The 72,089-nt window shown below is 38.9% G+C and overlaps 1 protein-coding gene and 1 pseudogene across 15 annotated transcripts; one reads left to right on the top strand and one right to left on the bottom strand.

Moving 5' to 3' along the window:
* The first annotated feature begins 28,604 nt into the window (after window positions 1-28,604).
* On the top strand, window positions 28,605-63,178 carry LOC148875914 (uncharacterized). Of its 14 annotated transcripts, none has more exons than XM_088961564.1 (6): window positions 28,605-28,741; window positions 29,787-29,837; window positions 30,037-30,093; window positions 37,306-37,420; window positions 61,235-61,281; window positions 62,392-62,800. In XM_088961564.1, the coding sequence occupies exons 4-6, from the start codon at window positions 37,309-37,311 to the stop codon at window positions 62,524-62,526; spliced, it is 294 nt and encodes a 97-aa protein (XP_088817690.1). In that variant the 5' UTR covers window positions 28,605-28,741; window positions 29,787-29,837; window positions 30,037-30,093; window positions 37,306-37,308; the 3' UTR covers window positions 62,527-62,800. The 14 variants fall into 14 exon arrangements, 3 of the variants coding, with proteins under 3 accessions (XP_088817690.1, XP_088817698.1, XP_088817683.1); XR_016104372.1 differs by lacking the exon at window positions 61,235-61,281 and adding an exon at window positions 29,433-29,563 and having other exon boundaries at window positions 28,613-28,741; window positions 29,782-29,837; XM_088961572.1 differs by having other exon boundaries at window positions 28,674-28,741; window positions 29,782-29,837.
* A 3,081-nt stretch (window positions 63,179-66,259) lies between these two features.
* On the bottom strand, window positions 66,260-67,486 carry LOC148875913 (VQ motif-containing protein 4 pseudogene; annotated as a pseudogene). Its single transcript, XR_016105733.1, has one exon. The product of XR_016105733.1 is annotated as a VQ motif-containing protein 4 pseudogene (transcript).
* Window positions 67,487-72,089: the final 4,603 nt, after the last annotated feature.

Genomic DNA, 72,089 nt, shown 5'->3' with positions numbered 1-72,089 from the left:
TTGGCCCCTTCCGTTAATTTGAATGGAGAGAGGGTATTGAATTATCAAATACCCCATGTTTTTCCATTTTATTGTTCGAGTAATATTATTTACAAACCAAAATAAACCTTCTTTGACCATTTACACATTTGATTCATGACCAAACCGTGGTCGAACTATTTCATCCAGGAAAAGGTCATATCTCCGGATCCGATTTTCAAGTGGGCCACTCTTTTGGAGAAACCGTTGAATATATATTGACCCGGGTGGTCGAATTAATAAAATGTTATTTAATTTTTTATGTGAGTGTTAGCAAAAAGGATGTCGAAAGACAAGGGAGGGATTGAAATGAAAATTTAGATATCATATACGAGTGATCTCATATGTGTGTGTGAGAGAGAGAAAGAGATTGGAGAGAAACTAAGAGATAGATCTCAGGTGAGAACTGATATCAGATTTGCGGCCGCCGCTGCCGTTCCTTACCCTCACTACCCCATTATTATTGCACAGTGAACCACCACCACCCTCATCTCCTCCTTTTTCTTCATTGCCTCCTTCCTCCCTTTATTTCTTCTTTCTTTTTCTTTCATTCTCTTTATTCCTTTTCCAACAACCACCTACTAGAAAAGAGCAATGAGACACACACATATAACAACTACCTAAACTATTCAACATGGACGATTGAACTGCTAACCCAGAAACCGATGGTCAAAGTGGTTCCATTTTTATGTCAGCTTTTAAAACCTTGGTTTGATTAGAAAGAAAGGGAATGAGACATGATCTCTGGGTGGGCAAAACCCTCTACACTGTTCTTCTCAAAATCAATCCCATATTGCCTTAGCAACTCAATCGAATTAGGGGCATATGCAAAGCAAGAAACGTTGAACTTGAATTCCCATATGTACTAATTTTCATTTCCCAAATTAGGAAGGTTAAGACCAAGTTTGGAATGAGTACAAAAATAAATATGTAGAATGCAAAATCCTGTATTTTGTATGTATTTGCACCATACATATTTGTATTTGTACTCTTAACCAAAGTAATCAGCTTAGATTTGAGGATAAGGTATTGTTTAGATGACTTGCAAGGTAGAATTTCTCATTGTCCGTAGGATGGAAGGCAATGGACTTCATATTTGAATTGGGGTCAATGGAAAACATGATCATTGATGATTTTGGTTGACTTCTACTCCCAATTTTCAAGTGAGTTCAAAATTTTAAAATGTTATAAGGTCAATGCTTTCAAATTGTCAATGACCTAGACGGCCATACCATTTAGGATGGGAATCAACCAAGCAATTGGTTCACCCTTAACATAGTTTTTGGCCAAAAACCATTGACTTAGTGACTCGTTGACTTGGGCGGTCGAACCATCAAGCTGTTCGACCTGAATAGTGGTTTTTGCCATTTTTTTTTTCAAGTTAGAATGGACTATCCGTTTGAACAACTAACCCAAAAATAAGTGGCCAAAGCGGTTTCAATTATGGGTCAGATTTTAAAACCTTGATAAGGCTTATGTGGAAGAAAGCCATGGAATTAAAGCCCTCCATCTAACCAATCACATTAAGAGGCGAGGTTGCAATTTAGGGATCGTAATTTACCGTTGCTTTGGCCATTATCAAACTATTGAGGGACTTTAGATTGGTCCTCACAATATAGCTCCTTGCATTTTTTTTTACTCCAAGGGCTACACAACGGGGGGAGGGGGGGTAGCCCATCCCCCAACTAGGTGCAAGTGGGATTCAATCCCAAGTCTCCACTATAACCAGCAAGTGGCAACTTTCCAGCCCCATATAGTTATGCATTGGGAATATCTTCCATGAATAAAAATATATGAAGTATGAAAATGTTTCCAATGCATATCTTTGAGAACAGTCCAAGGACCAAATCTAATCTCTATGATGGATCACCATTTTCACAGCATTTCCATATAAACATGGCTTATGGTATTGAGGTTCCATATATCTCGACACTATGCATGGGTTTGAGTAATTCATTAATATAGAAACTTGTAATTCATATAGTTTGAAAAGGGGAAGGGGACTCACAAAACTTGTAATTCATCACCTACAGGTAATTTAGAAATGGAAAATTTCCGATTAGTACCCTATATTTTGGACCTAGTGCCACTTTGGTCCCTAGACTTTAAAATGCGATAATTTAGTACTTGAAATTTCAAAACGTGCCAATTTAGTACTTGTTATTAAGCATCATTTGAAAATACACAAATATCGTTTGAATGTTATCTAATTTTCTTTATTAACCATCTAAACATTGACAAAAAATTAATAGTAACAAGTCCTTGCCTCTTTTATTCAAGAAAGTTGGGGTCACCAAAATGCATATTGAGACGTGACCCAACTTTCTTGAATAAAAGAGAAAAGGATCTAGGACTTTTTTTGTCAATGTTTTTATGGTTAATAAAGAAAATTAGATGACACTCGAAAAGGCATTTGTGTCTTTTCAAATGCCACTTAACGATTGGTTAACGACAAGTATTGAATTGGCACGTTTTGAAAGTTTGGATACTGAATTGTCATATTTTAAAGTTCGGTAACCCAAGTGGCATTAGGCCCAAAGTATAAGGTACTAATAAGGAATTTTCCATTTTACAAAAATATAAAGCATTACATCATCAATTTCTGTCAGGTTTCTAACATGGATTTAACAAAGAGTCAATAAATATGATTAACCTCAAAATGTTAGGGGAGATTTAAGTATTTCACCCCTTTATATGTGCACATGAGAATTGCATGAGAATAAACAAACGCCAAAGGGGTTGTGTCATTACTCACTACCCTATAAGTATAGGCCAAAGGGTGGCTGCCTATATATGATTTACTCTTTTAAACTAAGGATCATTTTTTCTAGTATTAAACCAAGGATTGTCCATATCAACAACTCCTCAATGGTCTTCCCTATGTTTACTAATTTTCTTAGATTTGTTGACTTTTTGTAAAAATGAAAGAAATATATATTATTTTGTAAAAAAACTAAATATAGATATTTCAATCTGGGAAAATCTATGATGTAGGAAATATATGGTATGGAAAGAGTTTTGACTAATCAAAACCCACCAATGAATTTTAATAAATTACACCTGATTGGCTACCACGTTTATAATTCCAGTTGATTGATCAGAAGTTTTCCAGATATCATATATTTTCCATATCATAGTTGAACCCATTTCATACCACATACCTTCTTCCTTGATTGTCACTTTTCCTTTTATCTCCTACATTTTTTTTTGTTTTTGTTTTTCTATAAATTTGTGAGATAATACACATTTTATGAAACGTCTATATCCATTTTTCATTTTTGATGCTACTCTCAAGTCCTCACCGACTTCATTTATGATCCAACCCTTTATAGCCTTCCCACTCATTTATCTTAGCATTGCCATTTCTTTTAATTGTACATATTTGTATTTGCACAATTAGTAACATTAAGCATTAGGAAGAAGTACATATACAAATACATAGAGTGCAAAACCTTGTATTTTGTATTATTTTGTATGTATTTGCATTATACATATTGTTTTTTTATTTTTAAATTGAGTCTTAGGCTATATTTGGTTGCAATACAAATTTATTTGCACTGATGCAAAACTATGGCATGTAAATGATTTTAATGCAAATTATGATTTACTTTTATTTCAAAATTTACCTCATTTTGTTTGATTGTAGTACAAATTAAGTAAATCAAGACTTAAGCAAAATAAAGTACACCCAAAACAAAATTAAACCAGAATTCGAATTCATTTTATTTGCACTTCCATGCATTTATACTAGTACAAATAAATTTGCACTACAACCAAACCCAACCTTGGGAATCCTTAAATCCTAGGAAATCACAACTTGTGTCACCAGATCTTATTTGTGGTCATGATAGTGGACACTCTGTTAATTACTTCTACACCTCATAGAAGAATGAGCCTCTATTGTTAAGCAAATTACTATATAAACATAAAAATAGAGGAGTTGGGCCCCTTTTTTATTTCAAACCAACGAAAGTTTCTCTATAGTTAGTATTTAATAAGAGATATGGAATCTAAATTGTAAACCCTTCATTCCTAGATTCTAAATCCAAAAATCCCTAAACCATAACCCTAAAACTCAAGGTTTACTTGGTTCTATAGAATAGGTGATTGGAATTGGAATAAAAAAGGCCCATTCCAATTATAGTTGTTTGGTTGGTTGAAATGGGATTCCATTTCCTCATTGTATTGAAAATCATACCAGAACAAACCGAACGTCGAATCGTTTTTGTATTCGGGTTTTGTTTTTAGATTATAGCATTTTTTTCCAAAAGAAAAAGAAAAGTGTTGAATTGGTTAAAGAACCACTAACCTAGATGGTCAAGCCACTAAACCGTTCAATTCGGACAACAGTTTATGATTTAATAAAAAATGTTTTGTTTTTTATGAGTATTAATAGATAAGAAAAAAGACCCTAAGAGATGGGGGAGTGATTGAGACACGACATCATATACGAATTCACAGAGGTCTGAGAGAGAGGTTGGAAGAGAAAGAGATAAAATATATCTCATATGTGAGACAGAGGTTGTCGTCACCATCACAAGTGAGCATTGCCTCCTTTCTTCTTTTTCTTATTTCTTTCTTTATTTATTCACTATTTCCTTCATTTCTTCCTTTCATTCATTCCTTTCTTCATTTCCTTTTCTTCTTCTCTTTCTTTCATTATTCTCTTCTCAGCTAATAACCACCTAGCTCTAGCACTTTCTCTTACAAAAGGAAATAGAAACCTAATATACTACATTTCCAATTCAAATGTCAAATCTCTCAAACCATTCGACCCAAACGACTAAACTGTTGATCCATAAACTAGTGATCAAAACGGTTTCATTTTTGGATTTGTTTTTAAAACCTTGCATTTTCCATTCTTGGCAGAAGGGGATTCCCCCATATGGGGGAATGGCCATTCCATGATCCCCATGAGAATGAAATTACCATTCTAAAGTGTATCAAAAACAAAGAATCACAAAGCAAAAAGCCCTATAAACCCTAATATGCCTAACCCTAATATTAGTATTATTTAAATAATAACGAGGTAACAATAATATATTAATAATTAACCAATGCATTATTAATAAAATATTCATAAATTAATAATACATATATACTAAGATATTAATAATTAAACACTAATAAAATAATAACAATATTAATAAATTATTCATTAAATAATAATAAAATAAGCACTATAAAGCATTACTATAATATTATTAAAGTAATAGTAAAATTACAAAACTATTAAAATATTAATAAACTAATACACAACTAAATATTTTTTTTCGATTGATTTTGATTCCAACTTCTACATGAAATAAAAAACGATTGGAATTTGATTCCGATTCCCATATAAACCAAATAAGCATTGGGAACAGGTGATTTCAACACTAATTTGAGGGTGTTTTGATTCCAATTCCAATTCTGATCTTGATCATGAATCAAATGGATACTTAATTTATTGCATAAAATGCCTTTGGCAGGATGGATATCCTCCAATGCTGTAACAGTGAAGGAGCCAAGTATTTTTTATTACTCATATGTTGAACCAATAAACATTCCAAATGATTGGGAATGTTTAAAGCAAAAAAAAATTATGAAGTGTTCTATAACATATATGAGAAAATACACCACTCCCCGATAGTTGTTATACACTATGGACTAAAATGTGTGGATTGATCCACACCACACCTTAATGGGTGTTTTGCAAGGTGTGGTACATTTCTGTCTACACCTTTCGTTTGATTCCATGCATCTCAACTACAATATGTAAGAATATCTATGTCGTTAATCATTCAAACACATTATTTTATTTTTCACTAATATATATAATAGAAAAAATATTAATAAATTAGAAAAATAATATTAATAGTAATTAATAATACTAACAATAATATTAATAATTAATGATTAATAAAATAATATTAACAATATTAATAATAATATTTATAATATTTGATAATAATTAATAATATTATTACTAATTACTAATAATTAACAATGACTAAAAATATTGATAAAAAATAATATTCAAGACTAATTAATTAATAAAAATATTATTTATAATATTACTAATATTTTTTATGAAGTTATTGACAATTTGACATTACTACTATTTATTTATGTAAAATAATAAATAATAAATAATAAAATATACATTTATCTAATTAAATGTTATTACTTTTTTCATGCAAGCTCAAATAGCACGATATATGCAATCCCCAAAAAATGTTGATTTCTTTTAAGTCAGTAGTTTTACCATAAATAAAATTTAAGAGTTTAACATGGTTCTGAGTACATCTAAAGAGTTTAAAAGTTTAAGGGATTAAATAACAACTAGTTAAAAAAATAATAAAAGTCAAGCATCAAACTGGTATGACTAATATTGGTCCCACACCCTATCAACTATAAAATTTGTTGTTCCAAAGTCCACTTGTTTGCTATCATCGTTTGAATCGTCAACATGATCTTCGTCCTCACCCCCAACTATCATGTCCTCCCTTGACCGACCACGTATCGATATGTTTATCGTGAATATTTCTTAATAAAATTGTATGTGATGAAGCAACCAATGATGATGTAATACTACATCCATAAGTTAAACGTTGGCATGTTTTGTTGGATAAGAATCCTCCCTTTCAATATACCAAAACATCTTTCTGTAGTATTCCTTAGCGAAGTAATTGAATAATTCCTTTTTTGATCTAAACCTTCAATGTCCCCTAAAATCATTCAAATGATATCGCTCTCCAGAAAAAAAAAAGGTGTTATTTAACCATCACCACTAGGAAATCCAGAATCGACAACATGATACTTTCTTATATAAAACCGTAAACAAACATATACTTTAGTCAAGCCTAAAATTGTTTCTAAACCAATAAATATATTGCATTGTATTACCTGGAGGAGGGTGGGAGGATTCTAAGTGGGGACGAGACATAGCTTCTATATGGGAAATCCTTCCTACCCCATATAAACAAATGTAAATTGCATATCAAAGGAACACACTGCTAACATATTTGTAGTGCAGCACGACTTTCTTCATCTGTATGGAATTTGTTCGTTATGAGGAATCCATGCACTTACATGGGTACCGTCAATTGTAGTGGTACAATCCTATTTGGACAAACATATGGTCAAAACATGAAAAACACAACTAATAAGTAAACTTGTTATGGGATGCCATTGATTTACGTGAAACCATGGATAATATTTTTCAGAATGCCTAATGTGAGGATGCACTTCTTCAAACGAGGGTGGATAGATCAATTCCCTCCCAAGTTTACATATTGCTTTGCAAGTTCTCCCAAAGTAAACACTAATGGTGCTCTTAGAAGGTTGGAACCTACTGGCCATAATACGATATCGTTCATTATGGCCAACAGTTAAGAGAAAAATTTCCAAAAATTCTTCAACTGTGATGATCCGAGAAATTTCCAAAAGACTTCGTTCTCTTAACATATTTGCAAAATTCTTAAAAGCATGCCTCTTCATCCTCAAATTATCACATGCTTTGTCAGGATGTTCTAGGTCAAGTAACATTCACGGACAATAAGGTTGCTTAATGAAATATCTGCTATAATATTTTATCATTTTATTCAAAATGATGGATTCAATAAATTCGTTTATCCCATTCATCAAATAGAAGTCTATCCACTACACTTGATTTATCTATTAACATCCTGTTGACAAAACATAACACTCAAGCACCAATATTCAGTATATACAAATATAGCATAATAAATTACTCACCAAAATTCACTACAATCCCTAGCTTGATTCATTACAAAATTTGTAATCCATATTATTAAAAGTTTATCATCAAATTGAAAATAATGTTCATCATAATACTTTGACTAATCATATAAAAAAATGATAGTATAAAAAAACCCAAACTGTATAGCCCTATAATCCATCCTAATATGTTATAGTTTTCAAAAAGTCCAAACTCTACAAGTTCTTTAGCCACTCAATCTGACAGTCTATAGTAATTGTTAAGAATGCATGCCTCCAATATTCATCTTTGAATGCTTGAGTTGATTTCAAGACATGCCCAACATTAATTACTTTCATCATTAAGAATTTATTCACAACTTCCATACATTCAGAGATTGGGTTTTCCTTACTCCGTTCTTCCATTTCTTTATCTTTTCTAATCTGTCTCTCCATTTGAAACTCAATCATGTCCATCTTACGTTTGGACATCTCAGACTATATCTCCATAGCAAGCATAAAATCACCTCCTTGTCTGACTCTCTTCCCTTTCTTAAGAGATGATGGTAGGAAGCACTTCTCGTTAACCTATCTGTAGGTGGTCAAATCTCTATGTCAGTGTCATCATGTTGAGTGTTTAGAGTGGACACATAAGGTGCCTATATATAATTGGGGGAGTTGCCACTAATTGGATCTTATGTCAATGGGATTTGATCATTTTCTTCATCTGAAGGGGTCTCCACATTACCCATGGTTGTGTAACCAATTGCACTAGTCACTGAATAAATGATCTCTAACTCCTCATAGTATGGGCAACCCTTTTTCCTTATCTATTTAGCACAGTTATACTTCAGCATGAAATATATTTGGTGTTAGCATCCTGATAATTTGAAATCTATAATAAAAAATTAGTATATATATATATATAGATATATATATATGTATTTACAAAATTCTTACCAAAATAAGGCAGTGCTATACACTCTCACTAGAGCTTGGTTTTTTTGTTATTGGATCTATGGTGACCCCTGTATGGTTGCAAATTTTTTGACAATTATTAAACTTTTTCTTCAGATGGTGTAATTTATTCTTAAATTGATATCGACTATATGACTTGTGATACCTCTGGTTGAATTTCTCCACAATATTTTTCCAACCTTCCATATTAAAAGTTGATGTTGGCATATTGTGTGCTTTTACTTGCTCAACCATCAATTCTAAGAAAGTAATTTCCTCATCCTTACACCATGTTGCAGATTCATTTGTTATTTCCTCTTGCATTTTATCTGCTTGGGTTGCCATATATTTCTATAGAATTCGAGTGGGTGAAGTGAACACAATCAAAATTAGCATACGAACTTAACAAACAATGTAATGTACTCCTAACTAAGAGAAGGGTTATGTTAGAGAGCATAAACTACAAGTTGTGTTTGAACCATAGACAAAAATACCATATAATTGGTTGTTTAGTTCTAATTGTTTGCATCCTACTATAGTGGGGAATCAAGGAGTTATTCAAACTTTCATTATTTTCCCTAACTATAAGAAGAGTGAGGAATAATTAAAGATTTCTTCAAGCTTTCTTTCAAGTGACTTAAGTGGCTTTCTTAATGGTACAAAGGCTTTCCTACTGGAATTGGTATCGAAATGGACTATTCCAATTCTAGGGGATTGGAATTGGTATCGAAAGGGATTATTCCAATTCCTACTACTTGGTTGGATGGAATCGGAATCCCATTCCTATTCCCTCTGGAATGACATCCCCTATTTTTGGAATGGCTATTCCCTAACCCTCCCTTGGGAATGAAATCCCATTCCTATTGATTTCAATTCCCATTTTCATTCATGTTTGAATCAAATTGACTATAGGAATGGACCAATCCGATTATGATTCTAGAGGATTTTGACTTTGATTCCAATTTCAATTCTGACTGTAAACCAAATGAACCCTAAGTGATTAGAACACACTTGGTTAGTTACAATTTTAATATTATTGGCTATAAATTCATAGTTGAGAGAAGCCATGGTCCATGGCCATTAAGTGAAAACAAAGTTAACAATAACTCAAAGATTGACAAATAGTTTTCAGCCTTAGGCTAAACCTATCCCTTTACAACTCATATATTATTGTTGTAAGGTATATGAACTTGACCTATATATATATATATATAGGGTACAATATTAGGCTAAACCTATCCCTTTACAACTCATATATTATTGTTGTAAGGTATATGAACATGACCCATAAAGAGATATATACTTAAATGTTGTCACTAACTCACTAATTGATCAATTGCTTCTCAACAATTTAAGCAATTCTTCATTGATTGGACCAATGAAGTCTAACGTTTGATGTTCTTTGTTCCACTTCTGTAAGCCTAATGCTCAGATTATTCTATAATATCATCAACAAGTCTTTGGAAGCATGCAGAATTGCAGATAGCTTTTTGACAAATATTTTTCAAATAATGTGAGGTTCCATCGAGGCTTAGAAGGCAAAGAAAGAAAAAGTGGGGGTACCTCAAATGCAGACAGTCGATGTGGTGAATGCCAATTTTTAGAAGTAAACTGTGTTTAATAGATGTAACTCTCCTACTGTACAAAAGGGGAATACTATCTCCACGATTGTTCATTCTATGTGATACCATACAGACTTCTGAAGTCTACTAAACAATCATTAAGCAATAGAAACAAAATTTTCTTAACATAATTCTATAATTTTTCACCAGTTATACTAGTGATTTTGTGCTATTTTTTGAGGCTTCACTTCCTAATTTCCTATGTGTTGTGATTATCTGGATAAAATTCTGAAGTGATTAATTTCTACGAGTTCTTAGAATAAACAATAGGGGTGAGATAAAAAAATAGAAAAAGCGCTAGAAAATATTCAACAATAATAATTAAAGGTGGATGAATACATGGCGGTGAATACCTTATTAAGGTGATTGATGATGGGTGATTTGGCCTGACCTAATAAGTAGGACATGTGGAATGACCTACCAACAGGATGATAACTTAGTAAGGAGAGCCTTGTCAGTAGTTCGGGAGACCGGGTGTTCGGGCACCTCGACACCAAAGCCACTTCGACACTCGAGTACCGAAGTGACACGTAATCGACTCTAGAAGCTTCTCAGTAGACTCCAAATCTCTCGGGATCATGCAGCGTAACGATAGGCCTTATCCTCTCCCCGCCCGTATCGGATGGTAATGATAGACTTCATTGGCTGGTACATTACTCTCCTTCTAAAGCGGAACGGATCTCATCTATGCAGGCGAAGGATCCCTGAGTCGTTCCGTGAGACCAATGGCAGCTCAACTATATAAGGGCATCATTCCCCAGGACCCAGGTACGTGCGGTTAAGTGCATTCTAGCTCTCCTATTTCTCAAACTCTCAGCTTGTGTATTACTATCACTGACTTAAGCATTGGTGTGACCCACTGGGCTAGCCACCCTAGGTTCTCTAATTCCTCCTTTCCCTTGCAGTTCGAGTGACCTACTTGGCGACAAGCATCCGAGCTGCCCTATAAATAGGAGCATCCAGATCATGCACCATCAATTAGTGCCGTCTGTGGGAAAGGATCGAAAGGTCATCTAAATCCTAGTCTTAATCTTAACTTCAATCTCACTCTCAATGGCATCTTCGAGCAATACCGGAAAGGGTCTCAACATGAACGTCACCAAGGGGTGAGAGCAACAAACGACCACTCCCCAAGGTCCCTCGGTGACCATTGGCCAATTCACTATCCCCCTGACAGTTTTGGGGGTCCCATCACTATTTGTGATGTAGACCACCCAACAGGTGAATGTCTTGCCCCCCCAAGTGAACACCACATTCTCGGAGCCCTCTGTGATTCCCCCTGGGGTCGGAAATTCCCAATTTAATGACCTTGTTCAAAGCGTCCGGACGATGTAGATCTAGATGCAATAGATTCACTAGTTCCAACAATATTATTTCTACCAACAGTACCAGCAACAGTTCCCACTACTGTAGTCGAACCAGCCAATAGGTCAATATCAAGAACAGACTCAGAATCAGGACCAGCATCGGGCCCATCAAAGCATTCGCCAATCTCCCCCCTGGGGCGAGAGAACCTCATAGGAGCCGGTTCCTCCCATGGGATGAACCCCACCATGGGGTAGAATAGATGAACGCCGTACTCCTCCAATCTCTCAAAGGGGGAACCAAAAGGACGGACCCGAGATCAGCCAACCTAAGAGGAACATTCGGTAACTTCCACAACAGGAGAATGTAGATCGTCAGCTCGGGGCCCGAGGTGCGGACTCGAGAGGAGAACCCTTAGCACCCCGTGACAGCCAACACTAGTCTCACGACGAAGAAGAAGTGGCGAGAAGGACCCCCGATCCACCACGCCCCATCATTCGGAGCAAAATCGAGATACTTAACAACACTGAAGCCGGTAGCACAAATGCAACCCCAACATAGAAGTAGCAACGACGACATTGCAAGACTTGCCATTCCTTACCCAGGAATAGCCTGCTAGCGAAGCCCAATCAACTGGTAGAGCGAAGTAGGGAAAGAGAAGAGATAAGCTCAGTGGCTACGAGAATCGTGCTTGCTCTGCTTAGTCGACCATCCCCCTTGTCACCCGAGCTCCTAGAGGCCCCAATGCCGAAGGATTTCAAAGTACCACCATTGGAGAAGTACGACAGGTCTTTCGACCCCAATGATCATGTAGACGCCTTCCAGTCCCAGATGCAACTCACTGGTGTCGACGGAGCTTGTATGTGTGTGTCAGTCTCAACCACATTCAGGGGTATAGTTCGGACCTGGTACAAGAATCTCTAGCCGAGCTCTATAAAAAATTGGGTGCAATTTGCAGGCATGTTCACGACCCACTTCATCACTACTACGAAGTGCCCGAAGTCATAGGAGATCCTTCTGAATGTGGTGCAGAGGAAAGGAGAATCAATTCGGAGCTATATCAAGCACTTCAACGAAACCTGTTTGCAGATACTAGACCTTGATCCAGCAATACTCTTTACTGCAGATCGGAAGGGAATTACTCACAAGGAATTCAAGTGGCATGTCATAGCAAACAATACAAAGAACATCACCAAGTTCCTTAGGCTGTCTGATCAGTTCATAAGCAATGAAGAGGAAATCAATCAAAAGACAGAAAACTAGCAAGGCGAAAAGAGGAAGAGAGAAGAAGAAGGAACGAACAACAACAAGCAGAAAAGAAAAAAGAGTAAGTCCCCGAGGAGAAAAAGCATATCACCGCGCTCGAGGAGTAAGTCCCCCTCTTGAAGTAACAGGTCGGGTTGGCGTTCTAGGACCCCTCCAGTAGAGAGAACCAACTACACTCCCCTTAACGCAAAGCGAGGAGAGATCTTAATGGCCATCAAGGACTCCTCCATTGTCAGATGGCCACCCAGGCTACGGGGAGACCCAGCGACCACGAACCCAAATGTGTATTGTCACTTTCATTGGTACCATGGTCACAACACGAAGAACTATAGAAACCTCCGTGACGAGATCAAGGAACTCATCCATTGCGGGTATTTGAAAAACTATATTCTAAACAAGGAGATAGGGCAGGGGGACCGACAGGGAGATCGAAAGAAGGATGCCCCAGAGACTAGCAGACAGAATCATTAGCCACCTCGGCAGCTACAGAAGAAAGACCGATCCACGGAGTGATCAAAATGATCACTGGTGGATCCATTGTAGTGAGGTGTACAGTAGCTGCAGGGAAGACTTCGGTTCGAGAACTGGAGCACAAGACAGAGAACCCACCAAAGCGACCTTGGATAGAAGAACCCATTTACTTGATCGAGGACGATGCTCGTGGGATTCAGTACCCTCATGATGATGCCCTTGTCGTAAAGCTCATCATCAATGATTTCGAAGTGAAGCGAATCCTAGTGGACTTAGGCATTTCGATCGACATCCTCTTCAAATGGACCTTTGACATGTTACAACAATTTGAAACCAGTAGATACCCCCCTAATAGGGTTCAATGGAGAAGAAGTTAGGCCTATCGGTTCGGTCACAGTACTGGTGGAGGCGGGCACATGGTCGAACATCGTGCAGTTCGAACATACCTTCCAGGTGGACGTAACTCCATTCCCCTACAACGCGATCATAGGTCGGCCTATTATGCATGCTCTACATGAAATAATATCAACCTACTTTCTAGCGATAAAGTTTCCAACCGATTACAGAGTAGGGTCATACGAGGCGATTAGCTTGAGTCCCATAAGTGCTACGTGGCTGCCCTCAAGGGAAAAGCAAAGTTGGCAGAAGATGTCGAAGTGGAATAACCAACAGACTACACTGAGGAGCGAGCAGCCCGATGGAAGAGACAATCCACATATCGTTTTTCGAGACTAAGTCGAGCAAGACTCTCCAAATCGGTGCCCTGATAAGCCAATTGCTCGAAACAGAATTAGTAAGTTTCTTACTCAATAATTTAAATGTTTTCGCCTAGTCCACGGTAGAAATGCTTGGAATTGACCCTAGTGTGATAATTCACAAGCTAAATGTGAACCATTTAGTTAGGCTAGTTAGACAAAGAAAATGCAACCTCGCCTCGGAGTGGTAGAGGGTAGTCGATAAGGAGGTTGGGAGGCTCCTCGCCACAGACTTCGTGAGGGAGGTCCATTACCCGAGCTGGGTCACCAACCCTATGCTGGTGAAGATGGCCAACAGCAAGTCACGCATGTGTCGACTACACCGACCTGAATAGAGCCTATCGAATGATTGCTTCCCCTACCCAGAATAGACCACCTGGTAGACACGACCTAAGGGCATGAGTTGCTGAGTTTCATGGACGCCTACTCTGGCTACAACCAGATTAGGATGGACATAGCCGACTAGGATAAAACTACTTTTGTAACCGAACTTAGATTGTACTATTATAAAGTCATGCCCTTTGGTTTGAAAAACGCTGAAGCAACTTTCCAACGACTTGTAAACAAAAATTTTGAGCCTTTGATTGGCAACAAAGTCGTGAAGACCCAATTTTCTAGATCTTTAATCGATAATTTAAATGCTTTTTTTTTTCAAAATTTAAGGAAGCATAATATGATGTTAAACCCAAGCAAGTGTGTCTTCGAGTCATGTCAGGTAAGTTCCTCGGTTACATAGTGAACTAACGTGGCATCGAAGCTATTTCGGATAAAATTAAGGCTATTTTAGATATGTAACCACCCCAAAAAATCATGAAGGTCCAATGGCTAACTAGTCGAATAGTTGCCCTAAACCAGTTTATGTCTAAATTAGCGGGTCGGTGCCTCCCCTTTTTTAAGGCAATAAAAAAGAACGAAAATTTCAAGTGGACTGAAGAGATCCAGCTCGTGTTTGATGAGCTAAAAAGGTACCTAAGTACCACCTCGGTTTTAACTAGAGTTGAGGAAGGAGATGAATTGAAGAATTGAAGTTGTACTTCTCTGCATGTGACGAGGTGGTTAACTCGGTACTGATCAAAGAAGTAGGTTGGGTCCAACGACTTGTCCACTACGTAAGAAAAGTTTTGTAGGACACGGAAACCATATATCCCATCATCAAGAAGTTGGCGTACGCGCTAGTAGTAGCAGCTCGGCACATACTTCCAAGCCCATACCATTGTTGTCCTTATTAATAGACCTCTAAGGCACATTTTGCTTAAGCCTGAGGTGTCAAGGAGGTTGACAAAGTGGTCCATTGAGCTAAGCGAGTACAACATCCGATTCGAGCCACGTCCAATTATCAGAGCCCAAGTCTTGGAGGACTTCGTAGAACAATGCATGTTCAACACGTCGGCTCCTAAACCAACTGAGCCCGCTAACGTGTTAGAGGTGTCAACTAGCATGGCACTGGTCTCGATAGTACTGACATGGAACGAGGAGCCTTGGATCCTCCACATAGACAGCTTGTCCAACTAGCGAGGAAGTGGTGCTAGACTGATATTGTACGTCCCAAGCGAGGTGAAGCTGGAGTATGCTCTCCAGTTCGGATTCGAGGCATCAAACAACGATGCAGAGTATGTAGCACTAATTGTTGGGCTAAGGGAAATGGGTGCAAAACACCTTATCGTGTGCAGCGACTCTCAGCTGGTAGTTAACCAAGTCAATAGTGACTACGAAGCACATGATTTAACTATGGCGACTTACATAGACAAAGTTAGAGAAATTCTACCAGGCTTTTGGTCCTGTTTTATCAAGCAAATACTGAGGTCTGAGAATGCTGAGGCCGATGCCCTGTCACGATTAGCAAGTACCAGCGACAACACTGTGCGAACTATGTATATAGAGGACCTACCTCAGCCCAGCATTCTCGGGGGACCAAAAGAGGTTGCATTCATGTTGCAAGTGGAACCAAGCTGGATTCACATGCTCATCGATTATCTGCTCCACGAGACACTACCTGTAGAATGCAATGCAGCTTAGAGGGTAGAGCGTCAATCAGCTCGGTACGTCCTTATAGATGGACGACCGTATAGGAGGTTCTTCACGCTCCCTTACCTACATTGCTTGCAACCCTCAAAATCCAAGTTCATACTTCACGACATCCATGAAGGATTATGCGGAGGACACTTATGGGGTAGAGCATTCATCCAAAACGCATTAAGGCAGGGTTACCATTGGCCCACTCTGAAGGAAAATGCACTCAAGCTCGTCAAGAAGTGTGACAGATGTCAGAGGCATGCCAATATCCTTCATCAACTTGCTACCGATTTGTAGCACCTGACTTGCTCATAGCCTTTCGCGCAGTGGGGAATCGACATCCTTGGCCCATTTCCGCCAGCAACTGGGTAGAGGAATTTCCTAGTCGTGGCAATAGATTACTTCACTAAGTGGGTGAAGGCTGAACTGTTGGTAAGCATCTGTGTTGTTTTGGACTGCCTAAAGTTTTTATATCGGATTACGGGAAGCAATTCGAGGACATCAAATTCTAGAACTAGTGTGCTGAGATGGGGATTTAGAAGAATTTCACTTCGGTAGCACATCCGCAAGCAAACAGATAGACTGAAGTGATGAACAGAGCTATTCTCTGCGAATTGAAAGCTCGCCTTGCACGAGCTAAGGGGTTGTGGGTAGATGAACTGCCCAGTGTCCTTTGGGCCTACCGGACTACCATTAAGACTGCGACTGATGAAACACCCTTCAACCTCACAAATGGGATGAAAGCTGTGATTTCAGAAGAGATTGAAGTCCCGACGTTGCAGCTTGAAGCGTACAATGAAGAGGTGAACAATGACGAGCTCTGGACCAACTTAGACCTAGTTGAAGAGGTACGCAACTTGACCCATATTCAAACTACAGCTTACCAATAGCGAGTAGCTTGGTATTATAACGCCTAAGTTAAAAAGTGACTTCCGAATCGGTGACCTGGTCCTCCATAAGGTAATGGTACTTGAGCCAAGTGTGGGTAAGCTCGGTCTAAATTGAGAAGGTCCATATCAGGTAAGATGAGTGTTCGAAGAAGGGACCTACGAGCTCGAGACCATGGAAGGAAAGAAGATACCTCGATCTTGGAACATTGACAACCTAAGGAGATACTATTTGTAAAACTCTAGTGCAACTAAAAAATTACTAAGTCCACAAGATCACTAAGCTGATCCTAAGGAAGACGAACTAGAGAGAGGACCCTGAGTCACTCTCAGATGCCTAAGGGTTATGGTGCTAAGCTGATAGGAGACCTCGTTATAACATAAGACCTAGTCACCTCTTCGGCATAGGCAGCCTAAAACCTTGTTGCCTCTTCGGCATGGGCCACCAAAAACCCCAGTCACTTCGGCATGGGTAAGGCAAAAGTTGCCAGGGCACAAACAGGTCGGGCATATACCCTACTGTGTCTGTTCACCTCGGCGTACAACGACATTGTATTGTTCCTATTTGAGTTTAGCACGCTAGCTCGAGAGTAATCTATACTTAGAAAAATTTTGCATGTAAGAATTGTTTGAACTATTATATTTCATTAATAAGGCACTTTGAGTACATAACAAAAAAAAAAGAGAAGAACAAGAACAAGAAGATTACAACTATATAACCGAGCTCGGAGGTTCAGGACATTAAGTATGTACAGGGGGGTCCAAGAAAAGAGGCAAGTTACATCAGTCAACTCGGGGTTCCTCATCCCCAATGGAAGCATGAGTAGGCTGGTCGGTCTTGATACGATCCTCGATGGCACCATCTCCTTCTCCCTCTTCTATCGCCTCATCACCGAGGAGGTCATCGTCACTCTCCTCTTCGGAGTTTGGGTCATTAGCAGCCTCGGCGGCCATTTCCTTGGTGATCTTTAATGTCGTGGTGGCACTAAGGTCAAGATGAGGGAATTCACACAAGGTAAACCATCCTCTGAGCTTGAAGCCCTTGCGGTAGCCTGCTATTCCGACTTCGACCAACAACTCGCGCTGCTCCGCCGAAGACTTGTACTCTTCAACAACCTTGATCTTGGCCTCCTCTATTGCCCCAAGTAGAATATCAGTCTGCTCCTTCACCAACGCCTCGAGGTTCTCGTTCTCTCTTTTGAGAGTCTCCTCACGCTCCTTCAGCTCCTTCTTCTTCACCATCAACAGAGTCAGCAATTCCTTTTTTGCTCGTGCATCCTTTTGTAGCTTGTTGATTTCGCTGTGAGCTAGGTTCAGTTCAAAGTGAGCGTTTCGGGAGGACTCTTCGACCTCTAGAGCTCGCTTCAGGTTTACTTCGAACTGGTAGGCCAGAGCATGGATTGCAGAGTTCACCTGCCAAGAGAAGAAAAAAATCTAAGTATGGAGAAAAAAAGTTATGAAGAATATAGTCCAAAGGTCAGGTACGTACCACCATGCAATGAGTTGCTGCTCTGGTTTCGATCTAATCTACCGATAGATCATCCCAACAAGCAACCTCCATGGCGAACACTGCATCCTTGCTCTTGAGGAGACCAAACTTCAGAGTTAAGATGCTCCGAGCTTAGGTGTCACCACTCGAGGGTGTGGCCACCTGAGTGTGCTGCGGCTCGGAAGACGTGGTCTCCTCAGGCAAGTGGGGCAGGGAAGCTTTACCTTGGTCCTCCTTGACCAAGTTGATGACTGGCGGCTGCTCGATAAGCAGAGGATGCTCGGGGACAGTGGTGCCGATGCCGGAGGTGGTGGTGTCTTCATGGAGACAAGCCTTCTTGGTGGCCCTCTTCTTCTTCTCCTTCTTCATGCTCCCGAAGAGCTCATTAGTAGGGATGTCGGCCATGGCATCTGAGAAAGATGGTGAGCTGGGAAAATTATAGGCTCAAAATAAAATAAGACAAAGAAAACAAGTACAACAAATGTTATGACGACCTACCAGGAGGACTTAGCCCGGCTTGTACAAGCTTATCTTCGGTCACGAAGTTCTCGAACTTCAATCGGAGCTTCACCCAAGATCAAACTTCCTCTTATGTCTTTTGGTCCAATCTAACGCTGGGGTCTTTGGTGGCAAGCCTCTAGTGAATTGGAAATGGCCACCCCTCAGTGCTACGAACTACAAAATAATGCCTCTTCTAGGCTAAGACTTTGTTTGGGAGCTCATGCAACAGTTTGTACCCGGGGCAAGGAGACATAATAGCTTCGCCTATGCTCAAGGGGAACACAAGCTGAATTTTTCTTTATGGATAAGATCGAGGAAAATGTGTCAAGGTTTAAGGGTCGGTTATAATCGTGGAAAAGGGAGATGGTACCTACAATGTTACAGATCGAGTTGGGATGAAGCTGGTCTATGGCGATGCCAAAGAACTTGATGATCTCGATTATGAAGGGATGAAGTGGAAAACGCAGCCTGGTTACGAGCTGCTCCTCGAAGACCACGATCTTGTCATGGCCGCGATTTCAAGGAAAATTGCCCAGGAGAATACCATACACAAGGTTATTGGGTAGCCTATACTGAGCTACTAGGGATATGAGCTTATCCGCTGTCATTCAAGATGAATTGAAGCTGTCCGACAACCGACCCCGATGCAAAGTGGAGGTTGACCTGCCAGAAGCCTCTCTCTCTTGCCGAGGTGAGTCCACCTTGGACGGGTTGGAGTCCACATCCTGCGCTGAGGTACACACCTCGGCAGGACGAGATTCCGCGGCCCGCACCGAGGTGCCCACCTCGGCCCCAGCGGATTCACCACTCCCATCTAAAAGACTATCTAAACTAACACTAGACATGCTAAGCTAAAGGAATAGGACAACGGAAATGGAAACAAGGAAAGGCGAACTCACCAAAGAAGACCGAAGAAAGCAGGATGACCTCGGACACGGGGACAGTTGACACCGAGATGGGAGACTTGAAGCGATCTCAAAGAACTCAATCGCATGGTTTGTGGCGAGGAAAGTGGGCCCTTCGACCCTATTTATAGCCGTCATATCCGAGGAGCAATGACCAATATCTGCATGATCCAACAACTCCAATGAAAACTGGCTACACGCCACTCGAGGTTGAAATTAGTTGAGTGTGCATTTTGACGTCCATGGAATTTATAATCAGCGTGACGTCCGTGCATACCTGATACGTGATTTGGGTCTTTTTCTGGTTGAGCCAATCGGTCATACAGGTGCAATCGAAGGTCCACCCTCCATACCACCTAGACATCGTGCCAAATCCACCTAGGCTCATCATGAACTCCCCATGTTGGGTCAGGACCCCTGGCACGAGGAGTGGGGGGCAATTGATGAGGGGTGATTTGGCCTGACCTGGTAGGTAAAGAACACGTGGACATGACTGGCTAGTAGGATGACAACTCAGCAAGGGGAGCCTTGTCAACTGTTTGAGTGCCCGTGTGTTCGGGCACCTCAGCACCAAATCCACTTTGGCACCCAAGTACCAAAGTGAAACGTAATTGACACCAGAAGCTTCTCAGCGGACTCCGAATCTCCTGGGATCACACTGCATAACGAAAGGCCTTATCCTCTCCCCGCCCGTATCGGACAGTAACGATAAGACTTCATTGACTGGCATGCTACTCTTCTTCCAAAGCGGAACGGATCCCATCTACGTGGGTCGAGGATCCCAAAGCCATTTTGTGAGACCCACGACAACTTAACTATATAAGGGCATCATCCTCCCAGGACCTAGGTATGTGCGATTAAGTGCATTCTAGCTCTCCTATTTCTCACTCTCTCACCTTGTGTATTATTGCCACTAACTTAAGCATCGGAACGACCCCACCGGGTTATCCACCCAAGGTTCTCTGGTTCCTCCTTTTCCTTGTAGTTCGAGTGACCTATTTGGTGACAGGCGTTTGAGTTGCCCTATGGCTAAGAGCATCCAGATCGTGCACCATTAGTGATCAAATTGATAAATCACAAAAAGTTTCATAGCACTTATTTATGTAAATGGGGAGAATATAAACGCAAAAATCTCAAAGAAAACTAGACCATTCGAAGAAAGCATATGACATGACCATGGAAATGATATAAATTTGGAACATAAATCCTGTATTATCCCCTAGAACTTAGATAAATAAATTTACTTGAGGAGAACCCCAGTTTTACTTCCTTTGACTCATAATAGTAACTTCGTAGGAAAATCTTCCACTATCAATTGGAAATGGGAAAAACCTGATTTTTCTCTTTGCATATTCAATACTGTCATTTCCACCTGTCCTAGTCTCAAAGTTAGTCAGATTATTGTTCAGGACACTAAGACTTGAAACACATGTCTCCTACTTGTCATCCCCATAGCTTTATTGGATATGGAGGTTATACTCTGCTAGAGAAAATTGGATTGTGCATTTTCATAGTGGAACATATGGGATGACAAGTGTTGTATAAATCTGGGCTGAAAGTTTGTCAAATGCAAGTATATTGTATAAATTCAATTGTTTCTATTGTTTGTTATGTTGGAAATCTTCACATTAATGGCTGTTTGAATCTGCCTTTTGATGGGCACATTACATTAAGAGGCACAACAAAAACAAAGAACTGAAAGAAGTACTCTGTTAACATTTCAAAATGGCAACTATAAAATACAAAGGAGGAAATGATTTTTAACACTTGGTTGATATAAGGTAGTATATTCAAATTTGTTTTTCTTGCTTTATCTAGGATTAAGTTAAAAGAAGCTCTAGCTAGTTCATTCATTTATTACAATGCTGAGAATAGTATCATGTCTTTACACTTCATGGCCAAGAAAGTTTTATTTTTGTCTTTGCATTGTGTCTCCTCTTTGTCTTCCCACAATAGTGGTTATGAGTTAGGGATATTGGAAGCTGAAGCTAAGGATTCTAAAGAAGAAATAGAAGATGGTATTGACAACAAGAAGTTTGATAAGGGAAATGTTCTGGGGGCTCCTAATTCTCATGTTGCAATTCAAAAGAGCTCTAAAATGTCTGTGCCACCAGAAGAGGGGTCAAATATCCAACGGAAAACAACATCTCCTCCTAAATGGGTATCAAGTGTTTGCAGATGTTGTCAACACAACACTAATAACTAGTTCTATGGAAGGGAGTGGAGTTGATAAATCCCAAGGTTTCCATGACAAAAATAGGAAGAGCCTTAAGGAGTTTGAATGTCAGAGCAATGGAGCTTATTGCAGAAATCCTGTTAATGATGAGGCCTCCATTCCATTTGAGAGAACTCTTAACCTTAACATAGGATGTGGAGAATCAACATCCATTGCTAGAAGCAGTAAGAGATCCCATTTTGATGAGTTGAACTTAAATACTTTAAGTTACTCAAGGAAGACTTCAAGGAGGTCTCCAGTTTTAATTTCAATGTTCTCAAAAGAACATTGAAATCATGTGATTGTCTCTCCCCAATTGAACTTACAAGAAAACATCATTTCAAGTGGAATCAAAATGCCGAGGAATGACAAAGAATTATATCATGAGGAAAGACAAACTGGTGCATTGCCCTAGAAGAGGAAAATTGATGTTTCCAATACCATCTTTACATCACCTAAGAGGGTGAGCCATGACTTGAATGCCAGTACTTCTGGAAGTCCAATAAATGCCAAGTGTAAAGGATTAGAATCACCATATTTGAACATTAGTGCACCCCAAATGTAAAGCATTCCTTTTGTTAGCAATATGACAAGTCTTGTGGATGATAATGGTACTCTTAAGTCTGTGGAAAATCAACCAGCTAGACTATTAGCAACAAAGCCCTTAAATTTGATTGAATCATTGAAATGTTAACTGCTTATTTAAAAAAATATGACCTACGATGGTACTGAATCATCTTCAGGTAACAAGGCAGATAAGCATATTGAAGACAAGATAGGTGAACCATCTTTGAATGTTTTTGAATGGTCCAATGTGCCTAGTAAGTCTAATATTGAAAGCCATGAAATCATATGGCTGAACCTGCTAACAGAGGATAGCCCCATAATCAACTACAAGATGGTGAAGCTTCATCTCCCAATAGAAAAGACCTGGATATTGATATTGAGAAGTTTGGAACCCCTTCTAATGTGGGCTTGAATGTTTTAGAATGATCCATTAATGTGCCTATTAAGTCTAATATATATTTCTTTAAATCAAATAAAACATCATACAATTATGAAATCAAGAATACACCTATATCATGCATATAATTTATGCATTTTTATGTTACATAGGTGCAACTAAAACAACAACGCAAGTATACAAATGATTAAAGAGAATGAACAACCGTTGTACCGAGGAATCAGTAAGGGAAGATCCAAACGAAGCCACCCCATCTTAATGAAATTGCAAAGTACAAGTTATGGGGAATTATACAAGAATAAATAGATGACTGAAGATAAAAGCTTATGGAAAAGGATGGTTCAATAGATACCCATATCCATCAAATCCTATAACCAAACTCAAATTACTTCCCAATTGAGATTCCTCAACCATCCAAATACTTCATGTCTTGGCTCTCTTCATCCCTATATTGTTGAATGAAGACATGCTTTTGCTCATGTGTGGCTTTCCTTCCTTAATGTGCCATTTAGCATAGCCAATTCCCTTAATTGTTGCTTTTTATAATAATCCAAGGACTCATCCATAGGCTTCAAAAGGTCCTCCAATATTGCAACAACTTGATTCAAACGGGAATCTATAACATCTGCTAGAAATTTAGCCTCCACCAAAATGGCTGAACCTGCTAACAGAGGAGAGCCCCAGAATCAATGACAAGATGGTGAAGCTTCGTCTCTCAATACGAAAGATTCGGATGGAATTTAGGTTTGAATTTTCGTTTGTTCTCAAGTTTTTATCCTAAAATCTGGATACATATCATATGTTTATACAAGCAAGAATCACTCCTTTACAATTTCCAACAACCCCACCAAGATTAGATTCATTGCTTGTAAAGGCAGTGAAACAAAGAAAAAGAATACATAAACATGTGGATCTAACTAGTGATAAAGAAAAAGAATCGGAGAATCGGATAAGGAGAATTTACAGTCGATAGTTTGGTGCAATGCTGGTCAGAATTGCAGCGGTGAGTATGAAGCATGAGCGATGGAGTTGCAGCGACAAACAACTGTGGTAGCGGTAGTGCTTTGTGACAACCTACAACAGTAAAAATAAAGAGGGTTATATGAGATGCGAATAATGGGATAACTCTTCATCCCATCCAACATGGTAGCGTGGTTTAATCCACAAGATAAAGCCGTGGACGAAAAATTCGCCCGTGGTGTGGATTAATCCACGAGACAGCATGGATTGATCCATACTACGAACCAGCTGTACATCTTAGCAACCATTGCATAGATGCAAACAAAATATCTCGTGGTCACCACGCTTCTGAACACCGCCTTAATTTGTTATGTTGTGCAAAATTTAACATGGAAACAATTAGAGGTTTTGTCAAAGAAGAAATGGTTGATACTAGGGTTGTAAACGTATTAAATTCGAATCAAACTTAATTAGTCAAATCCAAATATGATTTGATTATTGAACACCTGCATTTGAGTTTGGTCCAAAATCCAATTGGATTTGAAGACCTCATATTCAAATTCAAATCCTAACGGATTCATATAGGATTTAGATTTAATTGGACCATGCTTTAGTTTTTTAAAATATAAAAAAAGTAAAAGTCAATTACTTTTCAACTTTTATATATAATAAATTAGTGTAAATGTAACATACTGAATTATTTTGTATATAAATTCATATATAATATATTATATACAAATAGTTTTTATATCTCAATTGTAGTTTTAAATTTTGATGTATTAAAATTACTAAATATTATAATATGATAGGATTTAGATTTTAATCGATCTGAAGTAAAGTTCAAATCCGATCCAATTATTAATAAGATGTAGATTGAAAAATCTAAGCCCGCTCCAATCTTAACCAGATTTAGATTGCAATATTGAATAATCATATCGGATGTCGGTTCGGACCGTGGAGATTTAGATATCATTGGTAGGTATACCAAACTTCCAACAAATGATGAATTGGATCCCCAATTCCCAATAAATCTCGTTGGATCGACCTTAATCGAATTTCAGATGGGTTTGGGTTCGAAAGTCTCTCACCATTCAGCCGGATCGGGTTTGGGTTGAGTCAAATCCACGCCAAACCTGACCGGATTTCTACTTTGTTTTCCTCCTTTTTATTTGTTCAGTTTTGGCCTGTAAATGGATTGAATTCAAATCGAATCAGGCTAGATTTGCATATGAAACCGATTATAGATACTGATATTCGAATTCGATTCGATATCCAACAGATATCAAATACATCAATTTGAATTCGATTTGATTTCAATTATTAAATCGAATATTCGAATTCGACCGATTGGCTTTTCCAATATGATTCGAATTCAATTATATTAATTATTTTGCAAGTCAGGGATTAGATTAATTCCAGTTTTACAATCAATACCCCACTTACACCCGATATTGTTTCATCTCTCGGGCCTGATGCACTACATTTGTATCGTTCAACAGTTCAACTGTTTTTTATCCCCTTGTGAGGTGGTTGATGTACTCACTGTTGTCCTGGGAGCTGCTTTTCTAGCTGGAAGGTTTGTTCACGAGACACAGAGTGACACACAGAGTAGGCAAAGAAATGACAAAGACAAAAGAATTAATAAAATGGGAAACAAAATTGCATATGTAATCACTGCCATAGTATCTTCACATGGGTCCAGTGGATTATTGGCACTTTACATCTTCACCCCCACTAGCCATTTCCATCAAGCTGCCCATGAGAAAGAAGATGCGCCATGTATTGCTGAAAAAGCATTAAAATGAGCAAGTACTGAACACCAGAGGGCTAAGAAAAGCTTATATATAATTCAAGATGAATAAGGAAAATAAAGCTATAAAGGATTATGTAAATCAAAAAGTAAATAATGCAATCAACAGGCTTTGCATAAAGATAGATTCAAGTGGATAGAAAAGAAAGACCTAGTTCTTTCTCTTTATGGTCCTGACTAATTACAAGACTTGCACAACAATTGTTTCCAGCAAATCACCTAATTAACTTCAGACAAGAATAGTTTATCTAGTCTTTCCTAGATAAACTAATGTGGTAATGCCTCAGATGCTAAGACTCCATTCACTTATTTCCTGCTGATATATAGGGAAAATGGCCATCAAATTTTTATTTCCCGTTATCCTGTTGCTAGATGAATTATCCCTCAGCAAAACCACTATGATAATAGAAAGATGAGCAGTTTCAATGGGATCTCTCCTCTTTTCACATGATTGACTTGATGTCTAGCTATAATGTAATCCTCTATCTATTAAACTGGTTATGTAGCTGTATCTACATATCACAGAGCCATTGATGTCTGAAATGTATAGTTATTTTCATAAGCCTCAAATCCAAGTGCTTTCAAAAGCTGCATATAGTTTCAGGGCAATGTAATAGATAATGTACTTCTTAAATGAATATAGAAGTCTATTTGACATAGAAAAAATCCTTCTCCTAGTTTTATACTTTCTTCATGGGAAAGACGTTCAGTAATTGATAATAAGCATCTTCGAGTTTAAACATATCCTTGGACTCCTGTTGCTCACTAGGGCACTTTAGAAGGAAGAGTTTAGATCATCAATTCATTTACAAGGCAAGTTTTATACTGAACAACCAGAGATTAAAGCTCCAGACTAGGTTATGGCAACTCATTTAACAAACAAGGTTTTGAATGTTGATTGCTCATAGGAAAATAAAACCAAAAGGTAAAAGAGACCTGGTTGTGCTAATCCAAGCTTTACATGGTACATCAACAAGCTGATTGATATATAAAATGCAAAACTGAACTGAACCAAAGGTGTTCATAAGACTTGGTTGTGCTAATCCAAGCTTTACATGGTACATCAGCAAGCTGATTGATATATATAAAACACAAAACCAAAAGGTAAAAGAGAACAACCATGAAGCAATACTCAAGTTGTATGATTCTGTAGGAAAAAAACTGTGGTCCTATGGCTATGGTACTCAGTAACGGGAACAAAGTAATTCTTCTCAATTTCTCATAGCCTGACATTAGATAAAAACCACTGCCATTTAGGTTAATTTCTAAAAATAAACTAAAATGCTATGGATGTTCTTAAGTGCAGTGAAGAGTCAAAAGCATGGTTGGAGAAATTACGTAATTATGGCTAGGGTTTGTCAAGGCTTTAAAATATTAAGCTCGAAGTGGTAAAATTGTTGTTAATTTTTTTTTAATTTTTAAAAGCTAAGTAATTTCCATAGATGCATTAGGAACTAGGAATGTAGATACTGAAAACACTGACTCAAATATATAATTTCCTATCTATACAGAAAATGAAGTGGCATTTCTTGCACATTACAAAAATTAGGAAAAGACTAAAAGCAAAGATGTTATCACCTCAATTGTTTGTAGCAGCTATAAGCAATGGCAATTGAGACAACAGCCCAAACTCTCAAACCATGTTGGCATTGCACAGGCTTTGCGTGTGCAACCTCCTTTAGAACCAACCTTTGAAACCTGTTTGTCATTGCTTTTCTTCTTCTCTACTGCTGCCTTCACCTCCCCCTCATTCACAACATGACTCCTTTCATCAATCTTTTTTGGAGAATGAAGGATTCTGGCAACATATGAAGTTCTGGGTGCCCTGGCCACAACTTTTGACCTTGATTTGAGTTCGACTTCGAGAGAAATCTGCCCTATTGGTCTCTATAGGATCTTTTGTGCTTTTCTCTCCGTTGGTTTCATTGTCTACCACTTATACTAATGGGAAAAAAAATTCCATTGAAGAATGTTAAATCCATCAAGGGGAAATCAATCGAGAGAATAATAAACCTGTGGTATTTAAGAGAAAAGAGGAGATTAAACCAATCTGGGTTCAAATTCCTTGATCTCTAGCAGTCACGGGTTGCAGCACAAAGCCGGTGATGCTAGATGGTTGAGGCTTGAGGGTTGCTCAGCGGCGAATAGACAATTGGGCGAAAGAGACGGTGTTGATCTTGAGCTCTGAGCTTGAGCTATGCCCGGTGACCAATGCTCGACCGCTATCACTGACGATGCCGTCGGTGATGGTGGTTGCTTGGGTAGTGAGTCAAAGACTAAGAGAAGAGAGATAGAGGTAAGAGCCTAAGAGGAAAGACGAGACACGAGATGAGCGATGATGGCGTTCAAACTCCGACGAAAGGCTGGTGGTTGGTTAGACAATGAGGGGGTGACTGGTGATGGACCGATGGTGGTTTGTCGGGCGGCAACCGGCGACGGTGAAGGGAGTGGCAGACAAAGGGTTAGGGTTTTCTAGGGTTTTGAGAGGTAAAATGAAAGAGTTTGAAACTTCGAATGTAATGTTCGATTTTGACTTTTATTTTCTTTTGAGAGCTAAAATGAAAGAATTCGAACTAAAGTTATTTTTCATTTTTTTTAAACGTTTATTATATATATATAAATCGGTTCAGATATCTATCGGATCAGATCAGTGTATATCCAAACTCGATCCAATAATTTATTCGGTTAAAAAATAGTATCCGAATTTGATCAAATATTCGATTTAAATTATCTGAATTCGATTCAATTAAACCGAATATCCGATTCAAATTCAGATTTTCAAATACTGTTTATGGGCCTAATTCGGTTGTTTTTTCCTCCACCAGTACCAGCAACAGAAGTCTGGAAGTGAGAAAATGGTGAAGCAGCTTTGCAACACTCATGTCTTGATTATACACGTAACGTATGCTCTTCGTCCCTTCAGAAGAAAGAATGTTACATCTATATGTTTTATTTTCTGCCAAGAGGAGTGAAGTCTGTTGCTTTGTTTCTACTGTAGTCCATTGCTGCTTAATTTTTGTTTGGTGTTTTTTTTTTTTTTCACGTTATTTGTTTTATATTTCTATCAGAATGGCGGTTATTGTCCCATTTACATGCAACCCAAATTATACAGATATGATCTTCAGGAACTTCTCCGTTGGGTGAAATTCAGGATTTTGTACCCTTTGATCGTAGATGATGGGTGCTATTCGTCCACAGAGAAAGAGAAAGGGGGACTGGAGGGGAATAGAGTGGAAAACCCATAGAACAGGATTATTGATAAAAACGAAAATTGGGGTTTACCTTGAAACGTTAGAGAAATTGTTCTTACAGAAGAAAAAACCAGGTTCCTTACGGTTATTGCTCATAGGCTGCATTTAAAGTATGACACGAATATATACATATAACACTGGAGAAATGTGACACCTTTTGGCCCAATGGATGCACTTTGGGTCTCATCCTAACTCTATTACACTATTTGGACGCTAAGCCAATAGTCTGCACCTCTAATGGCTTTAAACATGAATTACATGAAGCAATTACTGGTGAATCATGAAAAATTTTATGGAACACTGCTGTAAAACTGTACGCATTCATGAGATTTTGTTGAGCAGAAACGCTATGGTCATCCCACTGAGATAGGAAGACGTATGAACTGCCTCAAAGTTGCACATGACATTTGAAGGAGTGGCATTGTCATTCTTTCATCTTTGGTTTAAATTTCTTCAAGCGCAAATTTCTTTAGGTATCCTTATGGTTTGAGAAATGGATTAACTATACCCCTATTATTTATTTATTGTGTATTCCTAAGGTTTCTAACAATTGTCATTGTCATGTTGCTTTTGCCCTTATGTTAAATAATTGTTCCAAAGAGTAAATTATGCTTTTGACATTCGTTTTAACACATGGGCGTGGTCTGCGGTAAATCATTTCTTAACATCACATTTGTCGCTGCCCGACTAGAGAAGGAACATCGCCTACAACAGTTACTGCTGCAGCTTCTGATCAACGGTGTGAAGGTGAGAAAGATTGTTTCATGTACGTTTTTTGATGGAAAAAACGCTGTTCAGCCCTGTTTTACATTATTCAAACGAGTTTAACTGTGATGGTGTTAAACCCTAAAACGAGTTTAACTGTAATGGCATTAAACCCTAATTTGGAAGGATGACTTTTGTCTTGTTTCTTTTTCTTACATACAAATTTTTATTTGTTTTGCAGTGGGATTGACGAAAGACAATAGTTGTTTATTGCTTCTCAGAATCTTCCACCAGTGAGGTTTGTATAGAGTACGCTTGATGATTCATCTTTTTCTTACTTGTTTGTTTCTTTAGGCTCAGCTTAGAAGGAATGCAAATACAGATATGTAGAGTGCACAACCTTGTATTTTGTATTATTTTGTATATATTGTACTTTACATATTTGTATTTGTACTCCTTTCAAATTAAGCCTTAGTTCAGTTGTGGGGATCAGTCATAGAGATTTGTGGCTTTTCGTTGCCGTTTTCACACCTCCTCTTGGTTTGGGTAAAATGGCTAGGGTTATGGGGATCAATTCATCAGTGTTTTAGAGGGTTACATGTGGCGCGTTTGGAACCCATGTGTTGCACACATGGGATCCACACGCAAGTAACTCAAACATACATGGCCGATATTGTTCCTAGTGGTGGTTTATTGGTATACACAACACTAGATGTTTGGCGTAATGCCTGAACTGCCAAGGCTGTACTATTGGCATTTTTGCACCATGAACTCATTAGTAGGGTTGATATACTGAAGATATATCAGTCCAAACAACAGTTAAATATGCCGGCAAGGGCTGCAAGGCTGTACTACTGGCATTTGACCTCCTGATCCGGGTGATCTAGTTGTCTCAAGGAAACTACTAGAACAAATAGGAAGAGTAAATAAGTAGAGTAAATCCAATTGTTTATCTTCTTTTTTTGATAAATAATCCACTTTATCTTGTTATTAAAGATGGAATTTTGCTTTAAAAATGAAATTTGCTCCGTACATATCAAGTGAATATAAACAATCATGGAATTTTGCTGTAAAAATGAATTTTGCTCCCTACTAGAACAAATAGGAAGAGGTTGATTCTCAAGGAAACTTATTCCTCTGGAGAACACAATGTCTGGACTTGAAAAACTGAGTGATTAAGCCTACTGTTTTAGATTGATTTAGATAGGCTTGTTTCAGTGTTTTTAGAAGCATAATTAGCTCACACCTTAGTGACATAATTGGCTCAAGGGGAACACCTTGGCCCTTGATGCTCATCCCTAAAAAGCCAAAATGGTTGCAAATAACATTGTGTGCCTAATGACACATGACTGGTCAGTTGGGGAATCTTTATAGTTGGATTTGCTTATTGTAAATTCCATAGTTTGCATCTTATCTGTTACAATTTGCCCAAACAAAAATGAGATCCAAGCTATGGTGTAGGCCTTGGTGTTATTGAATATGGTTTAGGAAATGAACACATTGTGGTGGGTGGGAGAGATATGGAATTGAATATCACCAACTATGGTGTAGGCCTTTTTGTGTAGACACTTTACTATGTTGTTATACACTTTACTATGATTACCTGATAATGGATTTTGTTGAGATAGTTTACTTTATTTCTTGTTTATTATTTTTGTCTTGTTAGGTCTGTTTGGTCTGTTTAAAGTCTTTTTTTATTGCTGTTATAGTGTTATTGTATTTTATTTACAGCAGGGGCACAAGAGTCTTTTTCCCTTTCTTTTTAGTCACCTTATAAATATTAATATAATCTGGCGCTGCCAGAACTATTCTAGTGTTGCCAATCTCTCATCTTCTCTTCATCCTTCTTCCTTCTTCCTCTCTTCCCTTCTCTCTCTTATTTCCAGTCGATCCTATACTGTCAAGATGGTATCTGAGTGGGATTACTGATTGTGAGAGTAGATCGAACAAGACTTCCAATTCGACTTGTTGAATCTAGGCTGAGCGAAAAACTGATCTACGACTGGTACAGTCTTTTTTTTTTCTTTCTCTCTTATCTTTCTTGGTCGTGTACCAAGAAAAAATCAAATGAATCTGGGCTGCTGAATGTTGTCTGATTTTTGTGAGGTTTATACCTCTTTTTTCTTGGATCGTGTGATCTTGTACCTGTGAAAAGGTGACTGTAGGTCACGGATGACTTGTTATCTCCAGTTTTCGGTATGATTACAAGTTTTTAAGGATCTCTCCTGATGGTTAATGTTAACCCGTACAGTTCTGAAATCAGTCTGATCTTGCCTTGTTTTTTCCTGGAAATTGGCGCTGTTTTGTGCTCAGTTTGAGTCCAAACCGAAGTATGTGTGTGGACTGCTTACTTGTGTGGAGCCAAGTGTTTTTTTTTTTTTTTTTTGGTGTAAAGAGGGATCCTAAGTTGAGTGTTGAGACTGAAATCCTTTTTTGACCGTGTCCCTTGAGAATTCTGCTACTTCGGGAGTTTCAGGAAGTCAAAATGGATTGAGTGAGGTGATGGGTATGAGTCTTCCCATGGCTGTAATTCTCTTTGATGGACTAAACTACCTTGAATGGTCTAGGGGAATAAAACTCTACATTACTGTTAAGGGGCAAATAGGATATATTAATGGAAAAGTGAAGGAACCGAAGAATGGAAGTGTTGGATATGATAGGTGGAACCAAGAAAATGGTATGGTGATGTCATGGCTCTTGGTTTCCATGTTGCCACAAGTAAGGAAGACATTCATGTTGGCTAAAACAACTTGTGAAATATGGGAACAAGCAAAATCTACTTATTCAAAGTAATGGCACTATGCCATGATATACCAACTGCAAGCTAAATCCTCTACTTGCATGCAGGGGGAGAGAAGTCTTTCAGTGTACTCCTTAGGTCTGACATCAATATAGAAAGAATTGGATCACTATCAAAATGTGAATTGGAAATGTGATGAAGATGCAAAGGCATACAAGTCACTTGTTTATCAGCAACGAGTATTTGCTTTTCTTTTGGGGTTGAACCATTCATATGAGTCTATTAGAGTGCAGATCTTGGGAAGTAAAGACTTACTATCAGTTTAGGAGGTTTATGCCTTAGTCCAGTCGGAAGAGAGTAGAAGAAGTGTGATGAATTGTGCAGAGGGGGAACCAGTTGCCCTAGTTGTCTGAGGAAGTACATATTCAAATGTCGAAAGCTCCTTTAAGAAGGGTGATTCTCAGAAGAGAGTGGATGACAAGAGTAAACCTTGGTGCACTCACTGTCAGAAGACAAGACACACCAGAGATACATGTTTGGACCTTCATGGGAAACCTAAATGGGCACAGGAATTGAGTAAGACGTCAACAACTGATCAGAGTAAGAAACCAATCCAACAAAATAAAAAAAAATATAACTCAGCTAATGTGGCATCTCAAGTGACTAGTGCCATGGTAACTCAGGAAAGGCACCCTAGTTCTGACCCAAGGAAGAGATTATCAACTCCTTTCATGACCATTTGGAGTTGTATGGTAGGACTCTTCGTCAGATGGATTCTGGTCCTACTCCTTCTACCTCCTTTGCGTCTACATCAATTAACACTGCCATTGCTTTCCATGTGTCATCTTATACATATGATTCCCCTTGGATAATTGATTCTGGAGCCTTAAACCACATGACTGGTAAGTCAAATTTATTTCAAACATATAACCTCCTCTTTGGGAGAGATAAGGTGAGACTGGCTGATGACTCATTCTCCACCATAGCCAACCAAGGAACCATATCTCTCTCACTTGGCCTTACTCTCTCTAATGTGTTGCATGTTCCTAAGTTACCTATAAATTTGCTTTTCATTAGTAGTATTATTCACTCATTGAATTGCTCAATTACTTTCTTTCCTTCTTCATGTGTGTTTTAGGATTTGGCCTCGGGGAAGACGATTGGTAGAGGAAGCATGATGGATGGTCTCTACGTGTTGGAGAATAAAGTTGGTCTTGTGGTTACAGAGTCATTAAGTTTGTCCAGTGAGAGTCAAGCCTACTTATGGCATAGTTGTCTTGGTCATCTTTCTTTTGAGTCATTAAAAGTTATGTTTCCAGAATTATTTAAGTCTTTGTCAGTTAGTAAGTTGCAGTGTCAGACATGTCAATTGAGCAAACATTATAGAAGTTATTTTCCTTTAAGAAATAAAAGATTTGAATTTCCATTTCATAGTCTATTATGATGTTTGGGCCCCTATTACTCTACCTACTGAGGCTGGACATAAGTATTTCATTACTTTGATTGATGATTACTCTAGATGTACTTGGGTTTACCTTATGCGATCTAGAGATGAAGTGCCAAAGGTTGTGAAAGACGTTCAACGCATGATTTTCACTCAGTTCCAAACTGAAATTCATATTTTCCAGTTAGACAATGCAAAAGAGTACTTTCATAGTGATCTCACGGAGTTCTTTGCTTCATGTGGATCTCTTTATCGAGGCTCTTGTGCTAGGACACCCCAACAAAACGGTGTTGCTGAAAGGAAAAATCGTCACCTTCTCGAAGTAGCTTGTGGTTTATTACTCCATATGAATGTTCCGAAACGCTTTTGGATGGATGCTGTTCTGTGTGCTACATATATCAACTTTTGTTTTCTACAGTTCCGTTGTCCCCTATTCCAATGCGTGTTTTTGGGTGTCGTTGCTTTGTTCACGACTTGTCCCCTACTCGTGGTAAATTTGATCCTCGTGCTATTCCTTGTGTTTTTCTTTGCTACACTTTATCTCAAAAGGGTTACCGTTGCTACGATCCCACCACACACAAGTACTATGTCTCCATAGATGTATCCCTCTTTGAGAGTCAACCTTTCTTCTCGGTTTCTCCTTAGGGGGAGAGTAGGGTTGAGGAGAAACACACCTAGTCTCAGATTCAATTACCTCATCTTCCTGATCCTCCTCCATTTCGTGTCTTTCTTTGCCACCACAAGAGCTAGCAGAGTTCAAGAATTGTGGAACCGGAAGCTGTGCAACCAACATCATTGAATCCTCTAGAGGGAGATCCTCCTCATCAGCTAGGTACATTTGTTCCCATTGATATGCCTGAACCTCTTAATATTGATCCCCCTGTCATTAATGATCTTGATGTTCCTATTGCTAAGAGAAGGGGTGTTAGATCTTGTGCTACTAATCATCTTATCTCTCACTTTGTGTCCTATGACCATATTTGACCTTCATATTGTGCATTCCTCTCTTCCGTTGACAGTGTTTCTATTCCTAAGAATGTGACAGAAGCTTTATACAAACCTGAGTGGACAAATACAATGAAGGAATAAATTGATGCATTGCACAAAAATGGCACTTGGGAGTTAGTGGATATTCCCAAAGGGAAGGAACTAGTGGGATGCAAGTGGGTGTTCACAGTGAAGCATAAGGTTAATGGAATTGTTGAAAGGTACAATGCCAGATTGGTGGCAAAAGGTTATACATAGGTAATATGGAGTAGACTATGTGGAGACATTTGCTCCAGTAAGCCAAGATGAACTCTATCAGGATTCTTGTTTCATTAGCAGCTAATCTTGACTGGGAACTTCACCAGCTGGATGTTAAAAATGTTTTTCTGAATGGTGACTTAGAGGAGGAAGTGTACATGACTCAACCTCTAGGTTTTTGTGACAAAGGCAGTGAGCAGAAGGTGTGCAGGTTAAAAAAAATCATTATATGGGTTGAAACAATCACCTTGGGCCTGGTTTAGTAAGTTCCATTTAGCAGTTCACCAGATGGGGTTCAAACAATACTAGTCAGACCACACTCTGTTTGTGAAGAAAGGTAAAGGGAAAATTGTAGCTTTAATTGTGTTTGTGGATGACATAGTGATCACAGGAGACTGGAAGATTGAAATATAGAAATTGAAGAAATTCTTAGCCACTCAATTTGAGGTGAAAGATCTAGGACTCTTACGTTATTTCCTTGGGAGTGAAGTTGCTGTTTTCAAAAGGGCATCTTTATTTCCCAATGGAAATATGTACTAGATTTACTAGAGGATACAGACAAGCTAGGGTTGAAGCCAATTGACTCACCAATTGAACCTAACCATCAATTATAGTCAAGGGGAGTTATTGAAAGATGTGAAAAGTTCTGGAGACTTGTAGGGAGACTCTTATATTTGTCTATGACTAGGCCTGATATTGCTTATGTAGTGGGTGTCCTTAGTCAGTTCATGCACAACCCTAGGATAACTCACTTTGAAACTACAGAGAGGATCCTTAGATACCTCAAGAAGTTTCCAGGAGCCGGTTTGCTGTTCCAAAAACATGGGCATTTGAAGTTGGAAGTGTACTCTGGTGCTGATTGGGCAAGGGCAGTCGATGATCGAAAGTCTATCAGTGGGTATTGTACCTTTGTAGGAGGAAACTTGGTCACCTGGAGAAGTAAGAAGCAAAATGTGGTGGCTAGATCCAGTGCTGAAGCAGAATACATAGCTATGTCTCATGGAGTTGCTAAAATCATGTGGATAAGAAACCTATTAGGTGAATTGGGTTTTGCAGTTAACAATCCTATGTCACTCTATTGTGACAATAAAGCTGCTATGAACATTGCTGCTAATCCAGTCCTCCATGATATGATGAAACACATTGAAGTGGACAAGCATTTTATTAGAGAAAAACTTGTGAGTGGAGAAGTGTGCACTCAATATGTCAACTCAAAAGAACAACTTGCGGACATCTTTACCAAGGGCTTTCATCATGTGCAACATAATGATTTGTGTGACAAGTTGGGCATGATTGACATCTATGCTCCAACTTGAGGGGGAGTTTGAGATAGTTTACTTTATTTTTTATTTGTTATTTTTGTCTTGTCAGGGTCAGTTTGGTCTGTTTAAAGTCTATTTTTATTGCTGTTATTGTACTTTATTTATGATAGGGGCACAAGGGTCTTTTTCCCTTTCCTTTTAGTTGCCTTATAAATATTAATATAATTTGGCACCGCCAGAACTATTCTAGTGTTGCCAATCTCTCTTCTTCTCTTCTAATTTCTCCTTTCTTCCTCTCTTCCCTTTTGTCTCTTATTTCCAGTCAATTCTATACTGTCAAGAGATTTCAAGCATGTTGTGTCGTTAAACACTTTACTATGAGTACCTGCTAATGGATTTCAAGCATACTTTCTGAGAAAATTAAACATTATATGGAACTTGACTTGTCAGAGCATATGAAGCTTGTATTGTTCTCTTATCAGAGCATATGGAATCCTAAGTATGAAAACTTCACACATTTATCTCCATAGGTGCATAAAAATCAAACAAAAAGGGTCTTACGAATGCTGTTTGCATATAGAAATCCACATATGGAAAATTAATTCCTCTAAGGATGTAGTTAACATTACAAGGAAATCCACATACTTGTTTAAGCTTTGTTGACAACTGGTCTGTTTAAGCCGGAATATAATTATTTAGCTTTCTTTTTCAATGGTTGAATCCTTGTTTAAGCTTTGTTGATAGCTGATCTGTTTAAGCTGGAATATAAGTATTTAGCTTTCTTTTTCAATGGCTGAATTTGTTGTTTCCATCATGTAGGTAATGGATGGAGGCAGATACTTGTTCATTGTCAATGGTGAGATGGGATTTGTGGATAACATTAACAGTGACCAGATATGCCACCTAGACATCGTGGATGACTTCTGCAAAGTAGGTGGGATACCTCCTGGGAGTTTGGTGACTATCAACTATAAGATACCAGGATGGGAATTAGAAGATCAAATAGGGTTGTTGGGTTGTGAGAATGACATGTTGGTTATGTTTTCCATTCATGGTGATTTGCATGAAATTGTATTCTATGTTACATATACTGAGGCTAAATGTGTAGATGACATGTGTAGTATACAAAATGTAGAGGTTGGTGACCATGGAAAAGGAAAGGGTAAAATCGAAGATGATGATGATTGTTGTGTTGTGGAATATGTTTTAGATGATGATGTTCAATGGGATGGTTTTGAAGGGAGTGTAGCTGATAAAGAGCAAGACTATGGTGATGGTAATGGATTGGAAGCAAAGGGTGATGTAGCTGATGAAGAACAATATTTTGATGAGGGATTTGAAGGTGAGGGTGATGGGTTGGTTCATGATGATGTTGCAAGTGGGGATGCTGAGGGTGTGGTAGATGGGGGTGATGGTGAGGTTGTACAAGGTGGTGGTGATGGTGGTACATTAGTGAATGAAGAAGAGAACAGAGTTGGGAATGAGGCTACAACTGATTATCAGATTATAAGCCAGTGACTATGGCAGTCCAAGTGAAGGGGAATTTGGTTTGAGAAGGAGCAAGGGCAGTAGACAAAGTCCACTTGAATTTGACTTTTTTAAGCCAAAAATCCTAGTGGGAATGGAATTTGCAACTATAAAGGATTTTAGGCAAGCTTTGTGATAAAACTCAAGTTAGATGTTTGTATATGTTCAGATCAAAAGAAAGAGAAGGAAAAGAGAGAGAGAGAAGGAGAAGGAGAAAGAGAAGAAAAAGAAGGAGAAAAGTCACAACTGAACTAGAGAGAAAAATCTCAAAATCTCTAGTCGGCCCTTCTTTTATTTATACTCTTCTAAGATATACAAGGATTACCATTGTACCCTCACTTAAGTGAGGGCCACATCAGTAGAGCAATACATATATAACTAAACATAAAAGGACTGTACTACCCTTGTACAACCGACTTTAACACTCCCCCTCAAGCCGGTGAGTATATGTCATATAGTCCCAGCTTGTTACATATGTAGTCTACTCTTCCTTGATTCAACCCTTTGGTAAACAGATCTGCCCATTGATTTCCTGTGTTCACATATGCTGTACTTATCACTCCACTAAGCATCTTCTCACGTACAAAGTGGCAATCCACTTCTACGTGCTTTGTCCTTTCGTGAAACACTGAATTAGAGGAGATATGAACTGCAACTTGGTTATCACAGTATAACTTCATAGGAGTGTCAATCGAGTATCCCATCTCCTCTAGTAGATGCTTCAACCACACCAGTTCGCATCTTGTGTGAGCTATAGCCCTATATTCAGCCTCTGCATTACTTCTTTCTACCACTGTCTGCTTCTTACTCTTCCATGTCACTATGTTCCCACCAAGAAAAGTACAATACCCTGTAGTGGACCTCCTGTCAGATATGGACCTGGCCCAATCAACATCTGCGTATCCCTCTATCTCAAGACTTCCTCCACTCTTATACAACAAACCACGACCTGGAGCACCCTTCAAATACCTCACAATCCTTAGGATTGCCTCCCAATGTGGGTTCTCGGATTCTACATAAATTGACTCACTACACTGACCGCAAATGAGATATTAGGTTGAGTGATGGCTAGGTAATTAAGCTTACCTACTAGCCTTCTGTACCTTCCTGGATCTTCAAACTCCTCATCTATATCACTACCCAATCTAGCATTCAGTTCCATAGGTGTTTCAGCTGGTTTGGCACCCAACAACCCTGTTTCCTCTAGCAAATCAAGAACATATTTCCTCTGGCACAGATTAATACCATTCTTGGACCTTGCAACCTCTATCCCTAGGAAGTATCTTAATTTTCCAAGATCCTTTGTCTGGAAGTGATCATGCAAGTAAGTCTTCAACCTGTCAATTCTTGGTCTGTCACTGCCTGTGATAACAATGCCATCTACATATGCAACCAAGAGAATCTTCCCAGCATTTGATTCATAGCTGAATACGGAATGATCAACCTGACATGGTTTCATTCCAAACTTCTTCACCACTTCACTAAATCTCCCAAACCATGCACAGGGAGATTGTTTAATTCCATAAATAGTCTTTTTATGTCTATAGACCTTCTCACCCTCCTTCTGAGCAACAAACCCTGGTGGTTGCTCCATGTACACCTCCTCAAGAAAATCACCATGTAAAAAGGCATTCTTGATGTTGAGTTGAAACAAGGGCCAATCAAACATAGCAACAAGAGAAATTAGAACACGAACTGACCCAATTTTGGCAATCGGAGAGAAGGTGTCTGTGTAATCAATACCATGCTATGAATAACTTTTGGCAACTAACTGGGCTTTCAACCGTTCAACACTTCCATTAGGTAAGTATTTAACCGTGTACACTCACTTACAGCTGACCACATGCTTACCGGGAGGAAGAGTAGTGAGGCCCCACATATGAGTATGAGTCAGGGTCGAGAGTTCGTCCATTGCTTGGTGCCACCCTGGAGAATTGAGGGCTTCTTGGACATCCTTGGGAACAGAGATAGAGGATAACATAAACAAACTGTCGATGGGAATCCGGAATGTGAGATACGGAAACAAAATTGGAAATGGAATGGAGAGTGCAACTGCTTTTAACTTTCCGCAAAGCAATAGGAAGATCAAGGTCAGAACTTGGAGTTGGGGCTGGGGTGGGATCAACTGCAGGATCTGTCGACAGTGACGAAGCTAGGGGAGGAGCTGATGCCTGACGATGTGTATACACTTGCCGGATAGGTGGTTCTCTCTCAGGTAGCTGCACTAGAGGCAAAGACTGGGTCACAACCGGAACAAGAGGAATGAGATCCTCAACAGGAATTGGAAGAGGGGGTGATGGCAACAGAGGAGAAATATCCAACCTGGAGAAGAAAGGAACAAACTCAAAAATCTGGTCACATCCAACAGAGGAGAAGTTTCTGAGGGGGTGATGACATAGTGGAACTCTCTATGGGTCCAACTGAAATCCTCCGAAGATGAGCAAACACTTCCTCAAGAGAGGGAAGAGTAGATCCACCTAATATATTTTCAGCCCTACTAAAAATCTGTCACATCCAACTGCTCTCGTTGTTGTTACTGAATTTTGACATCAGGTGTAAGAGGATGATAAACATTCAACTCATTTCGTAAGTTTCTCATACTGGCATAATAGTCCTCAAGACTCTGATTCCCTTGTTGCAAATTCAAGTACTCTTGGTATAGTTGGTAAACCCTAGTAGTGTGTTCTTGTCCAGAATATAGTTTCCTTGCATGATCCCGGACTTCCTTGTTTGTATCTAAAAACATGAAGTTCACACTAATTTTGGACTCCATGCTGTTCCATAGCCAAGTCATAATTTGAGCATCCTCCTGCTCCCATTCATCATATCCCGGAGAATCAATTGAAGGTTTATCTTCCCTCACATGTTTCACTTTCTTTTTGGCTTTCAGGAAAACTTCAATAGACTTAGCCCAAGGGACCTAATTCTCACCATTCAGTTTTATAGAGGTCATCTACACATTCAGATAATTAGAAGGCGCCACCACACTTGATTTGTATTCACTACTGTCTCCCATGACTGCACAAAAAAACAGTGGGAGGTTGTACCACTAAATTGTTACTCTACTGCCCTAATAAATCACCACACTCCACACGAATCACTGAACACCACTAGAGTTCCTAGTACTAGGTTTCAGCAGCAACACTCACAACTATTCACCACTATTTCAACAATAATATTCACAACTGTTCACCACTTTTAGCAACAACATTACTGTTGCCATTTACTGTCAGCACTAGAAACCCTAACAACACACTTCACGAACAATATTTTCAGTTCTGCAACTTATAAAAGAAACTTTCTACATACCACAACTTAGTTCGAAGATCATGTACTTGTCGAGTAGAGAGTACCAAGTCTGCACTGTCACCATCACAAAACCAGCCTTCTTTGAATTGCGAGTAGAGGGTTTTCTACCAACCACACAAAACCACAATGACTACACTCATTGGAGGCATGGAAACCCCCCAAAGGAGAAAATGACTAGTCCTTTTCTTCATTTGTGGAAAACTCTCTAAATATCAATGAGAATTCTGCAAAACCCTAGAGAGGAATGCACAGAACAGAGAGAAAAGGAGGCAATTGATCTGAACTGATTATCGTGGCTCTGATACCATGATAAAGCTCAGATTAGATGTTCATATATGTTCAGATCAGAAGAAAGAGAAGGAAAAGAGAGAGAGAAGGAGAAGGAGAAGGAGAAAGAGAAGAAAAAGACGGAGAAAAATCACAACTGAATTAGAGAGAAAAATCTTCTAAGATATACAAGGATTACCATTGTGCCCTTACTTAGGTGAGGGCCACATCAGCAGAGCAATACATATATAACTAAACATAAAAGGACTGTACGACCCTTGTACAGCCGACTCTAACAATTTGCAACAATATTATGTGGTAGAAGGTGTTGAGATCCGAAGAAAGAAGAATGAGAAGTGCAGGTTTACTGGTGTTTGTTCTAACAATGAATGTAACTGGAGGATACATGCATCCCTCAGTCATGATGGGGGTAGCTTCATTGGGAAGACTCTCAATGACACACACATACTTGTCTGAGGGTGACAACAAAAAGGGAGGCAACTAGTACCTGGCTGTCCACCAAGATTGAGGGGTTTTTAAGGGCTGATCCTAGCATGTCAGTCCATGTCCTTATTATGTGGTAGAAGGTGTTGAGATCCGAAGAAAGAAGAATGAGAAGTGCAGGTTTACTGGTGTTTGTTCTAACAATGAATGTAACTGGAGGATACATGCATCCCTCAGTCATGATGGGGGTAGCTTCATTGTGAAGACTCTCAATGACACACACATACTTGTCTGAGGGTGACAACAAAAAGGGAGGCAACTAGTACCTGGCTGTCCACCAAGATTGAGGGGTTTTTAAGGGCTGATCCTAGCATGTCAGTCCATGTCCTTATATCTGAGATCAGACGACTCTATGGAATAGAAGCTTCGTGGAGGAAAATACACAGAGCTCAACTAAAAGCCATTGATAGGACCAGAGGATCTTTGGTTGAATCATATGCAAGGCCGTCCCAATATTGCACAACTTTATTGATAAGAAACTCCAGATCTGTTGTTAAGCTACGTGCTCCATTGCCCATAACAGATGGCACGCTTGGCATCTTTAAGAGAGTTTTCATATGCCTTGCAGGACCAAAGAATAGTTTCTTGGAGGGTTGTAGGAAAAATGTTGGATTAGATGTTTGCCATACTAAGACTAGTGCAATAGGAGGAGTAATACTCTTTGTTGTAGGCCTTTGTGGGAATAATGGCATATTCCCTATTGCTTATTCTGTTGTAGAGGCCGAGAACAAGGAAAGCTGGTTGTGGTTCTTGAATGAGTTGAAAGATGCTTTGGGTATTGATGACCCACACAGATGGACTTTTATGTCAGATAGAAAGAAGGTGTGTATATTAAAAATTGATTGTATTTGTTGTTTGATTGGATTGTGTATACATTTAGCATTAACAAACCCATTGGTTATTGGCAAGGTATAGTTGATGGTGTTTCGGTTTGCATGCCTAGTACAAACCATCGCTTCTGCTTGTGGCACTTGTACAACAACTTCAAGAAAACATTTAAGGGAATGGCATTGAAGGGTGCTGTTTGGGCTTCTGGGAAATCTTACACATAGTTTGATTTTAACCACTATATGGCAGTTGTTAAGAGATGCTCTAAAGATGTATATGACTGGCTTTGTAGAGTCTCCCCCGACACATGGTCCATACATGGGTTTGAGGTTTGATCCCATAGTTAAGTCGGATGACATAACAAACAATTGGACCGAGTCATTTAACTCATGGATTGGGGAGGCTAGAACAATGCCAGTTGTTGAAATGTTGAAGGATATGAGAAAAAGGTGGATGTATAAGATCTTTGAGAGGTATGAGATTGCCAAAGCACACGAGGCTGAGCTAATGCCAAATGTGCAGTCAGTCATTGATAGAAGGAGGAGGGAAGCTAGGTAATGTCTAATTAGAAAACATATTCATTAATTCCCCTTTTACTTGTATTTTCTTGATTAATTTACTATACATGATCATTATTGTATAATGTACTTGTAGGTCAATTAGGATTTTTCCCCTGTGCTCATGCACTTGCAGTGCTGACTTATAAAAAGGGCAGAGTGGAGGAATTGTGTGACAAAGCTTTTCACAAGGCCACAAATGTGAGGGTATATAGCCACTTTGTGCATGCTCTACGTGGACAGAAATATTGGGCATATGTTGATCACCATTCGGTTAGATCTCCAATCAGCAGAAGAAGAGAAGAAGATGAAGTAGGACCATTCTATCGTGTCCCACTAAAGCGTAAGACTGTTAGGTGTTCAATCTGTAATGGATATGGGCACAATAGGAGGAACTGTCGTGCTGCTCCCCCCAGTACCAGCTATAGAACTGCAGAGGTAATCTTCTCTAAGCAGCAGCAAACAAGAACAGTTTCAAATTGGGGAGTGACCACTGAAATTAAGTGTTTATATGTTAGTTTCCTTATTCAAAGAAAAAGTTTAGTGATCACTCCCTAGAAACCTGAATACGATGGTTAGTGAATACATTTTTGATGGTGTAGAGTAGGGTGGTTAGTGAATGTGTTTCCTCCAGAAACTTGAAGCTTCCCTGATCTTGTTGGGCCAAAAGGATCAGGCAAATTGGGAACAGGAGGCAGTGGAAACTTCCCTCATTTGTGTAGATGTTGGCAGTTTTTCTCATTGACTGTTGTGTTGGCTTTGAACATTCTTAAGAGGTTCTGAAGTCATCCACTGATGAAGATGGATGGGGTTGGATCCCCATTTCTGGTTCAGCTGGAAGGCAGCCCTGATGAGTGGATGTTGTATTACAGAGGTGTTGGGAAAGAGGACAGGATTTCATGTCTAAGCCATATCAGCTGAAGATTATGTTTTTCTCTCATCTATATAAAACTTGAAACAGAAACTGATTCTTTGTTAATTTTCGTTTAACCAATTAGTTACTATGTTTACACAATTGGAGGTCTTGTTTATGAAGTGGCTATTTGTAATTGCACTATTTTTAGCTGCCTGTAACTTGTACACTGAGTCAAAAGCTGATGTGCATCTTGTTGATCTACATTGGCCATTGAGGTAGGTGGTCTGTCTTGTTTTAACTGTGTTGTTCTGTTTGTCTGATTAGGTAGTAATTCATGGTTGTTAATGGTAGCAATTCAATAACACCCTGAGTACATAAGCATATAATCATTTTTGCACTTACTACTATTGAAGCTGGTTTCACATGGAATGGAACATAGTGACCTTGTATACAATAATATAAATGACCAAAATATCCAATTTTTACACTTACAACAAATATTGTACACATGGAATGGAACATAGATACCCTGTATACAATAAGATAAATGATCAAAATATCCAATTTTTGCACTTATTACAACAAATACTGTATTAAGTGCATATCTAAAATTTGGTGACGGGTAAGGGGACTAGCATGTTGCCCACTCAAAATTTGAGGGAAAACAAAAACTATCATAACGAGTTTATTAATCATATTTGGTTGGAGTAAAAGAACTAGTTTAGTTTAGGTTGACACAGTAACAAGTTTCCTGTTGGATGAATTTCACTTTGAAGTAGATGTGGTTGAGACCAGTGAGAACTAATGGATCTTTGTGACAATGGCAAAACAAGAGTTGTGGTCAGAGCAGATCTTATTTTGATAAAAGGGGGTACAACCCTAGTTAAAATGGCCATTACCCAATGTTGGTCCCATCCATTACCAAAGTACTAATGTTTAAATGTATAAATATAGGTGCAAAGACCTAATCCTGAACAATGACAACCTGAAGCTGACCGAATGGTTAGAAGGAAAGTGTTATTTGTCAGAAAGGGGGGGGGTACCCATACTCTTCAGAGCACATGTGAGGTGGCCTCTTCTTCCTTAGCAACCCCTATTCCACCAACATATAAAGTAGGTTCTTCATCGGGTGCAGGCACTAGTCATAGCAGGTTTGGTGTTACAAGAGGAAGGGCTGTCAATCCTAGAAGGGGTGGTAGGGGGAGTGTGAACCATCCAAACTTAGAAGCTCCCCCATCTGCCAGATAGGTTTGTCAATACCTTGGTTGTTATTGCAGTATGTAGTTTGAATGAATCAGCATGGGTGGTATAGTGAAATTAAGCTATCTGACAAGCCTTTATTAATTTGTGTGCAGTCTTAACAACCCAGAAGGGGTGGTAGAGGAAGGTTGCACCATCCACGCACTAGCCCACTAGGCAACCCTGCTTGGTATGGATAAATGTATGATGACCAGTACCATATATTGTTAGATAGTCTTGTATGCCCTTAGCTTCAATCGGATTTGATGTACTTTTGTTATTTAGTGGAAATAAATTAAAGTGCATGTTTGATTCATGTTGTTTGGTGTAATTCTGTGTAAGACCCTAAAACTGGACACTTATAGAAACTTGTGTTAGTTTTAAATGTTCACAGCCATTGGATAAGTCTGGGGAGATTTATCCTGCCAAGGCTGATACTGATGTGCCACCAAGTGTTGGGATGGCTTGTTTCGGCCATCAGGGTAAGACCCAAGGCACATGTAGTATGGGATTGCTTGAACCCTTGAACCAGACCAGATTTCCAGTATTTCCCTAGACCTTGGAGACAAATGGGCAAAACTGGAAAGTTACACCTGACCCCTAGACTCGATTATGACACATCACTAGGTGTCGGATCGGACTGTTTTTGATGTGTCAATCAGTGAGATCCTTAGTGGGGGTCGAAACCTGGACATGTTGGGGCAGTTTGAGAATTCATCTGAGTGAGTGGTCATAGTGACAGGATCAGCCCCTTTGTCGGACAATGGTAATGATCGGGAGTGCACTATCTCTGATGGAAACCAAACTGCCGGCAATTGATTTCAATCGTTGGAATTTTGTTTTGCAAAAATAAGATATATATATATATATATATATATGTACAGTTTCAAAAGATTTACAAAAGGTTTTAATTCCCGGGATCCATGTGAGTAGAGAATGCGGCACTATTCCTTGTAGCCGAGAGAGAGGTCTTCTCTTGTCGGGCAGTGCTTGATCATTAAGGGCTGAGAGGTTAAGTGTAAGACCATTTAGGATAATACCTGATGGGCTAATCTTGCACCTGCCCACAGTCCCTGGGTTTTTATAAGATGGCTTGGCCCAGGGACCACTTAATGTAAGTGTTGGGCCCATAGGGTCCATGTGATGGGCTCAAGGGGGTCACTGAGTCTTTCAGTGAATTCGGCTGGGCCTTGTAATAAAGGCTGGGCCGAACCCATGTGGCTGGTGTGTAGATCAATGCTTGGGTCTCACGCCATACAAAGAAGCCCAACTGGGTAGCAGGTTGGAAACTGATTAAACACTGAACACTTAATGGGCCAAAAGCCCATTTCGAACTGGGCTGATATAATCACCAGTTCATGGGGCGAATCTGAGATTAATGTTAGTAAAAGGATTGGGCCTTTAACCTTATCCACTCTAAGAGACCAAATTCAAATTAGATTTGAATTTGGTAACCTCCTGATAAGATCAGGAGTTAACTAACTTAATCTGCAGATAGGATTAAGATTAACCTCTATCCAAATACTGATTTGGATTGGGATAACTCCCAAATATTGGGAGGTTTCTTAATCAAGAAGAAAGAGGAGAAAACCCTAGCAGAAATATTAGATTTTGAACTAGGGGTTTTGAGTAAGCAAGAAACACATCCTGCAATCTGAGATTTGATCTCTCACAGACTCCAGAGAGAAGAGACAGTTCTGCCCTCTTCGTCCCTGGACTTCTCCTTCAACCGCCGCCACTCTCTGTTGGAAGATAGGATCTTTGCAGCAACAGGAAGTCAAGAAAACAGTTCTTGACAACAGTCTTGCAAGAAAGACAAAAGGATTCGGTGTTCAAGATTTCTAGAGGGTTCTTGTGAAGAATCCAGTGTGTAGGACGCACCCTGCTGGTTTCGTTCCATCCACAACTATGTCATCTTCAGCAGGAGCGGATCTTGGTTTGTTCTTTGGGCGTGAACACCAACTTTGGGAGATATTATTTATCCGGATCAGATATAATCCTTCCTGTTTCTTTTTGGTTTAGATCTGATTTGTTTATGGTTCAAGTAGGATCCTTGAATAATGTATTCTAAATTTAGGGAATATGATTCCTAGTTGGAAGAAGGTAGGAAATTTTTTTTGAAATTCGCCCCCCATTCCGCAACCTTCTTGGCGTCCATTAGATGGATCCTATCATTCTTTCAGTGGTATTAGAGCCACGGGTTCGAATCTTGAACCAAAGAAAAATCAGATCTGACCCTGCGCAGATGAACAAAAAATGTTCTGCCAAGATCTGCGCAGATTGCTTTCTTTTTTTTTCAAGAAATGGTTTCTTGTTAAGGGCGTTTGATCTGAAATTAATTCTGTTAAATCCAAAAATTTATTTAGAATTGTTCTTATTTTATTTTTGATTTAATGGACTGTTCGAACTTGGAGATCGCAGTGCAGATTTGGCGCAGATAGTCTGCACACCCTTTTTTCTTCTTTTTATTATTATTCGGTCTGTAAATAATTTTTTTTTTAATTTTTCTAGACTGAATGTATAGGATTTGATCAAGAATGTAATTAATTAATAGAAATAGGATTTCTGTTTTTTATTTTTTTCTTGATTAAAGAAGAAGGAAGAAGATGGCGGCTCTAGAGATTTGCAGATGGAGAAATCGCATACTGCGATTTACTGTTTATGAAACTGTAACTTTTGTGATTAACCTCTGTTTTGCAGGTGGTACGAACAGTCCATTTTTGATTTGTGATTGTCTAAAATAAAAAAAAAATTATTAATTTCAGTTCTCTCATGAATTAATTCTTGGATTGAAAATCTGTTTTGGACCATTTCGGACTAGATTAGACCAAAACTGTTTGGACCGAATCCTAGATTCGAAAGGGGCTGTTTTTCAGTCCATATTTCTCACACTGGTTATTCCAAATTTGATGTTCAATTACAGGGATTAATTCGGCCCACCTGTAAAGCCCAATTTTAAAGGGTTAAAACTGCAAAAGCCCATTATTGTGAGAAAATCTGTATGGGCCGAACTGCTAACTGCTATTCAGCCCATACACCTAGTAAACATTAACTATTAATGCTTTAAGTTTTTTAAATGGGCTATTCGATGGGCTTTACAGCAGTTAATTGATTGAATCAATGCTTCCTTTACATGTGATGTTTGGATGTATGATGTGCTGCGACCATGGACCATGAGCACTTGACCCATGTTAATTCGTTAGTGGCTCTTGCGTACACCATGGCTGAATGCACATCATTGCCATGGTGTCCCTTAAGGTCATTGGATGACCTCTCTCTACTTGGTGGGCCCCACAACCCTGAAAAGGGATGCGTGCGGAACCCTTGGCCGATTGAGGCCCACCAGAAATTTAACTTTATGAAAATCAGTGGGAGCCACTTTGGTTTGACCTAAATTAGAACTAGGGCATAATTTTGTTCCCTCCAAGCAAATATGAGTGCGTGTGATAGGGAGATCCATTTGATGGACTTCTCCTCCTATCAGACTGTTGTAGATGGTTTAGATGCCTCATCCTCCATTACTTCTGTGATTGGCCAAAATGACACTTCTGGTGGCATGTCTTAAGAATGGATTTGACGACTCATGTCCTCTGTCATCTCCTCAGCCTTCTCTGCAATTAATCTGTCTGGTAAGTCACCGACCTATTGTCCTTCACCAAATCACCTCTAGTATATTGATTTAGGAGCCTCTAACCATATGACAAGGTCCACACTCGGTCAATATCCCAAACCCCATCTTCCCAATAAACACATTGTCACTGCTAATGATGAAAAATTAAATATACTTGAATGTAATGATTTGTATTTATCTACTTCTAAGACATCTCCATTTCATTTATCCAAAACATTATTTGTACCCAAGCTCACCACCAATTTGATTTCTGCTGGCCAACTTGTAGAGGAAGGTAACACTGTATCATTCACTTCTGATGGCTGTTTGATATAGGACCGACAAATTAGGGAGGTGAAGGGGAAGGGGCATAGGCTGGGATTACTATTTGCTTTGGAGTTTGAGAAGAATAAGGCTGCACCCGTTTCTACTTCTTGTTTGCTTTCTATTACTTTTGGTTTCGAGTCTTTTAATTGTAATAATGATTGGCAATTGTGGCATAAACACCTTGGCCATCTGTTTTCTATGAAACTTGATTAATTATTTGCTCCCAATAGTTTACCTGTTTCTGCTATTTCCTTTAAGAATGTTAATAAATATTGCATTATTTGTGATTTATGTAAGAGTCATATTTTACCTTTTCCTTCTCACTCTAAGCATGCTATAGTTATTTTTCATTTAATGCATAGTGATGTTTAGTCGTCTCATGTTGTTTCACGGTTGGGTTATAAGTACTTTGTAACCTTTATTGATGATTGCATCTGTTTCACTTGGCTTTATTTTCTTTGAAAGAAATATGAAGTTTACTCTGTATTTTAAGCACTTTCATGCTTATGTTAATACCTAATTTGATGCTCGGATATGTGTGCTACGATCAGATTCAGGGGGAGAGAATTTTGATGGGGATTTCCAAACTTACTTAAAACAACATGGAATTCAATCCAAAAAATCCTATCCAAGCACTCCACAACAAAATGGGGTAGCAGAAAGAAAGAATTGACATATTTTGAGTGTGGTTAGAACACTTCTACAAGATTCCCATGTACCCTCTTGGTTTTGGGTGGAGGTGGCCAGCACTGTTGTGTATTTCATAAATCGTCTTCCTTTGTTTGTTTTAAATAATTCTTCTCCTTTCCAATCTCTCTTCCATAAACCTCCAGATCTATCTATGCTCAGGGTTTTTAGTTGTGCTTGTTTTGTTCACCTTCCACCTCATGAATGCACAAAGTTAACTACACAAGCGGCTTCGGGCCGACGTATTCGAATCTCTTGTAATGTAGTTTTTCTTGAGAGTGTCTTTTTTTGAACATATTGTAAAATTTTTAGCTCCTTCCACTTGTCGCATAGTTTTGACTCTACAGGTACCTCAAGCATACCAATGCCACCTCCACAACAACTTTAGACCTACTTCAGGAAGCAACGGTCTTCAGTCTCAATGCCCCCCTTCACTCCACCACCAATTGCTGATCCAGTCACTCCAATTGCACCAATAAGTGCACCCGATCCTCCCCTTGAACCTACTTTATGTCATTTATCTATAATTTCTCGCCCACTTGACTGTTATGGTTTTTCACTGGACCATAGCTCCTCTGTTTTATCTATCACAGACATTCTTAGATCTTACCGGTAGGCTGTAGCAGAACCACATTGGAAAGATACCATGGATTTTGAGATCTAAGCCCTTCTTGAGAATGACACTTGGGACTTGGTCAAAGCTCCACCTAAAACATCTCTTATGGGAATCAGATGGGTCTAATCTATGAAACTGAAATCTGTAGCAAAAATGACCACCGTACGACTTTTGATGGCTATATCTATAGCCAAACAATGGACAGTCCATCGGATGGATGTAAAAAATGCATTCCTTCATGGGGAGTTGAAGGAGACAATCTATATGAAGCCCCCTCATGGATATTGTATAGACCCACAACTTGTTTATCATCTAAAGAAGTCACTCTATGGTTTGAAGCAAGCTCCTAGAGCTTGGTTTGAGAAGTTAGATCTATTATCATTGATGTAGGATTTATCTAGAGTTCTTTAGGTTATTCTTTATTCACTTTAAGGCAAAATAAGGGAGTGATGATCTTACTTCTTTATGTTGATGATATACTCATTATAGGGGATGATGTAGAAGGAATTGATGAGCTGCAATAGTTACTCAGTGAATCCTTTAAGATAAAGGACTTGGGGCCTCTAACATATTTCTTGGGGCTTGAAGTGAGCAAAAACTCTCGGGGCTATTTTGTTAACCAACAAAAGTAAGCATCTGCTTTGGTTAAACTGGCCAATCTTAGTGATTCGAAGATTGTGGACACCACACTAAAACTGAATTTGAAACTTAGCAAAGATGATGGTTCTCTCCTTGAAGATCCTACCCTTTATCGTCAACTAGTGGGCAATTTAATCTATCTCACCATGACTTGGCCAGATATACCATATATAGTTCAATTGGTGAGCCAGTTTGTGTCTTCTCCAAGACAACCTCATTTATTTGTAGTTCATCAGATCATTAGATATGTGTGCACCTAATCATATAAGACATTTTTCTCCTCTTCATCCCCCATTAACCTTATGGTTTATGTAGATGCTGATTGGGATGGATGCCTTGACACCCGATGGTCCACTACCGACTGGTGTGTATTCTTTGGCGACTCTCTTATCTCGTGGAAGTGCAAGAAACAACCTACTGTATCAAAATCTTCCATTGAAGCTGAATACAAAGCTATGTCTTCCGTGTGTAGTGAAATCATATGGTTCCAGTCTCTTCTATTTGACATACCTAATGAACCATCACCATTTGTTCCTCTCTATATTGACAATGTCATTGCAATCAAAATTGCCTCCAATCCTGTCTTCCATGAGCACACCAAACACATAGAAGTCGGTTGCCACTTCATTCGTGATCTCCTTCTTGAGGGTATTATATCTCTTCCTCATGTCTCCTTCAGGCTCCAATTGGCAGACCTGTTGAATAAAGCAATGACTTGGGCTCGACATCTATTTCTCATGGACAAACTGATGCTTATTCGTATGCATCGATTTGAGGGGGAGTGTAGAGATAGTGAGGAGATCTAGCTGCAGGACTATTTTGTACTTTACTTCTTTTTTTGTACATCTATTTTGTTTACTCTTTCTTTTGTAAACTAAGGGCAGATTTGCCCTTTTACTTTCTTTAATATAAATCTTTTTTAGGGTGTCGACAATCACTAAGTGACACACCTACCAATCTACTGTGTTCTCTTCTCTTCTCTCTCTCTCTCTCTCTCTCTCTCTCTCTCTCTCTTTTTGATTTGATTCCGACACTCGGAGGCATCAATAGATGTAGAAGGCATCTAATCCATTTGCTAAATATCTTGTCTTGAACTACCATCACTGGCCGTTGCATGGTTCGCCCAAGTTGAAGGTGGGCCATGTAAAACATAACAAAAATTGATAATGTGCCCTTGAATACCACAATGTGTATACCTCCTCGGACCATTACTACGTCCTATGCCATAAGCTCCCTTTGAATCTCGGCCTCCAATATGTCCACCACCACAACTATACATGGGTGCACCACCAGGGGCGGGGCCATGGCCCCCCTATGCCTTGAAAATCTCTACAATACCCATTTTAATTTTACCTATATTTTGGTCCCCTATCCATGTTTATTACATTTTGGCCCCCCTCAAAAGAAAATCCTAGCTCCGTCCTTGTTCACCATCATTGCTATGACCATACATGGGTCCACCACCACCACTGCGACTAGGCTGAACTCCCCGAGCTCCACCTCTAACTCTACGACCTCCCCCTTTTGTCGCTGCAATGGTAGAATATCAGAGATGTTAGAGTTCTCTATAGGTCCAACAAAAATCCTTCTGAGATAGGAAAACACCTCTTCTAGAGAGGGAAGAGCTGACCCACCTAGTATCTGTGCTCTCACCGGTTCATATTCAGGTTTCAGTTCTACTAAAAATCTGGTTACATTGTGTTTCTCTCTTTGTTGTTGCTGAATCTTAACATCAGAAGTGAGGGGACGGTACACATTCAACTCATTATGAAGATTCCTCATGCTAATGTAGTATTCCTCAAGAATTTGATTTCCCTGTTGCAGAATAAAGTACTCCTGATAAAGCTGATACACTCTAGTAGTATTGTCTTGTCCAGAGTACAACTTCTTGGCATGGTCCCAAATCTCGTAGGCTATATCTAAGAACATAAAATTCACCCTAATCTTGGGTTCCATACTATTCCATAATCAGGTCATAATTTGTGCATCTTCTTGTTCCCAATCACTATATTCTTGAGAATCAATGAGAGGTTTTTGTTTTCTTACATGCTTCACCTTCTTCTTAGCCCTAAGAAAGACCTCTACAGATTTCACCCAAGGCACATAATTCTCACCATTCAATTTGATAGAAGCTATTTGAACATTTAGGTAATTGGGGGGAACCACTCCCATATCTGATTTTTTTATTTTCACTCACTTGTATGTCACATGCCTAATTCACTTCTTACCACACTACACACTAGTAACAGTTCATTTCCTTTTTTCACTCACTAGTTTGCCACACCACCCAGCTTACTTTTCACACACTGCATTCTAGTGACAGGTTATTGCTGAAGGCACCTACTGTCGCAGTTTTCAGCAATAACAATCACTGGTATCCGCAAAACTACTTGAATACACACCACAAACATAGCAACTCACCAACCATTCGATTTACACTGAAACCCCCATACAGCCCACTTATTTGATCAACAAAAAACCAACCCATACTTGACTGTCCACTGCACCACCTGAAACAGCCCTCTTCGAATCATCGATTAGAGGGCTTCCTACATACCACCACAAACAACCACTAAACCACAAACCAGAGGCATGAAATCCTCCAAAAGGGAAGGGTGACCACTCTTTTGCAGCCCTTTTTCTTATCTCTAACAGATGATGAAGAAATTTGGAAAACCCTAGGCTGAATGGCGATGAAAAAGAATTCTGGGCAGATCTGAATTTGTCACAGTGGCTCGGATACTGTGATAAAACTTAGATCTGAACCAGAATTAGTTTGTTAATAATAGAGAAGAAAGAAGAGAGAAGAGGGCAGAAGAGAAGAGAAGAGAAGTAGGAGAAACGGCCAGTTCGAACTAGAGAGGAAAAATCACTCTCTCTAGTTGGCCAGATTTAAATTTATAGTTTTCTATAATAAACAGAATAACTGTTATGCCCCTACTTAAGTATGTGACACATCACTCAACTTAAACATTACGCCTCACACCAAAAATAAATGAAAACACCAAACTGCCCCTATACATTGACACTAACAGCGACAACCAAGCTACAGTTCACATTTCTTCCTATCCAGTTTTTCATGAGAGAACAAAACATATAGAAATTGATTGTTACTTTGTGAGAGAGAAGGTACTCAGTGGAGTGATAAGTACTGCATATGTTAACACAGGAAGTCAATGGGCAGACTTGTTCACTAAAGGGTTGAGTTGGGGAAGAGTGGACTACATATGTAACAAGGTAGTACTATATGACATATACTCACCAGCTTGAGGGGGAGTGTTAGTGTCGGCTGTACAGGGCAGTTCGGTCCTTTTATTTAGATTGGGAGTGAGGTGTAATGTTTGACTTGAATGATGTGTTCCATACTTAAGTAGGGGCATAACAGTAGTTGTGTTTTATGTTAGTAAACTATAAATATATCAACTTGGCCGACTAGAGAGAGATTTTTCTCTCTTGTTCAAACCAGTTTTTCCTTCCCCTCTCTTCTCTTCTCTTCCTCTTCCTATTCTCTCTCATTCAATCTCTTTCTACTGTTGTTCTTAATCTAATACTAGTGCAGATCTGAATTTTATCAGTCTCTCTATACTGTGGAGTTAGAGATGCAGTTTATCTTTAGTATTGTTAAGTTCGAACCTGAAGCTTCTCTCTTTTGATTTTTCATCCTCCAAAAGAAAGAGGTAAAGAAATAGTGGCAGCAGCAATGGGTGGCATCTCTCAGGTCAACCTAGAGACCAAGCCAGTGAAGGATACTATGGCTTTGGTTTCAGAGTTATGTGTTTACTTCTATACACTTGGATCAATGTATGGCACTGGAAGCAGTATCTCCATCAAGGTCCATGATGACTTGACTCCCAAACTCAACAGCTCATTGTTATGTCCCCCTCCTGGTGCTTCTATACACTTGGATCAATGTATGACACTGGAAGCAGTATCTTCATCAAGGTCCATGATGACTTGATTCCCAAACTCAACAGCTCATTTTTATGTCCCCTCTTGGTGCTTCTATACACTTGGATCAATGTATGGCACTGGAAGCAGTATCTCCATTAAGGTCCATGATGACTTGATTCCTGTTAAAATAATTTAGTTGTTGATGTTAGGGTCTGTTTGGCTAGTCAAAGTGTTTCTTTTATTTCGTTTTTTTTTCTGTTATGTCTGTTATTGTACTCAGGGGCACAAGGGTCTTTTCCCTTGTTATTTTTGCCGCCCTATATATATTAAAATAAAGGCTGGCGCCGCCAGTACTGTTACATTGCAAAACCCTTCTCTGTTCTCTTTTCTCTTCTTCTCTTCTCTTCTCTTCTCTTCCTCTTATTTCTGGCCGGCCATACTGTCAAGATGGTATCAAAGTGGGAATACTGATTAAAGATAGCAGATCGAACAACCTTTACTGAGAGAATAGATCGAACAGACATGCTGAGCCTGGGCGGAACAGAAATCTGAATATGGACTGAAAAAACAGCTCTACAACTGGTACAGTTCTCCCGTTTTCTCTTCTTTATCCTCCTTGGTCATGTACCGAGTGAAAACCATGTGAACCTGGGCGGCTGAATGCTGTCGAATCTGTATACCCCTGTTTCTCTTGGATCGTGTGATCCTGTTCATATGTCAAGACAACTGTAGTTCAAGGATGATCTGTATCTCAATGATTCGATTTGATTATAAGTGATAAGGATCTCTCCTGCCGATTAGTGGCTGTTAGACATTCTGGAATTTTGGTAGGTTGGGACTGTTAAAACTGTACAGGTCTGAAATCTGCCGAATACTACCTCTGTTTTGTCCTGGATTTGGTACTGTTTGTTTTCAACCTGGTTTTTAAACCCAAGTGTGTGGGTGTGGACTGAGTGGAGCATTGTTGTGTGGAGTAAGGAGGGGTCCTAAGTCCGGTGTTTGGGACTGATTATCTGTTTGACCATGTCGTTTGAGAATTCTGCTACTTCAGAGATTTCAGGGAGCCACAATGGAGTGAGTGGGGGAATGGATATGAGCTTTCCCATGGCTGTTATTCCCTTTGATGGTCTGAACTACCTTGAGTGGTCTAGGGGAATAAAACTCTACATCACTGCTAGGGGGAAAATAGGATACATCAATGGGAGAGTGAAGGAACCGAAGTCTGGAAGTGCTGAGTATGATAGGTGGAACTAAGAGAATAGTATGGTGATGTCTTGACTCTTGGTTTCAATGCTGCCACAAGTAATGGGTTGAAACTGCTTGTGAGATATGGGAACAAGCGAAGTCCACCTATTCAGAGCAGAGATACTATGCCAAGATATATCAACTGCAAGCTGAATCCTCTACTTGCAAGCAGGGGGAGAGGAGTCTCTTGATGTACTATTCTGATTTGACATCAATATGGAAAGAACTTGATCACTATCAGAATGTGAATTGGAAGTGTGATGAAGATGCAAAGGCCTATAAGTCACTTGTATCTAGCAACGAGTTTTTGCCTTCCTCCTAGGGTTGAATCCTTCGTATGAGTCCATCGGTGTGTAGATATTGGGTAGTAAAGACATGCCATCAGTTCAGGAGGTGTATGCCTTGGTGCAATCAGAAGAAAGCAGAAGAAGTGTGATGGATGGTGTAGAAGGGGAGTCAGTTGCCCTAGTTGTTTGGGGAAATTTAGATACAAATGTCGGAGGTGGTTTTAAAAAAGGTGACACTCAGAAAAAAATAGATGATAAGAGCCAACTTTGGTGCACTCACTGCCAGAAGACACGACACATGAAAGATACATGTTGGGATCTCCATGGAAAACCTAAATGGGCATAGGATTTGGGTAAGAAGTCAACACCTGATCAGGGCATGAAACCAGGCCAACAGAATAAAAAAAGGTATAACTTAGCTAATATGGCGTCGACAGAGACTAGTCCTTTGGTAACTCAGGAGAGGCATCCCAGTTCTGACCCTAAGGAAGATATTATCAACTTCTTTCGTGAACATTTGGAATTTTATGGTAGGACTCTCCACCAGATGGATTTTGGTTCTACTTCCTCTACCTTGTTTGTGTCTACATCAGGTAATGCCACAGCCTTCCATGTGTCATCTCATACTACTGATTCTCCTTGGATTATTGACTTCGGAGTTTCAAACCACATGACTGGTAAGTCAAATTTGTTTCAGACATATAACCTTCTCTCTGGGAGAGAGAAGGTAAGACTGGCTGATGGTTCTTTTTCTACCATAGCTGGCCGAGGTGCCATACCTCTCCCACTTGGCCTTACCCTTCCTAATGTACTGCATGTTCTGAAATCACCTATTAATTTGTTGTCCATTAGTAGTCTAACTCACTCCTTGAACTGCTCAGTCACTTTTTTTTTTCCGTCTTCATGTGTTTTAGGATTTGGCATCGGGGAAGATGATTGGTAGAGGAAGCATGGTGGATGGTCTCTACATGTTGGAGAATAATGCTGGTCTTGTGGCGACAAAGTCCATGAGTTTGTCAAGTGAAAGTCAAGCCTATTTATGGCATAGTCGTCTAGGTCATTTTTCTTTTGAGTTGTTAAAAGTTATGTTTCCAAAGTTGTTTGAGTCCTTGTCAATGAGTCAGTTACAGTGTCAAACTTGTCAATTGAGTAAGCATTGTAGATGTTCTTTACCTTTGTGAAATAAAAGATCGGAATTTCCATTTCATATTGTTTATTCTAATGTTTGGGGCCCTGTTACTCTACCTATTGAGGCTGGCTATAAATACTTCATTACCTTGATTGATGATTATTTTAGATACACTTGGGTTTACCCTATGTGATCTCGAGATGAAGTGCCACAAATTGTAAAAGATTTTCAACACATGGTGTTCACTCAGTTCCAAACGAAAATCCATATCTTCTAGTTGGACAATGCGAATGAATATTTCCGTAGTGATCTCACGGAGTTTTCTACTTCGAGTGGGTCACTTCAGCGAAGTTCTTGTGCCAGGACACCCCAACAAAATGGTGTGGCTGAACGGAAGAACTGCCACCTTCTCGAAGTCGGTCGTGGCTTATTGATTCATATGAATGTGCCAAAACGGTTTTGGATGGATGCAGTCTTGTGTGCTACGTATATCATCAATCGCATGCCCTCTGGCTACTAGAGTATAAGGCCCCACATCAGCTTTTGTTCCCTACAACCCTGTTGTCCACCATTCTGATGCGTGTTTTTGGGTGTCGTTGCTTTGTCCATAACCTGTCCCCTACTCGTGGTAAGCTTGATCCTCAGGCTATTTCGTGTATTTTCTTAGTTACCCTTTATCTCAAAAGGGGTATCGCTGCTATGATCCCATTGCTCGCAAGTACTATGTTTCCATTGATGTCTCATTCTTTGAGAATCAACATTTTTTCTCGGTTTCTCCTCAGGGGGAGAGTAGGGTTGAGGAGAAACAAGCGATGACTCAAATTCAACTACCTCCTTTACCCGATCTTCCTCCATTCTGGGTTTTTCATTGTCGCCATACGAGCCAACAGAGTTCAAGAGCCGTGGAACCTAACATTATGCAACCAACATCATCGGATTCACCCGAGGAAGATCTGTCTCATCAGCCAGGTACACTTGCTCTTATTGATATGTCTGCTCCTCTAAATGTTGATTCACCTGTCACAAATGATCTTAATATTCCTATTGCTAAGAGAGAGGGTATTAGGTCTTGTACCACTAATCATCTTATCTCTAATTTTGTGTCCTATGAGCATGTTTTGCCTTCATACCGTGCCTTCCTCTCTTCTGTGAACAATGTCCCTGTTCCTAAGACTGTAGCAGAAGCTTTGTCTAAACCTGAATGGACAGATGCAATGCAGGAAGAAATTGATGCTTTACACAAAAATGGCACTTGGGAATTAGTAGACCTTCTTGAAGGGAAGGAACCAATGGGGTGCAAGTGGGTGTTCACAGTGAAACACAAGGTTGATGGAACTGTTGAAAGGTACAAGGCTAAACTGGTAGCAAGAGGCTTTACATAGGTATATGGAGTGGACCATGTAGAGACTTTTGCTCCAGTAGCTAAGATGAACTCTATCAGGATTCTTCTTTCTTTGGCAGCAAATCTTGACTGGGAACTTCACCAATTGGACATAAAAAATGCTTTCTTGAATGGTGACTTGGAAGAGGAAGTGTACATGACCCAACCCCTAGGGTTCTGTGCCAAAGACAGTGAACAAAAGGTGTGCAGGTTAAAAAAATCTCTCTATGGGTTGAAACAATCACCTCGGGCTTGGTTCAGTAAGTTCCATTTAGCAGTTCAACAGATGGGTTCAAACAATGACAGTCAGATCATACTCTATTTGTGAAAAGAGGTGAAGGTAAAATTGCAACTCTCATTGTGTATGTGGATGACATAGTGATCACAGGAGATTGGGAGGCTGAAATCCGGAGACTAAAAAAATTCTTAGCCACTCAATTTGAGGTGAAGGATCTAGGCCCCTTATGTTACTTCCTTGGAATTGAAGTTGCTCGCTCTCACAAGGGCATCTTTATTTCCCAACGGAAATATGTACTAGATCTACTAGAAGATGCAGTCAAGTTGGGGGAAAGCCATTTGATTCTCCAATTGAACCTAATCATCATCTGGGAGACAGTCAGGGAGAATTTTTGAAAGATGTAAAGAAGTTCCAGAGACTCGTGGGGAGACTTTTGTATTTGTCTATGACTAGGCCTGATATTGCCTATGCAGTGGGTGTCCTTAGTCAATTCATGCACAGCCCTAGGACAACTCACTTTGAGGCTGCAAAGAGGATCTTGAGATATCTCAAGAAGTTTCCTAGAGCTAGTTTGTTGTTCCAGAAACACAATCACTTAAAGGTGGAAGTATATACTGATGCAGATTGGGCAGGAGTAGTCAATGACTGAAAGTCTACTAGTGGGTATTGTGCCTTTGTAGGAGGAAACCTGGTCACATGGAGAAGTAAAAAACAAGGCTAGATCCAGTGCTGAAGCAGAGTATAGAGCGATGGCTCATGGGGTTGCGGAAATCATGTGGATAAGAAATTTGTTAGGTGAACTGGGTTTCGCAGTGAGCAATCCTATGTCACTCTACTGTGACAATAAAGCTGCCATCAATATTGCTGCTAATCCAGTCCTGCATGATAGGACGAAACACATTGAAGTGGACAGGCATTTTATTAGAGAGAAACTTGAAAGTGGAGAAGTGTGTACACCATATGTCAGCTCAGAAGAACAACTTGTAGATATCTTTACCAAAGGTCTTCATCATGCGCGGCACAAAGATTTATGTGACAAGTTGGGCATGATTGACATATACTCCAACTTGAGGGGGAGTGTTAAAATAATTTAGTTGTTGATGTTAGGGTCTGTTTGGCTAGTCAAAGTGTTTCTTTTATTTCGTTTTTTTCTTTCTGTTATGTCTGTTATTGTACTCAGGGGCACAAGGGTCTTTTCCCTTGTTATTTCTGCCACCCTATATATATTAAAATAAAGGCTGGCGCCGCCAGTACTGTTCCATTGCAAAACCCTTCTCTCTTCTCTCTTCTCTTCTCCTCTTCTCTTCTCTTCTCTTCTCTTCCTCTTATTTCTGGCCGGCCATACTGTCAAGAATTCCCAAACTCAACAGCTCATTGTTATGTTCCCCTCCTGGTGCTTCTATACACTTGGATCAATGTATGGCACTGGAAGCAGTATCTCCATCAAGGTCCATGATGACTTGATTCCCAAACTCAACAGATCATTGTTACGCCCCCCTCCTGGTGCTTCTAACTTTCCTCCCTCACCATTGCTTTTGTTTTAAGATCATTTTTTATTTTATTTATTTTCTAATATCATTTGATTTTTGTTTTCTTGTTCTGTACGAGTAGGTGCCCTGAAGGAAAGAATGATTCCTGAGGACATGTTCTTTCTTCAGGTGGGTCTATTCTTTCTGCCTCTTCTAAGTTATATTCCTACAAATTGCCAAGTTGTGTCAACTGTGATCCCCTTTCATGAAGGTTTGTGCTACCCTCGGCTTTTCTTATTTATTTATTTATTTGTTCTGTGTTTGATTGACTCTGAACTGTTACAATGAGAGGATTATCTTGAATGCTAATCTAGTGAAGAATTTCAGGTTATGGTAGTTTACTTTCTAGCATTGTTGTCTATTAGAGCAAATGAGATGCCATTTCATCATTTCAAAATGATAGTAGGAGCTTGTAATATGACACTGAAGCTTTGTTTTATTAGACAGCTTGGCAAACATAAGTTAGAGAATGGGGATTTACCATTGAATGCAGGGTTTTGGATTGGTGATGAGATTTATGATGATTTTATGTCCTCGTCTGTAGATGTGGTTTTAACTGAATGGTTGTAAATCACTTAGCCAGACATTTTGGAATGGTTGATATATACAGTGGAATTGCCCAAGCTCTGGTTGCAAATTTCAATTACTTTTACTCTTTTAGATTGAATTGATGACATCCAAATCTTAGATCAGTGAAGTATCTACAAGATCCACATTACCAAAGATGCAAAATAAGTTTCTTTTTCATAGGGTGGCAAAAATATTTCTGATTCTAATGATTCCATCTGAAATCCTATGATGTGGTTGGTCAAGCTGGAGAGATAAGTTGAATTCCATCCAAGATAGAGAAATCAAATTACTGTTTCACTGAAGATTTAAAATATGCAAGAAAGGGATTTCAGAATGACTACCTTGTAGGTTTGTACCTTCTGTAAGGATTTCAATTCCACACTAATTGTTTAATGTTCTTTACATTCTGCTCAATTATGGAATTTGCCCCTCATCCAACAAACACAAATAGCAAAGTGATATTATGGGAGAATAATTCCTTCTCCACCATTCAACTCCTCCAATCTGATGGCAGCCCTCGATTTTCTTGTCTTCCAGCTGTTATCATTAAAATTGCAGATCTTCTTTGCAAACAAGAAGTTTTTTTAATCAGCTTGCAACAAGAATATTTCATTGCTAATTTCCTTCAGATGATACTGTGATGGTCATCGGATCTTTTTCCTACTGCAGGCTTATGACAGCACGATACTGGGAGCTATTATTCACAGCCATGGGATAGAGTCTTGCCTTGTAACAATGATCAATCCCTTCTCAAAGGAGTTCCAAGCAATTGTCTACAGTTGGCTAATTGTCATTTTTGAGTGAAAAGTTCAATCTTTTTTTTATTTGTCATGTATTCTTAATTCAATGTGTGCCTTCCCCTTTTCTGTCCTTTGTTTTCTGTTTCTGCCTTTCTGTTTCAACCTGACTTGAGTACTTACTGGGTCTCATGAGTTCAATACCATTTATGTCTGGAAAATGAATGTATATTCTGTATGATATCATTTACATTCTTTATTTTGAAGCACTCCTCTCGCCTTTTTATTTGGATCTCTATCTATTTTTTCAGATATAAAGTTTCAGGTGTTCTATTTACTAATTACTCATCCAGTTGATTTTTCAGATCACTCACATATAGATCATAAAAGGAATTCAAGGACATGGTTATCCATCCTGGCAAGATTATTTCCAACTGAGCCTCCTTGAACCCCTTATACTAGTTGCTACTCCAGTCTATGATATCTATTTTGGCAAGGATGCGTTTTCACAAATGACTGATTGCACCATCTTGCAGCATTTCTGCAGAATTGGGAATGAAAAACACTTGGTATTGCAGACTTCAAAACCAAGATGAAAATGTTGAATCAGACCTGTCAACTGGAGAAACTGTTTGCATTATCTAGCCTAGCCATGGTTCAATTGTACAAACAACAGTTTTAACTTTGCAATTATTTCCAATAATGGGATTGGTTCAATATGGGGTTGGACTGCTGGTTGAATTGGCTTGTACTGAGTTGGTGTTTCTTCCAGGTTTGGTTAGAATTTGGTTCTATATAAGTAATTCATCTTTAAATTGCTTAAAAATAAGTTATACAATTTACTAAAAACAGTAAAGCTAATATGCTTGGAAGTTGTGCTTTGTTGATTATATGATATTGGGTTTTGAGGTAGTATGTGATGTAACTTCCATGTATTTTAGATGCCAATATCAGCAATGAATGCTCCGTGTTAATCACTACTCGCACTATAGCTCTTAATTTAGGCGGTTAAGTAGTTGTATTAGCATTTATTATATTATGCTTCTTAGCCAAGGGCCATAACAGATAGCTAGGACCAACATTGGGTAATGTCCTTATAATATGCTCAGTGGCCATAACATTAAAAATACATGTATACTAGTTTTATGCATATTCCAGTAGTTTCCATACGGCATGTTAGTTTTTTTTTTGGTTTACTTCATAGTGAAAATACTATCCTCAAATTCTCTTTCCTTTTAATCTCTAGGTATTGTTTAGGGGTTTGCCATTTTTGTTAGCTTTGACTTGTTGATATTTGCCTACTAATCCATGTTTCAGGTTTGGAAGTTATAATTTCCATTCAACCAGAAAATAGACCTCTGAATCATGAGTTCAAAACGATCAGGTCCTTTTTGGAAATTTGAGACAAATATGATCTTCTGTAATGTTATTAACAGTGGAAATTTGGCTTGAGAAGTATGTAAATAAACAAACAACCCTGGATAAGCTGTTAAAATCTTTGGATCATAACCAAGTTTCTAGTTTGTATGACCATTTTTTTCACCATGGTATCCAAGGGGGGAAAGAGAATGTATACGATGATGCCCCCGTAAAGATGCAGTACAGATCAATATGAAGGGAGTTCAGCACCATCGACATTCTGAATGTTCTGCAGCAAAAGGAGCAGATGATGTTAGTTATAGTCATTCAAGACGGACAATAATGATTCACCATCCAAGAAACCTCCCCTTAGCCAAAATTCTCCTGCTAGGATTATTGCGACTGTCTGATCCATCAACTGTAGTTATATATATTTATGTATGCACTGTCATGTATTAGCCGATGTTGCAGTTGCTTTTGTTTTGAAAAACAAAATCACATACTGGTGAGTACACCTTAATTTGATCCAGACAACTCCTAGAGATCCAACAGGTTGTGAGATTTTCTTGGGTAATTTTTCTCTTTCTTTTTTTTTTTCAAAGAAAACAACCTTTCATTACTTGAGCACATAATTAAAAGATGTTCCTTCCAGGTTTCATAAATATTTTCTCATCCAAACCAGAGGTGTTTGCATGAAAAAAAAATGACAGGTTGGGAGATTTGAGAAGAAAAAGTGCTTTTACTCTCTACCAAGGAGGTAATATAGTCCTGAATAATGATGTTGACTCTGATGATGGTGAATTGATGGAGGGGATGTCTAACCATTGTTCATGAAAACTGCCCATTTAATGATCGTCAACCGTTCAATGCCGTACACGAAGTCACAAACCATACCCACACAAAACAAAATAAAAGAGGACCCCCCCACGTTTTCTGGTCTTGCTATTTTGGTCTCTCTTTTGGCTCTTACCCTTTCTTTCTTCGTCACAGCAAGAGTGCAAGACCCATTCCCCACCTTACTTTCTCGTGTCTCCATTCATTAGGAGTTTTTTTTCTAAGTCTTTTTTGAGTAAAAAAGAATACTACAACTCAAAAGAAAAAAAAAAAGGTGTCCATGAGTTCCTAAATTCCAAGCTGAAATAAGAAAACTACTATTGAACTACCCCTTTTCCCTTAAGGAGTTATGAGCTTACAAGGATCATGAATTTGTTTTTTCCATAGTTCTTAACATCTTTACCAGGTATTGATCTTCAAAACTAGGATAATCCAATAACTGTTGTATTTACTCTGAGTTCTGAAAGAGATCTAATGCAAGCAAAAAGTAAACCGAAAGTAGACAAAAAAAACTAAACATAAGTAGATTTTACTGTATTCAACATAGCTTGCAGTTGGATTACCTCTGCTCAATTGTCACCCACACCTTGATCTATCTGGGCCAGACTGTGATATCTCTACCTTGCCGTCCATGGCATTCTATGGGATGCCCAAGACAAACTGGTCATGAGAGTTGGCCAGCAAAATGAGCAAGACTGGTCTACCACCTACAACTGTAAGCAGCAGTGGGTAAGATCACGACCCAGGCAGCAGAAACCCATCATTTGGTGGATCCCACCCATGATCTCTGATGTAAAGAAATGGACCCACGAAAAACCCTTATATAGCCACACCGTCTACATATACAGGTGTACTTTTCAGAGACCTTTCACAGCAGAGTGAAAAAAAAATCAGATTGCTATGACGATCCGATCAAGTTGCACTTTGACATGATATCAAATGGTGATTCTCTCAGCCCCATGTGGTTGAGAGAATTGATACTGTTAGACATTTGATAGGGTCTACCGACATGGGTATCCCCCGACATTCTGGCTACACACTCTAGACAGTGCAAATGTGAGTTCTGCAAATTCCCTATCATCCTAGTTTGGCTTGGTCTTCCCATTTCTTGGCTACTTTTCTGCCATGAACACAAAATGGTCAAGATTCCTTGCTCATGCATCCAATTGTCTTAGCAGCTGGCAAGTTCTTGTCATTTGTCAATGGCACACCAGAATACCATCTCTTTACAGATCTCCACTCCTTGTAATAGAAGTCTTTTTCTATACTCCATAGTTGTATTCCACTTGATAAAATAGTGCAACTTAGGTTGGACTAAATTCACATTCACTGCACATAGAATGATAAAATAAGTTCATTTTCTAGTTTCTTCTCTCCTCACCAACTAGTGTGACAAGGGACCCCATAAAATAACATTTTCCTCTTTTGCTCTCTTACCAAGGGCCAATTTGAAAACAAAGACTGCAAATGAAGAGTCTTCATTTACGGTACCATTGGATCAATAGGAAAATTTGATAAAAATCATTCACCATTTTTTTAAGATTAGAAAAGGAAGAAAGCAAACACAGATTCTTCTCGTGTTGATGGGTCTCATTGACAAACATGCAAAAAGGAAAATTAGAAGAATAGATTATAAAAAGAAGATAAGATAAGAAATTACAGAAAAAAAAGAAGAAAAAGAAGAAAAAGAAGGGGAAGGATAAGTTTGAGATCAAATTGTACAATTGATACAAGATCTCAATTTTTCTCTGCAGAAAAATCATGACCCATTGATGTTCTCCTCATCAGTTACGATATGCGCTTACAAAAACTACATCTTTTCAAGAAGAGGAACCTGAAACTCTGGGGGATGTCACCGGAAAGAGCGGCAAAAGCCGGGGCTCGGAGTCTCTTGGAGTCGTAATAGGCGAGGGATGCAAATAGAACCCCTTTTCCGCAATCGCTTTCTCTTCTGCTAAGGAATTACTGATAGAATTGTCGGCACAAGGAGTAGGAGACCTGTTAAACGGGTCTGGGATCAACGGTGTAACCGGGCTGAGAACAAGGGAAGGAAAATCGAGCAGACTAGGTGACAAGATCTCTGGCTTCCGCGGCGAAAACCCAGAATTCTGGATCAACCCAGGCATCAAAGGACTGATCTTCAGATTCTTGAGACTGTTCCTCCTCTCGTAAAGCTTAAATCCTTGTTTCTTCGGACCGGTCTTCATGGGCGGTATGGGGCTTTTGGATGGTGGGTCGACGGTGGCCTTGGACGCTTGTTTGGCCGTCTCTGATGATCCGGTGAGAATCTGGACTACTTGTTTGAAGGAAGAGGTGTCTGCTTGGATGAAGGTTGTTGGGTACGCATTGCTTTCAGATCTGCATATGGTTTTTGGCGTTAAGGGGAGCTGAACTCCATTGCTATTGCTGCTGCTACTGGTGCTACTGTTGCTACTGTTGCTGTTTGGGGAGGTTAGGACAGAAGGCTTCTCTCTATCTTGACGTCTTGTAGAATTTTCCATGATGGTTTTTTTTTTTTTCCCCTCTCTCAGCTTTCTTAGCTCTTCCTTCTTACAGAGTTTTCTAGTTGGACAGACCACAGATATAAAAGAAGCAGGGTTTGGGTTGGTTTGGGCAGAGAAGAAGAAACAAGAAAGGAGGGGGGGAGAGAGGGGGAGTCCGAGGAGAGATGTGTGAGTGAAGAACAAGGTTGGATGAGAGAGAGAGAGAGGTGATGACACTACTTTATTTTGTTTTCTTTCTCTCTCTTCCTTCTTCCTTCTTCCTCTTTTCATCTCTTTTCTTTCTCCTTTTTTAATGTTTTGGTGATTGATTGAAAATGGGTTTTTATGGTTTTTGATTGGGTATGTGGGAAAATGTCCAACGGTTTAAGCAAAATATGATAAGACGCCATTGGTTGTGTTGGAATTTCATGGGTGGGGCTGCATGTGTGCAAGTCGTCAAAAACTTCAATATTTCCATTGACTTCAGAGCCCTGACGCTGACTCTGCTGTTGGGGACTTGGGGGGTGCACCCCTAGCATTAAAAACCCACATCGGTGGAACAATTCACCATTTGTTTAGACTTTGGACCGGATTAGATAAGATGATCCCTAGATGCTACCGTCTTTGGTTAATTACATTGTTGCCCCTTGATCCCTTTAAATATTAGTGTGGTTCTGCTTCTGCCCTACGTGATTGTAGAGGTGTTGATGGACCGGTTTTGGGTTGGATTCATTCAAAACAAAATCAATTTGGATGGATTGAACGGACCAATAAGACATTGAATCGGATTACTCTAGATTTAAGAGTTCAATGTATTTATTGGATTGGATCTGATCCCATTTGTAATGGATTTATTTTGGATTGGAACCAACCTAAGTTAAAACCAATTTAAACAGATTGGATGGTTCAGACATTGAATTGGATTGGTCCAAAATAGTCTAGAGTATTTAGTGGATTGGATTGGATCTGATCCATTTGTAATGGGCTTATTTCGAATTGGGCCAGGTTTGGATTGGAACCAATTTGAACAGATTGGATGGTCCAAACATTAAATAGGATTGATCTAAAATGGTCTAGAGTATTCAACGGATTTGATTGGACCTGGTCCAGTCCAATTGACACCCCTACATGAGTACTCTCACCTAAGATGCAGGTCTTAGACACTCCCCTTTTCGAGGGTGGGTTAAGGTTCTTCATGGATAGTTGTCAATGGTGAAGGACTGAATAGATACAGAGATGGATGGCTGATACTTGGGAACACCAAACCTGCATACAAAGAGAAAAAGAAACAGCTACACAATATAGGATCCGAGACACTATCTCTCAAACAAAATGCAAGAGGGAATTGTCAAATCTGGATGGGGCCGAAAATTGGAGGTTGCTTGACCTTCCAAGTTATCTTAATTTGCACACTTTGCTATCTTTTTGATAGCCATATATATAGGTCTTTCCCCAATGTTCCCTTTCTTGTTTTGAGGAGGGAACTCAACCAACTTGAACGTTTGGAGGGAAGACCAAGTTAAGGCCTCTCCAGATTGAGACAAATGTCTCATATTGACCAAGGATCTAACCACATGATCATCTAGTCTAGACTGGGTCAAATGGATATCCATTGACCCAATAAGAACTAGAACTTGGATCCAGAATAATCCAACAATATTGGTATCTCCATGCATAAAAACATTTTCAAATAAACAATCAAATAAATTTATTTTTATAGAAAATAAATAAATAGGTAATAATTTAAAATGATTGTGTGTGAGAGTGTTGCATAGAGATAACCATAAAATAATAATCTTCCATCAACATGTGGCTTGTCACATGGCCATTGGATATTCCAACATGTTGAGGATCAAACGAGGGCCTATGGCCACTCTACCATCATCTCCCACTTGGCCAGTTAGGCCCGAGATGAACAAGTGCCAACCAACCCCATTGCTTTAACGTGCCTTACATAATCAATAACTGCAATGGGTCAGCAATCATATCTTTTGTAGGCACATATTCTACCAGGATTTTATTCCGTTGGTAAATATCATATAAATACCGGTAATGGAGATCTATGTGTTTTTTTTTAGGACCGATCTCACATTTTTTAATTGTCTTAATAGAAGCTTGGTTGTCATTGAAAATCTTCACAGCTCCTATTGGTACAACAAGAATTCAGAGTTCTTCCAAGAATTTCCTAATCCAAACTGTTTCAGATGCTGCAGAGTTACAAGAGATAAGCCCAACTTTGATGATGAATTTAGCTACACAACTTTGCTTCTTGCTTGTCCATGAGACAACACCCCCTCCTAAGAGGAATAAGTATGCAGTTGTGGATTTTCTATCATCTGGGTCATCTGCAAAATCAACATCACAATAACCCAGTAACTCTAAATCATTTGCGTGATAGGATAATTTGAAGTATTTTGTCAATTGCAAATATCTAAATATTCTTTTAACACTTTTCCAATGTGTTTCACTTGGGTTACTTTGGTATCTACTAACAAGGACTACAACATATGAGATATCTAGTCTTGTGCAAAGCATGACATACATCAAACTACGAATAGCTTGAGCATAGGGTTTATACTTCATTTTCTCTATTTCATCATCATTAGTAGGAGCCATATCCCTACTTAATTTGGTTCCTTTACAAATTGGAATTTTAACTCCATTACAGTCTTTCATATTAAATTTCCTTAGGATTTTTTTCCAAGTAATGCTCTTGTGAAAGAGTTAAGGTTTTAGTGTTCTTTTCTTTTTCTATTTTAATTCCAAGTACATAACTAGCATCACTCATGTCTTTTATTTCAAAGTTGGTTTTTAACCAATCTTTAGTTTTATTAATCATAGAGACATCATTTCCAGCAATAAGAATATCATCTACATATAATGAAAGAACAACAAAACTGCTCTCACTATTCAAAGAGTAAACACAATGATAAAATGGATTAGGTATAAATCCAAGTTTAGAGATTGCTTCAAAGAAGGTGTGGTACCACATCCTAGAAGACTGTTTTAAACCATACAAAGATTTCTTTAATTTATACACTTTATTTTTTTGTCCCTCTATTACCTAACCTTTGGGTTGAGTCATGTATATTTTTTCATTCAACTTTCCATTGAAGAAAGCAGTTTTAACATCTAATTGACACAATTCTAAGTCCAAAAAGGCAACTAAGGACATTGAGATTCTAATAGAGGTAAACTTGGCAACTGAAGAATAAGTCTTCTCATAATCAATCCCTTCTACTTGGGTGTACCCTTTTGCTACTAATCTTGCCTTATATTTTTCTATAGACCCACCAACATTGAGTTTTCTCTTTAATATCCATCTACGCCCTATAGGTTTCCTATTCTTAGGTAAATCAACTAATTCCCAAACCTGATATTTATTTATTGAGTTTAACTCTTCTTCCATGGCTTCACACCACTTTTCCTTATCAGGTGCATCCATAGCATATTCAAAATCAACTGGACCATTAAGAGATTCTTCATTCAAGTAGGTATAATAATCTTTTAATCTTGATGAATTTCTCTCTGAATTCTACCTAAGGTGTCATTATTAGATGAATTTTTAGGTGCAGTCTCAGCTTTTATAAATTTTTTGTTTATTTCAAATAGGGTAGGTAACTGTTTATTATTCTCAATTTGATCTTCTAGAAAAACATCTCTGCTTTCTATTAATTCAACTATTCTATCAGATTTGTGATTAACAAATCTATACCCTTTGCTATTTTCACTGTACCCTATAAAGGTATACCTTAGACTCTTGTTATCTAACTTGCTTCTTTGTTGACTTGGTACTCTTACATAGGCACTAGCCCCCCAAATTTTGATGTCAGTCAAGTCTGATTTTCTACCTGTCTACATTTCATGGGGTGTTAAGTTATTAACTTTAGTTGGACCCTTCTTTAGAATATATATAGCAGTACCATAAGGCTCCTTCCCAAAGGTGTGTTCCTAGACTTGAGTGGGATAACACTGATCTCACCATATCCAACAAAGTTCAATTTCTTCGTTCAACCACTTCATTATGTTGTGGCATGAAGGACATGGTTAATTGGTGTATGATTCCATTTTGTGTACAAAAGTCATTAAATAGGTTAGAGATATATTCTCCACTTGTATTACTCCTAAGAGTTTTTATTTTTCTACTCAATTGGTTTTCTACAAGTGTTTTATATTCTTTAAATTTCTCTAACACTTTTGATTTTCTTTTAATCAGATACACAAAGCCAAATCTAGAAAAATCATCTATAAAAGTTACAAAATATTCCATACCCCTATGTGTTTTTACATTCAAAGGGCCACAAACATTAGAGTATTATACCTAATAATTCCTCTGATTTCTTTCCTTTCTTGAAAGGGAGCCTAATTATTTTTCCACTAAGGCATGGTTCACAATAATTAAAATTTAATTCTATTTTGAGAATTAATCCATTGGTGCTCATTCTCATTATTTTGTCTTTGTTTATGTGACAAAGTCTCATATGCCAAATGTATGCATTTTCATCCACATGATAAACACAATCATAACTAGAAAGAGCATCAAGTTTATTAATAGTCAAACGGTACAATCCATCAGACTTATTCCCAAACCTTAAAACTCTACCATGCTTCCCTATGGTCACTTTTCCTCTCCTAAGACATACATCAAAACCCTTCTCATTTAATAGAGATACAAACAATAATTTTCTCCTAAAATTAGGTGCATACAATACATCATTAATGATTAAATTTGTGTTCTCATTTATGGGGATTTTCACTTTTCCGGTTCCAAGTACATATCGGTATAAGTGTTGTTTCTCATAAAAATTCTGTGTTCTCCTATCTTCATTTCCTTCAGTTTCAGGAACATCTCTTTAGTTTTGCAAATATGCTTAGAGGAGCCAGAATCTATGCACCAATCAGAAAAATCAGAATCAGTAAAGTAGGATTCAGAGACTACAAAGACTATGCCTTT

Source organism: Nelumbo lutea, chromosome 1 (genome assembly GCF_056320005.1).
Source record: "Nelumbo lutea isolate HS-2025 chromosome 1, American lotus-T2T, whole genome shotgun sequence".
Classification (NCBI taxonomy): Eukaryota; Viridiplantae; Streptophyta; class Magnoliopsida; order Proteales; family Nelumbonaceae; genus Nelumbo; species Nelumbo lutea.
Note: the sequence above shows the minus strand (reverse complement) of the source record. Positions and strands in the feature narration are given on the sequence as shown.

Bases quoted from the DNA above. Each gene is read 5' to 3' on its own strand.
- LOC148875914 (XM_088961557.1), top strand. From the start codon at position 43,436: ATGTGCAGTCAGTCATTGATAGAAGGAGGAGGGAAGCTAG. The intron at 43,476-43,575 runs GTAATGTCTAAT...ATGTACTTGTAG, and splicing joins AGAAGGAGGAGGGAAGCTAG to GTCAATTAGGATTTTTCCCC. The intron at 43,917-62,391 runs GTAATCTTCTCT...TTCCTACTGCAG, and splicing joins CCAGCTATAGAACTGCAGAG to GCTTATGACAGCACGATACT.